At 35.3% G+C, this 72,089-nt stretch overlaps 6 protein-coding genes across 22 annotated transcripts in view; 4 read left to right on the top strand and 2 right to left on the bottom strand.

The window, feature by feature from the left end:
* Positions 1–3,072, top strand: part of LOC109716382 (U-box domain-containing protein 4-like) — a 4,326-nt gene extending 1,254 nt beyond the window's left edge. Inside the window, exons 2-4 of the mRNA XM_020241787.1 lie at positions 1–540; positions 2,564–2,616; positions 2,807–3,072. The exon at positions 1–540 is cut by the window's left edge and continues 427 nt beyond it. Coding sequence (XP_020097376.1) covers positions 1–540; positions 2,564–2,616; positions 2,807–2,813 — 600 coding nt within the window. The 3' untranslated portion in view covers positions 2,814–3,072. The remainder of the gene's footprint in view (positions 541–2,563; positions 2,617–2,806) is intronic.
* On the bottom strand, positions 3,645–8,616 carry LOC109716381 (ELL-associated factor 1). The gene is made up of 4 exons (XM_020241786.1): positions 8,402–8,616; positions 6,578–6,945; positions 5,827–5,869; positions 3,645–4,540 (listed from the first exon to the last, which is right to left on the bottom strand). The coding sequence occupies exons 1-4, from the start codon at positions 8,514–8,516 to the stop codon at positions 4,062–4,064; spliced, it is 1,005 nt and encodes a 334-aa protein (XP_020097375.1). The 5' UTR covers positions 8,517–8,616; the 3' UTR covers positions 3,645–4,061.
* Positions 18,016–23,376, top strand: LOC109716553 (cyclic pyranopterin monophosphate synthase accessory protein; the record flags this gene model as incomplete). The annotated part of the gene is given in 3 exon segments (XM_020242068.1): positions 18,016–18,052; positions 19,709–19,847; positions 22,032–23,376. Coding segments are annotated over 3 exon segments (752 nt in total), but the record flags the coding sequence as incomplete, so codon positions are not given.
* On the top strand, positions 28,725–31,707 carry LOC109716552 (E3 ubiquitin-protein ligase SINAT3-like). Its single transcript, XM_020242067.1, has 3 exons — positions 28,725–29,075; positions 30,537–30,917; positions 31,170–31,707. Exons 1-3 carry the CDS (start codon positions 28,959–28,961, stop codon positions 31,563–31,565), a joined length of 894 nt encoding a protein of 297 aa, XP_020097656.1. The 5' UTR covers positions 28,725–28,958; the 3' UTR covers positions 31,566–31,707.
* LOC109716550 lies at positions 29,118–56,597 on the bottom strand. Of its 16 annotated transcripts, none has more exons than XR_002217960.1 (10): positions 56,422–56,597; positions 56,261–56,344; positions 56,103–56,178; positions 55,947–56,018; positions 55,486–55,864; positions 55,327–55,393; positions 54,949–55,064; positions 52,157–53,482; positions 30,678–30,853; positions 30,403–30,598 (listed from the first exon to the last, which is right to left on the bottom strand). XR_002217960.1 is itself a non-coding variant. In XM_020242063.1 (10 exons), the coding sequence occupies exons 8-10, from the start codon at positions 52,908–52,910 to the stop codon at positions 41,946–41,948; spliced, it is 1,161 nt and encodes a 386-aa protein (XP_020097652.1). In that variant the 5' UTR covers positions 52,911–53,482; positions 54,949–55,064; positions 55,327–55,393; positions 55,486–55,864; positions 55,947–56,018; positions 56,103–56,178; positions 56,261–56,344; positions 56,422–56,597; the 3' UTR covers positions 38,452–41,945. The 16 variants fall into 16 exon arrangements, 3 of the variants coding, with proteins under 3 accessions (XP_020097652.1, XP_020097653.1, XP_020097654.1); XM_020242063.1 differs by lacking the exons at positions 30,403–30,598; positions 30,678–30,853 and adding exons at positions 38,452–42,246; positions 47,098–47,203; XM_020242064.1 differs by lacking the exons at positions 30,403–30,598; positions 30,678–30,853 and adding exons at positions 38,452–42,243; positions 47,098–47,203.
* Positions 66,230–72,089, top strand: part of LOC109716420 (dipeptidyl aminopeptidase 4) — a 7,387-nt gene continuing 1,527 nt past the window's right edge. The window contains exons 1-5 of one of the 2 annotated variants that reach the window (XM_020241851.1): positions 66,230–66,718; positions 66,964–67,158; positions 68,816–68,845; positions 69,123–70,232; positions 70,668–70,767. In XM_020241851.1, the coding sequence (XP_020097440.1) occupies positions 66,332–66,718; positions 66,964–67,158; positions 68,816–68,845; positions 69,123–70,232; positions 70,668–70,718 (1,773 nt within the window). In that variant the 5' untranslated portion in view covers positions 66,230–66,331 and the 3' untranslated portion in view covers positions 70,719–70,767. The remainder of the gene's footprint in view (positions 66,719–66,963; positions 67,159–68,815; positions 68,846–69,122; positions 70,233–70,667; positions 70,768–72,089) is intronic. The other variant, XM_020241849.1, reaches the window with a different exon arrangement.

The following is a 72,089-nucleotide window of genomic DNA, read 5'->3' as shown; positions in this document are numbered from 1 at the left end:
CCTCTAATTTATGTTCTTCAAACTGGAAATTCTGAAGCAAAGCGAAACTCAGCTGCAACTCTATACAGCCTTTCGGTGGACAAAGAGAATATGATAAAGATTGGCCGTTCTGGTGTTTATGGGCCTTTAGTAGAATTGTTAATGAACGGGACTCCTCAAGGAAAAAACGATGCGGCTACTGCACTGTTCAATCTGTCGATAATTCACGAGAACAAGGCCCGTATAGTGCAGGCCGGGGCTGTGAGGCACCTTGTAAAGCTTATTGATCCAGCTTTTGGGATGGTTGATAAGGCTGTAACTGTTCTGGCGAATCTTGCAACTATTCCCAAAGGGAGGGATGCAATTGTTCGTGAGCGTGGGGTCCCATTATTTGTGGAGGTTGTTGAGTTGGGATCTGCGAGAGCGAAAGAGAATGCTGCTGCGGCTTTGCTTCTGCTCTGTACAAATAGTAATAGATTTTGTCAGCTTGCTCTTCGAGAAGATGTCGTACCACTGTTAGTAGCATTGTTACAATCTGGCACTCCGCGCGCAAGAGAAAAGGTATTGTACTTGTACTAGCTTCTGTTTAATTCCACTATAAGACTCTTTGACCTAGCTTCGAAAAGCAACAACTTGGCATTTCACAACCAAAATGTTTGGAGCTTCTGTGCACTATAGCGAGAAGCTCGAATGGATTTTGGGTCTCGAAAACTGGAGATCCATTTTTAAGTTTCGGTTTCTATTGCAAGGAAAGATGCCAGAGGTATTTTACTTAAAACACTATAAATGGATCCTCAAACAACACTTCTGTAGAATCTCTTGCAAGGTCAAATAGGCAATGTGTGAGTTATGTTTGCATCATGACACCACAGTCAGCCTTTTAATGTTAAAATTTCCAAAGTCCTACTTATTTGATCACATCTGTATGCTGCAATTTGCTGATTCTTTTATTGTTTCTTTGGTTAATGTAGATTTGTATTGTTACTGGTACAAGACTTTTTTTTGGTTCCAGTTTTTCTCTCATATTTTATTGTTTCGTATCTAGATTTTTCTTAATTATGGTTTTCTTTTACAGAGATATTTAATGAGGGTTTCATTGTTGTGCATTATGTTTTACTGTTCCAGAAGTGCTGATGTTATGTTAGTCAATGACACTAGAAAACAACGTATTTAAACATTATAGATGGTTTAACTACACTGAAATAATTATTCAGTGTACTATCAACACCTTAGTAGAAGATGATGCCTTTTTCTAGTGTGTTATCTATCATAGATTCATAGTTAAGGATTGCCGTGCCACCGGCACGGCAAAGCACAGCTCCTGTACTAGTGGTACGCCATTGGTACACTGACACGGATTTGGCACATGTTTTCTATTTTTTTTTTCCAAGGAATGTTAGCTTTTTAGGATGTTGTCAGGTTTGTAATGCATTTAAACTTGATCCAAATTGTATCTCTCATCTGGTCCAAGTCAAACTAGTCATATACAACTCATAAAAATATATAAATACTAATATAAAACTAATAATTAAGAACACATAATATTAGTAGATAATTCACTATGCCCAAATTATAATTTATAAGTCCAAACTTTTATCTTCCATTGCTAGTAGTACATTGAGTGCCTAAGTGGATATTACTGGTAATTGTCATCATTAGTTACTAGTTTGATCCCTTGGCTATATAAATATTGCTAATACTGGTGAAGGCTGGTTTGGTGTTGATGTATCGCATAATAATTGCGAACATATTCATTATAGCGAATTGTATCATGATGTACATGTACTACCGCGAATGGCATTGGCACAGGAACAACGGTGACATCATAAAAAGACGTCTTTTGGCCCCTTAAAATATAAAAAAATTAGTAAATAAGTTTGTGGCAAACTGTGCTAGTTCGATACTAACAAGCATGGGACAATACAAGGGTGGCATGTCTCGATACGGGGCGATACGGGAGTGCCACGCCACGATACAGAGCGGCACGTCCATAATTTCTAGGTGCTAGGTGGCACAGACCTATGTCATGTGCCGGTGCGCCATCGGCACGGTACAGCACGGGTCCGTTCTACCAGCATGGGCAATCCTTTATCATAGTAATATTAACATGATGGATCATGTTACAGATCAGGAATATTTACTATAATTACACGCATCTTTTGGCTTAACAATGCCTGCATGCTTTCTGCATCCTTGCATCCTTCTCAATAAAATTTGTATGCTTCTTATTTTGATTAATGCCATTTATTATTCGTTTTCTAAAGGGACCTAAATTTTTTTATTATTTTTTTTTCAAACAACCATGTTTATCAGTGTACTTGTTACTCAGTATGTCAATAGTACCTATTTCAGAGAGGATCATCATATAATATAGCAGGTTCTTACCTGCCTTTTCTACTATTTTCTTTTTAATTCATTTTTTCAGTCGACAAAAGTAACAGTTAAGCTGGAAATATACTTATCATTTATCTGCTCAAGTTAAAAAAAGAACAAGGGAACAACTTTTTTGTAAGAAAAATTTGCACCTGCTCCAATGCTTGTTTTTAAAGTCAGCTGATCAGATTTTTCTCCTTGTACTCTGCAGGCTGGAGCTCTTCTAAGCTATATCCGGAACCAAATACATGGAAATGCAAGGAGGTGATAATCGTATATAGATCTACAATATATGTATAGCTATTCCTTTGGTAAAATTATTTGTTTAATCATGACTAATTGAGTTTACAATGTGCATATTAACTGCTCCCTTTGTATGGTTATGTGTTAATTGTTTTAAGGGGCCGGTATGTCTTGGGGTGTAAATTTAATTGTTTTAACTGTATCTTTACAGGGTATGAATGCATTGTACTGAATTCGTTGAGGGTCTTTTTTTTGGTCCTCCTTTTTCATACAACAACAAATGGTGCTAGGGTTTTTAACTAAGGACTTTTCACAAGAGAGCATGTGGTACCAACAGCTAGGTTCAGCCCTGATTGGTTGAATTTTTGTGAATTTGATGCTGTAGATTTTATGCTTGATTGTCATTTTTTCTGTATTACTTGTATGGTCATTCTTTTCTTCTTCTCTAGAAATTGGTTAAAAATGGAAGTTTGATCTTGTAGTTTCTTTCGCACTTGAGCATCCTTTGTTCGAATGGCTTTTATAGTCGATTTCGTCTTCTCCCGACAATTAAGGGCATATTTGCACCTACTGTATGAGATGTTATTGTTTGATGAAGTGTTATCTGAATAGTTTCATTCAAAGCAAAAAAAGAAGAAGAAATACTATATAAATGTATCCTATTCAGCATACTCAAAAACACCAAATTGGATGTTCTGCTTTCCGCTCCAAATTGGATATTTAAGGCTCAAATCCTCTACTTGAACTATTATCTTTATCATAAGCAGAAGTAAACGACGGAGCAAAACAGGTCATAAGTTTGTAGAAATCCATATAACAGTCAACTACATACAATCAAACAGTTCCTCAGAGTTCATCTCAAAGAAACTCATCAAAACAAACTTATCTTTTCGCGCTGATTATTATGAAAGTTCTTTCTCCTGTTCAATGTGAACATCATTACTTTTCTTCTGTTTGGTTGTTTTCCAATAAGATACTGGAAAACGAGCAAGGGGTATTAATACAACTACAAGACAAATAGAAAGTCATTTCCAAAGGGGGCTGAGGAGAGTATACAAACAAAAGCCTGTATAATCAAAGTTCTGGATTCAGTTATGCTATTTAACAATTCATTCATGCCCTGTTAACAATTTCTGCAGCATACCGACATGTATGAGATACATCACAGAGGACCTTATTAGGTCTCTGTTTCTGGAACAGTAGGAGCTAATCATGTATATGAAGGGCAAAACGAATGGATAGTTTGACTTGCTAGTTGCTAAACTTTGCACTATAAACAATTTTTCCCGCATTTTAGCCAATATCAAGCTACACCCATACTCATAATGTAAATTCAAAAGGCCAAAACTACCAAGAAATCCAACTGCATGGTCAATCGACGCCAGCTTCACTTTGATATCTCCACAAGCTACGAAGTTTCTTGATTCGCCCGGTCTGTACGCTATAAAATCTGAGAGTAGAGTACCTCACACATCAATGTCACCTCCGGAGCTGGCGGAGTCAGCGTCACTACCATCACTCTCGCTGCTACTACTACCACTGCCACTTCCACTCCCGCTGCTACCGCTGCTACTGCTACTTGCGCTCGAGCTGGAGGTGTCATCATCCTCCTCCTGCGGCTCCTTTCCGCCCTCCTCTGCGTTGACCTGGGCCCGAAGGGCCTCAGCTGCATTGAGCCCCTCGTCTACATCATCGTTCACGTCCACATCAGCAATCTCATCGTCGGTGTCGTCCTGGGTTGGGATGTTGATGTCAAACCCTAAATCTGCCGCCCCTTGTGGTGTCTGCTGCCCAGTAGTCATTGTCTTGGCTGGCGACGCCGGATCGTCGTCCCCGAGGATATCAAGGTTTTCCTCCTGTTCAGGTGATTTGGGATCTGGTGATGTTGAGAATAGGCTCGAGATAATGGAATGGTATGCGCTATTCTTGTTTGATGGCTTTGGACCTGTCAAAATAACAACAAAAGCCAAACTGAATTAAGTAGAATTTCAAAAGAACATAGAAAGAAAAGAAATGAAGCAACAAGGAACACAAAAGCGTGCCAGAAATTATGGTACATTTTGAAAACAAAATAAAATTAAGCAACTTAGCCACACGAAGAATTCCTTATTCTTGATACTCAGAAGAAAGAGTATTCACGTCTTGATTGAAGGGTAAAAAACGAAAAAATGAATTGAGGTATCTGATTGGGCTACATAAGAGCATGCTATTAATCATGTTATATATCTGCTAAATTTAGATTAATATATTGATTATTAAACCACTGAACTACCTTTGAGAATGTTGTTATTCTTGATACTTGCAAAAGAAATGTTTCACTTGATTTCTTAATGTGTTCCAAGATACAAAAAGTAGAATTCTTCCAAAGCTAAAGGAAATAACAAATTAATCCTTCTTATGCTCCAAGAGAAATTTGTGAGGAAAAAAGAATATTCATTGTACTCCATATTGCTGTTTATGTTGGGATATTGTTTTCCATGATACACCCTTCAAGAGTACATTGAGAATGAAAGTAATTGTTGTCAAACAGGTAATTTCCTCACAGTTACTTTCCTCTCACTTTATTAAGAAAAACACTAAGGACTTGTTTGGTTCAAGGGTGGAATTGGAATGGATAATGGAATGGGAATGAATTGGAATGGTAATTGGAATGGCCCACTCCCTCAAGACGTTTGGTTTATTTGTGGATTGGGAATTGTAATGAGTTATTCACATTTCATTGTTTGGTTTGAATAAACTAAAAAAATTATAGGATACTATAATACTAATTTTACTCTCAAATATAAATTTATATTATTTAAAATTTATGAAAAATATAATACTATTCTCTAATAAGTTTTCCAAAAAAAATATCAAATTTATTTTTAAAACCTTTTATTGATGTGGGTTAGGTATAGGGTTTTGAGAGAGGATAGGTTTTTTTTTTTTTTTTTTTTGATGAGAAAGGGGTGAAGAGAAGGAAGGTGAGATGGTCACATGGGCTTCGAGAACTTAGTGGGCTTCCGGAATGAAATCTCAATCCGGGCTAGAAGACCGGAATCAAGTTAAAGGCTAATGGGTCATTCCCATTCCAGTCCGGAATAGGAATCCCAAACCGATTCATGCGAACCAAACAAAATTAACCGGATTTGATCAAACCGATTCCCATTCCATACCCAAAATGCATGAACCAAACAAGCCCTAAAAATATAGTTCATCAACCAAAAATAAAAAAATAAATAGAGATGTTACCTGGACTGTCTGGTTCACCGACATCAATTTTCTCCACCTCAACCTAAGTATTCCAAACATAGTTACATTGAGCTTGTAAGATAATTGCTTAAGAAGCAAGCAAGAGATACATCATGATCATCAAAAACAACAATTTTTACGCGACTTCTGTAAAAACATGTATAAATTAACAACACTGTGTCATAAGAAGCACAGATTTGGACATGGAAAAAAAAACAATGAATTACCACAGAAGCAAAAGAGGAGCAGTGGGGTGGGTAATACATTTTAGCAGCACAGTATAGTGATAAGATAATTGATTCATCTGAATTCATTGAAAATTCTAGACTGCAGATGATGGTGCAACATGCAAACATCCTCTAGTTGCTAAAAAAAAAAAGAGATCTAATCAAATTGTTTTCAGCAACCTCCAAAATGAACTGAAAGAAAGGTAGAAATTTGATGCAATCAACATCTCCACTATCAACGTCAAAGCCAGGGTTTTATTGGCTTAATATTGTATTATTTTCCAGCAAAAACTGTAAAAATCTAATGAACTTGACGGAATTTTCTGACACCAATGGTAATGAAAGCTGAGGTAGAAAATTTAAATCTTAAAAGTTCGGTTAGCCATTATAAAATGTGTTATAGTTCAGATAGAATACCTGTGTGTTTTCACTAAAAACTGTACCATGATCAAGAGTTTGAATATATTAAAAGAACTTGCAGGAACAGAAGGCACTAAAAGCTTGACTATATTAAAAGAACTTACAGGAACTGAAGGCACAATTGGTTTGCTCACTGGCTGAGCTTTAGCAACTTTTGCTAAGGGAGGAGAACCCGAATCTGCACCTGTTCCAGCTGACGAGGCAGCTGCCAAATTAACTGCAGCAGCAGACTCACCAGGCAAGCGAATGTGCCTCAACCTCTTCACGGCCCTATGTAACCGCTCCAGCCGAAAAGTCTCACCATCGAAAAATAAGACTCCATCGTTATCTTTGCATTCCTCACTGCTACCCTCAAAGGTCACTTTCGGCTTTCCAGGCTGGTTGTTATGAAATTCCACAGTAACCCGGTTCTCCTTGCTCTTGTGCAAAGATCCAGGTTGGGTCTTGTCAATCGATGCCGGTTTAAATTCGTCTATAAATTTTGAATAAAGCCAATGATTCAAAATTCTAGTTTAACTATGAACATTAATACATTTTCCAGTAAAGCAAATATAGATTCCACAATTTCAAACCCCATTAATGATTAATGTGGGATCAAATTGCAAATCAAGAAAACAGTACACAACCTTAAGAAAATTTCAGAAGATAAATGGATATGCAACTATAGTATTTGACAGCGCTGAAATAGACTGCTGAGTTCTCACAGAAGTCGGTCAACAGGACAGAATCACAAAAGAAATAATGATAGAACCACAAAAAATTTGAAAGAACCATGAAAGCCTATTCTTGGTACAATAAAATAAATTTTGTTACATATATTGAGTGTGAGAAAATAAGTGAATATGATGAATTTCTACTACAACTATAGACTTTCGAAACTATGGGTTCGAAACGGACGTTGCTAAAACTGATCCGCTTTCACCTAAGCATATATTCTCAAGTAAAACAATCTACAATGTGCTACAGTGTTCCATAAGAAAAGAAAAGGAAACTATGCCAGAACTTTGAACTTTGGCCTGATTACACTTAATCACACAAAAATTTAAAAAAATTAAAAAGAGACATAAACATTAAATTAGCTTTAACTAACCACATGAATCCAACTTTCACTTGATACAGCAGTTATGTAAGGATCAGATAAGTAAAATGGCCCTAAATTAGTCTTAGCATTCAAAAAGGAAAAGGTAACCATGAGCTTTGAGCCGCCACGATTTATAATTAGTTGCAGAATTGCACAGAAGTTGGTTTGGGTGGCTAACTAATGAGCATCTTAAACCGCCCAATGTATTCTCACAATGTCCAAACAAAATTTTTAACAGCAATATTAGAGAATCGAATATAAAGCATTCAGAAAATTGCTAAGAGCTATGGAAAAGTTGAAACATAGATTTAGGGGTCCAATGGCTATCACGATCTATAATTAGTCACAGAATAACAAATTCGAAGTTCGGGCGGCTAAGTTATGGTTGAGCCAAAGCTCGCTTCTCAAACTACCAATTTCTTATTAACTCAGAATACAAAGTAGAGGGAATTCCCACAATGTCCAAATCGATAAGCATCTTAAAACCACCCAAGGTTATATAGCATCATAGATGCAATACAATTTCCACATTTGAGCTCCTTGTTACAACAATAAAACTATGTGTTACAATTTTCGATCTCGCACTCACAAAATTGACAAGTTTTTCAACAGTAATAGTATGGACGAACCGCATATAGCGATTCCAAATCGCCGAGAGCTACGAGTATAATAACAAGGGACTTCGTGACGAATCAAACATCGAAAACATCTATGATTCTACATCAAATTATCAACAAAATTACCGAAGAAACCCTAATTCAACCGAAATTCTTAGGTTCGCAAAGACACAATCAATGAAACCCTAAAAGGGAAGAGGAAGGAGCGATTCTAGGGTTTGGGGGCTCACAACGAAGGGTGCAAAACTTGGTTGAGGCGTGGTCTCTGAAGGAACGGCCCAATCTGATGTTGTACCACCTGTCGTGTTGCGGGGCGGAGCTCGGCTCGCCATTGTTGTTCGCCATCGTCTTCGACCTCTCCCTCTCTTTCTCTCTCTCCGATCTAAGCTCGGATCGGGATCACCATGGCGATTCCCGGAAGCAGGTAGGAATCGAGAAAAGAAGACAAAAAGAAAAGGAAAAGCATAATCGCATAAGGGTCCCTGTAAAGACATTAAATTGCGGATTTGTCCCTCAAAAGTTTAAGTTAGTGTATTGACAAAATTTCATACATACCCTTCTGGAGACTAAACTTTCATCAATAACCTCTAAAAATTAAAATATTACGGATAGCCTTCCAAATTTCAAAAATAATCATTAAAAATCCCTCTCCATCGACTTCCGTTAAAAAGTGTTGTTATATATATTAAATAAATACCAATTCAACACTATGGATAGCGTTTTTCATGTTGTATATACTAATTTCATCAGTTTCGGATTTAATAACATCCAACGGTGAAGATTCAAATCAATGTGTCCAATTCCAAATACATTTAGGAGTAGTAGCACGTAGAATTATAAATAATTCAACACTGCTCTTACCATAATCTCTCTCTCTCTATATATATATATATATATATATGTATAGAGTGGGCTGGTATGCTTTCGTAAGCACGGAGGTCTCCGTGCTTTCACTTTGTTTTCGATGTTCGGACTTTCGAATCGACGATCGGCTCCGTTAGAGTTGATCTAGAGTATTTAAAGTACCAAGAAATTAAATTTTGCGATTTTTCGATATCATTTGCCTAGTGATCGAAGGGGCTCAAAATCAATAATTTTAACGGCCGTGGTGAGCCGGTTGCAAGTTTAACGGTGTAGAAATATCCAAATCACGTGAAATTTTGATAGAAAATTCTTTATACCATATAAAACAAGATCAATAACTTTGATCTAAAATTTTAATGTCATATCATCATATTTTGTGAGATTTTTATTTTCAGCCGTTGATTTTGAGCCACTTCGATCACTAGGCAAATGATATCGAAAAATCGCAAAATTTATTTTCTACATACTTCAAATACTCTAGATCAAGTCTAACGGAGCCGATCGTCGATTTGAAAGTCCCAACATTGAAAACAAAGTGGAAGCACGGAGCGCTCCGTGCTTCCGAAAGCACCCCAGACGCACTCCATATATACACACGCACAAGTATCTATACATATTATAATTTGACAATTCTAAATAGCATATATGTCAACTTCTTAATAAATTACAGCTCTTCCCTCTTTCTTGAAAAAGTAATTCTCCACTCTTTTGGAAACGTTCAAAGTCTTCTCAAATCAGGGACGAAGCTAGTACTCGATTATAAAGGGGGCCAAAAATACATATAAATTAAAATTTTAGCAAATAAACAAAATTTATCTAGTCAAATTTTTGATGAAAACATATATTGACTAAATAATTAGTGTAAAAAAGCATTACCCCTTTTTTATTTATACTTACTTAACTTCGAATTATTTTATTTATATTATTTCACTCAAATAACTTTGAAATTTACTAAATGTAATAGTAATTCAGTGAATGATTTAATTTCTTAATTTTTACTAAATATAATTGTGATAATAAATAATTATTAATTGACAGAGCTATTAACTTTAATATAATCTTTAATTTAATTAATTAAAAAAAGTATCGAAAATAATTTGAAGTTATAAAGGTACTAAATAAAAAATAAATAAATAAACTCAGAGTTGAGAGAGCATTATATTAGCGCCAAATTTTTTTAAAAAAACAGGTTACTCATCATACTGTTAAAATTAAATAAAAATATTTTTTTAAAATTTTTTATATAAAAAAGGCTATTATGCAAATTATGAAAATTTGGGGGGGGCCATGGCCCCCTTCAGTCTCAAGTCTCAACATAGCTCCGTCCCTGTCTCAAATCTTCCCTCCTTCTTGAAAATCTACTAAATCTTCCCTTCTTGGGAATCTACCGAATTTTTGGAAATCTCCCCCATCTTGAAAAAGTACCAAATCTTCCCCCTCATTCTTGAAAAAGTACCAAATCTTCTCCCCCCTCTTCCCATTCTTCCTATCTCGCCTCTTCCGATGCTTCTCTCCCCGCGCTGGCTCTTTGCGCTCTCCCTACCTCTCTCTCCCTTCTTTGCCAAGGCCTGATTTTGCGCCAGTGCTGGCGCCGCCGAGCGCCAACGCAATGGTGCTGAGAACGAGGGTGGCGACCGTGTTGGTGACGTAGATCCCGCGGCGCGCGGCAGCGGCGGCGTAGATGGGGCTCGAGCGCGGTGGCAGCAGCGGCAAGGTGGAGGATGGTAATCGAAGGTGCTCGATCCCACTCGGCGATGCTGCGGCGGGCGCAGGGGAGGAAGGAGTCGAGGGGAGGAGAGGAGGCGGAAAGAAGGTGATGGCGGAGAAGGTGGAGGGCGATGGAGTAGGGAGAGGCCGGAATGGTGGTGGGCGGCGAAGGTAGCGAGGTCGAAGGAGGAGCGGGAAAGGAGCGGGGCGACGTCGACGAGGGTGGAGGCGAGGAGGTCGGCAGCGCGGGCAAGCCAAGAGAGGGGAGCGGGACGGGGGACACAAGGTTGAGGGATCAGAGACAGAGAGCGAAGAAGATCGAAGGATCGCGAGCTAGGGTTAAGGTTAGGGTTAGGGGTTTTGCAGAGGAGGGGGGAGAGAAGGGAGGGGCAGCTATGCTTCTTGGTGGGGAACACAAAGGCCGTAACTCCTCATAGGATAGTGGGGTGGTGATGAAGGAGGAGAAAAAGGCAAAGATGATGGCCTCTGCGGTGCTGAAGAGATGGGTCATGTAGGGTCTCGGACAATCTATGATATCCGCTTCTCCTCATGCTTACTCTTCTGCGTCTTTTTTTTTTACTGATTATCTTATTAAATTTGTTAAACAAAAGTGTTTTTGATGCATTTTTCACTAAAAAATTATTTTTTAAAAAAAGAACTACACTTGCTTCTTGATAGATGTGTGGGACAGAGGGCTCGTGGTACCTGCTGCCCACCCTTCCTCCGCTTTGATAACCGTGTGAACGGAGAGTGGGCAGAGCAAAAAGGAAGGAGGTCCTTTTGTTATGCAGGTGGATCAGCTTCTTTGTGTACCATGAAATCAGTAAACGACTTATTAAGTAAGGAGGGGCGCAGGGAAGAAAAAAGGAGTAGTTCGAGCCGGTGAAATAGGAGATAGTAGCGTAAACCGAGATGTGCGAGTCGAGTTAAGAGAAAAAGAAGTTATTCTATTTGTTATGGCTTAATTTTGAATAAATCTCTAATATATAAATAATTTTTATTTTTTAAATAATTTTTTGTTATTATTTATTAATTATTACAGTATATTTACTGTAATTTTTTTTTCAGTAGCGAAATCTTTAACTAGTAAATATAATACGATAGTTATGCATGATCCCTAGTAATTAATCAACGAAGTAATTCATCAAGGAGTTTTCATGGCTTCTAAGTTGGCGATGAAGAAAATTTTACAGCAATCTGATGATGAAATGCAGCAGAACCACTTCCTCATCCATATCGTTGACGTTCACGAATGCCTCCTTCCCCTTCTCTCCCTCGACGAAAGGCGAGATGCCAACCTTCTCTACCTCATGACCAAGAAGCGTAAGAAGTACAATAAAAAAAAATTTAGCATTGACGACGGTGATCATAAGAGAAAGCAAACGGAGGTCGGGCGGAACCATGGCAGCCTGGCGGTGAAGCTTATCGCGGGGGACTGCAAGATCAGTGTGATGCTCACCAGTGGGACAGGACACTCGGGGCTGTTCTCATGGGTGGCGTCGAGTGGAAGATCATCGTCACAGAGTAGGAGTTACGCAAGGACGACTACGTGAAATTATTAGTCTTCTGTCGGAGTATAAAATTTGTAGAAAAGCAGGGAGAGATAGCTGAATTATGCTTTTTGCTCCGTAGGAAAGAATATGGCATGAGTGACGATATTGCAATGGCCAAGCTAGCACTCGAAGTGAGACAGGTGACGAATATCGGCCGATCTGAATCATTAGACTTGTAGATTTTTCTTAGTCTCCCAACCTATTATGCGCTCAAGAATGTCCCAAATTCAGCTTCAAAAAGTTCCATCACCGGAATAATAGTCAAGTGGGAAGAAATGTCTCCTTCAACTTACATTTTTTTAGGATTAATTACATATAGCTCCATGTAAATATATCGAATAGTAAATATATCTCTATAAAGTTTAATTTTTTATTTTTATCCCTACAAAAGTCAGTGATATTCATATTTGTCCCTCTGATTTGTTACCGTTAGAGTACTGTTTATTTTTTAACACCAGTTAAGTAAAATGATATTTTTGCCCTTACAAATATATCCTTTCAAAAGCCCCAACTCTTAAAATTATGCAAAAATGTCATTCCAAAAAAATATTTTACCAATAATGTAAGAAGAATAAAAAAGTCAATTTAACTTATCCACTAACCAGGGTTAAGTATTTTTTCTCGTAGTTAATTATATATTTCTAACGAATCCTAATAATAGGAGCATATTTAAAAACGGTAGAACTTATGCAGGGATAAAAATAAAAAGTTGAACTTTATTATATCAACTATTTGATATGTTTACAGGAAGCTGTATGCAATTAACCCTTTTTTTATCGAGACCTTTTTAGACCTCTAATTTTCTTGGAAGTTAAAAATGGGAAATCCGCAACTACAGATCTTTCTGAAATGGCCCCCTCAACTTTTATTCTTTTGCCTGATATCTCCTTACCTTTGAAATTTTTAAAGATTAAGCGATTTTAATTAAAAAATTATGAATTTTATCAAATTCATTGGTGATCTCGCCAAATTTAATAACTTTACTTAGTTTTTAGTAAATAACACTAACCCAATTAATAATTAATAACTAATAAAGTTTTCAAATTTAATAAATATTTTAACTAAAATAAATATAAAAACTCAAATAAAAAATAGAGGTTAAAGTGGTGTCAATAAAAAAAAATTTGAAGTTGAGGGTTCTATATCAAAATGGCCTGTAGTTAAGGGGTCTCCATACATTTTACCTTATGAAATTAAATTATTTTAGTTATTTTAGCTGAAAGTTGTGTTAAATTTTAAAAAAATTTCTCTTTTTTTTACTAAATCACTTAATATCCAAAAATTAAAAGTTAAGGGGCTTATCAAAAACTAAAAAGTTGAGGAATTATTTTAAAATAGCATATAGTTGAGGGATCTCCGGTACATTTTAGAGTTCAAAGTGATATCAAACAATTAGGGGTAAATTAGTCATTTCATTACTTAATCCCCCTATTTAATCAAAGAAAATGGACTGCATGAGCAAGCTGGCACGTGTTCGGCATGCGTTCAACTCGGTATTTAGCTCGCTCGAGTTTGACTCGAAATTAAATAAACCGAGCTTTACCAGATAAAAAAAAATTCAAAATTTATTTCAAGCCGAGCTTGTGTATTACTAGTTTCGCTCAAATTAAGCTTGAAAAACTCAAATATAATTAAAAATATTAAAAATATTTATAAATATATATAATTATATATAATAATATTTTAATTATATGTAATAATATATATTCTATATTATAATTATATGCATATAGAGTTTTGGTTATTGAGCATATTTGCTGTCCCACAAAATCAAACCAACAAAATCCTACTCTAATTACTATCTCTCCCACTCTTCCACTTACTTGTATAGTCGCTTTTCCTAAATTATTTTTTTTAATATTTTAATACTGTATTCATTTATTTATTTTGTATATTAAACTATTAGACATATTTTTGTATCAAATTTTAAACAATATTTTATAAAAATTAAACTATAGATTGCGTGATGCTAAGAATTTCAAACGGCTCATTTAGGGGTCTAGCTTGTTTGACTCAAAATTAGATTTGCTTGAGCTTGACTCGAATTAATTTCAACCCGAGCTTGAGTCTAGATTTAGGCTCGAAATTAATTTCAAGCCAAGCTTGAAATAAGGTAACCTTGCTCTCTTAAACTCGGCCCATTTCCACCCCTAGAACTAGGCTATTATATTTTTTTTTTTTTGAGAGAGAGATGGGTAACATGTTACTCGCTTCATTTATTTCATTTATAAATAAACTTAGCTAGAAATGTGAATCAACTAGGATTCGAATTTGGGTCTCGGATACCAACTACCAAGCCCTTTGCCACTTGCTCTAGGGACAGTTGGTTAGGCTATTATATTATTAATATTATCAAGTCATTGGTGCTATTAGATTTTCGGCCCTTAGATGAAGAGATATGCGGTTATAATGATAGTGGTCCCCAAGAGTTAGGGAGGTGATTGGTCGAATAGTATGATATAACGGGCAAAAAAGGTCAAAATGGTAGATCTAATGGTGAAAAACTTAGTAGCACTAAGCGCTTGGTGCTATTGATAGCTAGCAGCCGGACTCTCTCTTTCTATCCTCTCTATACATAGAAATGGTCAAAAGGGTAGATCTAACAGCAAAAAATTTAGTAGTACCAAGTGCTTGGTGCTATTGATAGCTAGCAGCCGGACTCTCTCTTTCTATCCTCTCTATACATAGAAATGGTCAAAAGGGTAAATCTAACAGCGAAAAACTTAATAGCATTAAGTTCTTGGTGCTACTGATAGCACTGTAGCTGGACTCTCTCTATATATAAGTATAAACAGAGAGAGAGTCCGACTACTATACTCTTATGCGTATGATTGCCTTCGTACTCATAAGTCGCTTTCGATGATAAAGCTTCTAAATCGATAATTCATACTATTATATATGATTTAGAGCATTTAAAATTTTTAAAAATTAAATTTTATAATTTTTCGACATCATTTACCTTCAAAAGATTTTAAAATTGATAATTTTTAACAGCTCGTATAAGATACTTGTTAATTTAACAGTACAAAAACATCAAAATTGGTTGAACTTTTTATAGAACATTCTATTCACTATCTTAATAAGATCAATAACTCCGATCTTAAATTAAAAAATTCGATCATCTATTTTTAGGACTTGATTTAATTTTGACCATTCATTTTATGCCCACTTGATGGACTTTAATATAATTTTAAAAATCACAAAATTTATTTTTTAAAAATTTTAAATACTCTAAATTATATTTAATGGTATAGATCGTAAATTCGGAAGTTCCATTGTCAAAAATAATTTATGAGTAAAAAGAAGTCTATATTCATAAGAGTATAGTAGCCCTACTATATTAGATAGAAAAATTATAATTTTTAGTCTAAGATAAGAACTAAAATAAAGTACTATTGAAAGTTAAACGGATAAAGCGTCGCACCAGAATTACAGCGAAAGCCTCTATTAAAATGCAGGATAGTCTATTCAAAATAGTTTATAGTATATATAAATTATGTATATTTTACCTTTGTAATATCAAATCTATAACTATATAGAGCAAAATAGAACTCATGTTGGAGAATGTGGTACAATTTGTCCAGTATTAGATTGTGTTTGGTTGTAAAAATTTTTGTTAGTCGTAAATTATTAAATAAGCAAATGAATAAAATAGTGCGTATATAAATTTTTTTAAAAATTGAGAATAAAAATATATTTGTTATTTTTAGATTATTATTGACGAATAATTCGCTACCGCGGAATTATTCCCTTTTTTTTTAAAAAAAAGGACTTATGTTGGGATGTCCGTACTCCATCCGCTCCTCTTCGCAAGCTCGCTCAAAACGGAAAAAAAAAAAAAGAAAAACTGCGCGCTTAACCGGAGCCCTCCNAGTGAATTCGTAAATTATTAAATAAGCAAATGAATAAAATAGTGCGTATACAAATTTCTTTCAAAATTTAAAATAAAAATATATTTTTTATTTTTAGATTATTATTGACGAATATTTCGCTACCGCGGAATTATTCCCTTTTTTTTTTAAAAAAAAAGGACTTATGTTGGGATGTCCGTACTCCATCCGCTCCTCTTTGCACGCTCGCTCAAAACGGAAAAAAAAAAAAGAAGAAAAACTGCGCGCTCAACCGGAACCCTCCGCGAGGCCGAGTGCTGCTCACCATCTCAAGTTTGGAACCACCCCGGCCGCGAGCCACTCGCCATCGGAACACCCTGCGTGGCCGCGCACCACTCGCAATCTGGTTCCGAGTTCCGCTGTTCCGCTGCGGCACGCCAACTTCATTTGGTACAAAACTACAAATTCATATTTTCCATGACTATGAGTGAAATTAATATTTGTTATTATCTGCATGTTAAGTGCCATATTTTTAGAATCCTAGCAATATTATTTTTTTCTCCCTAATTACTTTTGATTTCTATTTATAACAGTTTTCTTATATATATATATATATGGTTGATACTGTTGCTTTATCTTGTATTTAATTTCCAATTATGCTTGTATGCGAATCTTTATGTTTTATATTTAAATATGGACTATCTTAATCGCTTATTTGCTTGATTATTTACATATTGTGGGGCATAATATAGTTTGCTATTCTTTTTTTACTTAATCTGCTTAATTTTGTAGTTCTTTATTTTTATATTCTTAGGAATTATGAGTATTTATGCTAATAGCATAAATCTAGACGAAAAAAAAACTTAATTTACTAGCCGAATTTTTTATCATATATTTTTAATTGGTGAACGTATAATATCCATATAAATCACGTATCCAAATAATTGGCGAATCCGTTTTTTAGCCATAATTTTTTATGAATTTATAGGATACAAATTTTATTCGTACTATACCCGTACCGAATTTTTGCCGAATCTGAATTAAATAATTATGGTAAGAATAATTTAATTAATGATAATTTATTTGGTACAAAGATTTTTTTTCTTGTAAGATTTGGAGCTAGGTTTTCGATTTTCACCCTTAAAAATTTCAACTGTCATGATTTAATAAAATAATATATCGACCAATCCAACATATATATCCATATCATAAGTGTGGATCTTACGCCCTAGGCTCTTTATAATATAGATTTATTCGTTTGCCATATAAATTTCTTTTTTCTTTTAACGAAAACGTATTAGGATTTTTAAATCTAAGAATGTAAAGGGAGTAAGAAGCGCACTCTATATGGAGTGTACTTGTAGCAATTTTTCTTATATATTTTACCTATAGACATGTTTGGTTCATCTTATTCTGCCAGGATTACTAGGAATTATTCATAGAGCTTTTTAAATTATAACGTTACGTAATTTTGCTAGTAATACATGATAAGTAATAGCGCAAGATTATTCCAGGGCCTTTTTGGTTGGCCTTATACTGCCGGGATTATAAAAATTTTATATAAATCTTTTCAGATTAGTGCATTTGCTTTATTTCGTATATAATAATTCAGTAAATAATGTAGCATTACTAATAGCGCAATATGGCCCCTAAATATAATTTGGAGAGGGTGTTGGGTATCTTCCATTACTATTTGAGAGAGAGAGAGAGAGAGAGAGAGTATTAGGGCTCTACATGAATGAATTTTGGGGGTGGGGTGAGAGAGAGGGAGAGAGAAAGAGGAGAGTATTGTGGGCGTGGTGTGGCTGGCGATCGAAAACCCCCCGTAGTGGCGACGGTAGAGGCAGTCTTCCGACGCCCCTCGCACTCTGACCCCCCTCACACTCCAACACCCGCCTCCCCTCGGGCTGTGCCATCTCCTCTCACGGTAACCACTTTGTCCTTCTGCCAACGCTGAATTGTTCATCCTCTATTTCTTGATGGCCAGATAATAGGCATTCAAAATGCATGATTTTTTTTTTATGCATAAAATCATCTTTAAAAAATTGTAGTCCTTATTTATCTAATTAAACTCGTTTTTCTAGAATTTAGCGATTTTAGTCAATTAAATTAGAGATTTTATCAAATTCATCAGTTTATTCATCAAATTTAATAACTTTAATTGTTCTTCTGGCAAATAAATCTAAATTGATTATTCACTTTAATAAAAGTTTTAACTTAGTATAAAAATTAAAATAAAATAAATCGAATTGAGAGGGGCTCAATTGAAATATAGCTGAGGAGTCTTCTTCAAAAAAGCATATAGTTGAGAAGGTTTCTATACATTTTTACCTTTTTTTTTTTATGATAAGGCCCTAAAATTATATCACGGAGGCTTCAATATCATAATCTAACTCAAGTTCAAAAGACCTACATATCAAAAAATCATAAATTTTGAACACTGATTCCTTCAACACACACCCAAAAAAAAAAAAGAATCTTTTCTCTACCATTGATTTTTTTGGGACTATTTGATGGCTAGATAATGGCCTTTCAGAACTTTTATGTTTGTTTGTATATAGGCTCTTTACATATTATATATTGTATTTATTTAATTAGATTATATTTTTAAGATATTTACCATCAAATATAAGGGGGCGATGAATGAGAATTTTTTTTTATTAATAGGCTTAAAAAATAATAATTGTAAAAATAGGCCTTCAAAAAAAATTATTTATAAACTAGTCTTATGCGGTGAACGATTCACCGTTTTTTAAATGCGGTAAACTGTTTATTGCTTTCTCAAAACATTAAAATTATTTTTATTGTTTAATGTTATACATCCTTCGGAGTTCGGATGAGAAAAAATTTGGGAAAAGCGGTGAATGACTTAATACTTCTAGAAAGCAGTGAATCTAAAAAAGGTAAACTATTTACCGTTTAAGCCTAATTTTATAAATAAAAATTTTGAATGTCTATTTTTATAATTAAAAAATTCTGTAGGGTTAGTCTCCCAAAAACCCTGAGGAATGATGTGTATGGATGCATGGGGTGCAAGTAGACCCAAAATATGCACACAAATCCGCACCCAACCCCTGCTCTGCCTTCTACTTCAGATATCTGGGCTGTGGTCTCCTTCCTCCACCCTTCATTGTCCCTCCCCTTTCTCTACCCTGTCACCTCCTTTTTTCTCTCAGTGCCGCATCTTTAGGCACTGACTATTCTTGTCATACTGCTCCACCTTTTGCTTTTCCCTCTTTTTCATCTTCTGCTTATCCAAATCAATGTGCTGGCATCCATGGTTTTGATTTCCGATTTTAAGGTTGGTTTTTGAAGCTTATATTCGTGTTCATTTGCATTTCAAAATTTGCACACTTATGCGGAAAACGAAAGTGATTCTATTGAACAGCTTGCCTCTACTAGTAACAAAGAAAGAGGTAACTGTACAAAATCTTTCCAGCATGGACATAGAGATCCTTTCCTTGGATTGCTGTGAGATATTGAAGCTTCTTAATGCTTAGGAGATTTTTGTTGATTGTTGTGTAGAGAAAAGTATGTTACTGTTCTGGATCCTCTGATTAGGTATGTTTCTCCCCTATTTCAGTTATCTAGATAAACATATCAGCATTACAATGGTTATTGTTCGGAGCATGCTTCTAAGATCAATGAGAGCTCACTATTCTCTAGGAAGACGCTTCGTCAGTAACGATGGTTATGATCATGCAATCACGGAGCTTAATAAGGTAATCTCTTTACGCTTGTCAGTGTAACCAATCTTTCTTCCGAGATGAATTGACCTACAATGAATCTTTTTGCCATTTAAGAAATCATTACTGCATATGACCAGTTAAGAGTCATTCGATTAAAGTAGCTTGTTATATCTTAACGAAAAGCTGCCTGTCTAGTTATTATTTCAAATGCTTAATGCTCCTCTTTAGGTGAAAAGTACCATATCATCTCACATTTCAGAGCTGAAAACACCTAATATATGAATAAGGAGGTTACATATTTGTAATGCTAGTGATATTATTTTTCCTGAAGTAGCGCTGACTTCTTCATGAAGTTGCTGCTTTGGGGTTCTGAAAAAACTATGCTGCATATACAAGATGTCACGAACAAAGAAACTGGTATTACAAATCTTCAGAAAGCAATACATGAAATTATTTCATGATAGAAGAGTAATATTTATTCAGGACAATTATTCACTTGCAAGCATTGCTAATTAAGTAATCAAATAAAAAGTGAGCTTCCCACAGCAAAATGATCAAGAACAACAAGTAATTAATTGTTTAAAGACACAATCACTGCAGCAAGTATCACGGCATGTCACTGGGCTTGGCATTTTATTAGCCATAGGACGACCCTGCAGAGGGTGAATTTTGTGCTGCAGGCCACTAATATGCTTTACTTGAATACCTATACTCTTGCCATAGATTTTTCTTTATTCTCCTGTTTGTTTCTTGAATTCTATCTTAATTGTTCTTAATTGTGTTGTCACTTGTCATGCAGTATCTTTAACTCATTGACGGAATTGCTCTAATGGCAACAAGTTTCTTGAAAATAATAAGCTAGATTTCCATTTAAGGATTAAAATTTTGGAAAACTTAATTTTCTAAAATTAATCTTCAATTTAATTTAAACTCTATTGCAACTAAGTGATTAATTCTTCAATTGCAATCTGCATATATGTCCATTATTCTTTTACTAATTTCATTAAATTTTCGTTGATTGCACTTAAATTGATTGGTTGCAAGTTGGGGAATCAATCCTTTCCCGGATTAACACCTGATTTTATCAAATCAAATCTTTTAAATGCATGAATGGTTTAAAAAAAGTGATCACAAAGATATTCCAAGTTCTTTTTTTTATTGGAAAAAGGTCGAAAAAGGTTCTTTGCGTTTTGTAGTTGACAGGGAATGTTCTGCATCCATACCTTGTCAACTGGATACATACTGCCCATCCTGACCTAAATTAGTGGCAAATCTTGTTCCATAGAGTATAGGCGAAACTTTCTCTGGCGTATACTTTCAGATTAGGGTGACAATTGGCTGTAGCCCACACAATGGCCTCTGATTTCTAAATAGATTAGATTACCCATAACAATAATCAATGAAATGTTGAAGCTTTATCATTGGAAAATACTTGTACCATAGCACACAAAAGAATTGAAGAAAGGCTTTTTGTGAACCCTTGTGCAATTTGTCCAAACAAATATATTAAACTGAGGTGTATCTGTGCCTCTTCCATGAGTAAAGAGCTAGCTTATTATAATATCCATACATTCTAGTTCCAAACTAGTAGATTGAGGTGGTACTTATGGTGATATTCAAATAATTGCATATTTGGTTCTTTAATATGTGATTATTTTTCGGCAATCAAAGTAGACTGTATTTCATGGTAACTGCTTATTACCATTGATTATACATTTTATAACATTTTAGAAAAGTTCCGCGACTCTTCCCTCTATCTTCTGAGTTCTGTTTCATCACTTCTTTGCTCAATAACCGAATAGGTGAACTTATACCTCCACTATTATGACCGTGGTTTATAGTTGCATGCTAAATGATTTATCAGTCCAATTTGGCCTGAGAGTATGAGATACTGTTGTTTATCAAATTGCTTATAGTTGATACTGTGTATGATGTAGTTTAAAGCATGTGTAGAGCATTTATATTCGTAAATATGTGCTTAAATCACTGACAGTTGTTAGCAAACTGATAATCTCCATCTGATTTTTCTTTGGCTGAAAACATTTATCATGTATACGTTGGTACTCTGTTTCGCGTAGAGCTGTATAACATGCATACTAAACTCAATAATCTTAATGATTGGATAGCAATAGTATACACCACTCACAAATGATTTCTATATCATTGCACTGATCTATTATTCTCTCCATTACATTTTCATGTAACCTATAATCTCAGGAAATGGAGTCGATATTTGGCGAAGCCCCTTCAAGCGGTGCTTTTACCCTAAGTGCTTCTAAGGAACCCCAGCTAGGTTCTCCTTCTGTCAAAAGCCAACCTAAACTAACTCATGTTGACAGTAGTGGGCAGGCCACAATGGTAGATATATCCTCAAAAGAAGACACAAAAAGAGTCGCCATAGCTAATTGCAGAGTACTCCTCGGCCCAAAAGTGTTCAATCTCGTTTCCTCCAACCAGATAGCAAAAGGAGACGTTCTAAATGTGGCGAAAATTGCCGGAATCAACGGTGCTAAGCAGACGAGCAGTCTCATCCCTTTGTGCCATAATATTTCGCTGACACACATCCGTGTTGATCTTACTCTTAATAAGGAGGAATTTAGCGTGGAGATAGAAGGAGAGGCTACGACTACCGGTAAAACGGGTGTGGAGATGGAAGCACTGACGGCTGTGGCTGTTGCAGGACTTACTGTATACGACATGTGCAAGGCTGCTTCAAAGGATATTTGCATTACGGAGGTCCAGCTCAAGCACAAAAGTGGGGGAAAGAGTGGGGAATGGTCACGTAAACAGTGATTTTTTTGGTTATGGTGTCAATTTTGAAAATATTTGTGACGAGAAGGAAATACTGACTGCCGTCCATTTAGAGGCAACTGGCTTGGATTCCGAATCATTTGGTTTCAAACCGGAGTTGATGATGCCCTTTAGTTGGTAACCAGTGATCGATGTATTTGAATTCTTTCCACCTCATTGTATCTGATGAGAGAGAACTCCTAGGGCCCTTTTGGCAACCATAATTAGATTGGATACAGATAAAACGGGGAGAGGGATGGTTTAGCGATTCAGACGTGTTGAGGATCATAATAGGTTGGCAGTGTGCATGGCAAGATAAAACAGGACTTTTGAATTCAAACCCCTTCAAGAATCCCACTATTCTGGGATTATTTGACCCAACCAGATTCCATAATCAAATGTTTTGCGATCCTCCATGCCACCGAGTTGCTAAGCCCTCCTTCCGGAAACTCTCATCTTGCCCGATTCAATCTAATTTTAGGTACCAACTTGTTAGGGTAAAATGTATGAAATCCTCTCATAAATATTGTGCTCATCATTTTCTTTTTTTCTCACCCCCCATATGCTTAAAACCAATGTTAGTTCACTTGTAGGTGGATATTATAAAAGGTATGTTTTAATTTTTTCAGAAGTGCAATGTGAAAATCAGAATATTTGCAAAGGAGGTGTACTGCTTGTTACCATCATATCATTATGGATGCTGTGACGAAATAAATCTGTAATGAGTATGTACATTTTGTTTCCTGGGAGAGCAGTATCAGATTTAGAAACACCTGGTGTGTAATGCTCCTTCAATAGTACTTTGTTTGACTTCACTGGGAGAATGAGAATTTTCTTGGATTTAGACATAATCTGCAGAGAAGTTGGAGATTGATTGAATTAACGATGAACCTCCCTGCCATGAAACACTTCTCTGATATGGATGTCACTTGCTTTTTTACTTAGTTTTCTAGCTAAATCTGTAGAGATAGCCATACCATTTGCATGCTATACTTTGGCTCATTTGTGGAAACATGCAAAATGAGCTTGGTGCTATTTAAGAATTAGCTTAGTATATCATGTCGTTCAATATGGCATAAAATTAAGAAAAAAAAATATAAGAAAAAAAATGACAAAGAAGGGTAAAAATGTATAGAACTTTTTGGAACTAGGGACCATTTTGAATGATCCATCAATTTTGTAAAATTTTGATTTTACCATCCAACTTTTTAATTTGTTTGATTTCAATTACTCATCGGATTTTGACTTTAAAGTTCAAACTAATTATTTATTTTAATAAATTTATAATTATGAGAATTATAAGAATATGAATTAATTAAATCTATAAAGATAAACATATATTCAAATTTTAAAGTCAAAGTGTCGTTAACCGGCTCAAATTGAACAAATTAAAGGGTCAAATAGTAAAATCAAAATTTTGAAAGGGTGGATAACCACCTCAAAATGATCTACAATTTAGATAAATTTTATATTATTTTCTACCCTAAAAAATTAATAGGGACGTTTTCCGATAATGAGGCCAGTAAATTCTTTGTCCATATTGTTTTGAGATTTATGCATTTTGATGAATGGTTGATTCAACGGTCTCATCGTCAGGATAATCCTTATTAAACATCTGTTTTATGTAACATTTTATGTGCATTTGCTCAATATTTTATCAAGCATTGCTTTTAATCATTGCAATTTTTAATTTAAATAAAATTATGACGAAGCTGTACTTATTATAACCTAGTCATATTGAAGGAAAGAGTATAATCAGCATTTATTATAATTTATTATTATTTGGTGCCTTTTTCTGCTATCATATACTGTAATTTAGCCCTCATGTTACAACGAACATGGCAAAATCAAATCAAGCTTAAACACATTATGCTTTCGATGGATTTATTGGAAATATAGGCTTTCTTTTAGTAGAAATATGTCTTTTAAAATATTTACTTTGTAAAATAGTAAAAAAAAAAATTCAAAAAAATCGCATGCAAAAAACAGTATCCAACTATAATAAGGGTAAAAAGATAAACTGAGACCTTAACTAAAGTGACTAGGGTATAGTAAGATATAAAAAGCTTCCCAAGGACTCGAATATCAAAATAAAGTTTTAAATCATCCAAAATATTAATAAACCCCAACAAGCTTCAGTGAACAAGCTAAAGAAAATCCTAGTTGATTCACATTTCCAGCTAAGGGCCTATTTGGATGCACAGTAAAAAATCTCCACGGATTTTATAAACTGTGATTTTGATCCAAATAAAATAAAAAATTCTGTAACTAAGCACAGCCAATTTAGTTTTGTTTTTAAACCTTTATATTTAATTGCTCTAAGTATCTAAACTTTCATAATCATTTCAATTCAATTATTACTTTAGAAAAAAAAAATTGTTTTTTTGTGTTATTTGGATGAATGGAAAATGAGGAGATTATACTTGAAGTCACAAGTTTTCTCAAAAACAAAGGATAATTTTACTTTTGGTCCTCAAACTATGAGGCGCAAGATACTTTGATTTCCAAAGTTTAATTTATTAAAATTTTTTTCTTGAGGTTTTTGAATTGTTACAATCTAAGTCCCACGACCCAATTTAGTTTGTTAAATATTGACAAATTATTGATATAAAAATAATATAGCATCTTAACTATTATCGTATCATTAATTATAATACTTTCATATTATTTCTGTATTATTAATTTGTCAATATTTATTCAACTAAATTAAGTTGTGAGACTTAATTACAATAATTTAAAAAGTTCGAACCATATTTTATAACATATTAATATTTGAGAACCAAAGTGTCATATGCCTCATAGTTTGACAACCAAAAAGATTGTAATTATCTCTACCATCCTTAACCCCAACGGTTGCCGGGTTTACCACCTCCTTCAAAGTTTTTAGTTTTTTTTTTTTTTTTAAGAGAAAGGTAATATACTATTCGTTTCGTTTATTTCATATAGAAATAAACTTAGCTGAAAATGTGAATCAACTAGGATTCAAACTTGGATCTCAGATACCAACAGCTAGGATTCAAAAGTTTCTAGTTAAAAAAAAAAAGAGAAAAAAAAAGAAGAGGTTTGATAGGAAGCGCCGCTGAATTAAAATCCAAAGGGAGTCCTAGTTTTAGCACTATTTTAAAAATATATATATTTGAGAAATAACTATTTTTTTTATATACCTGAAAGCTACAAGATAATTAAATATTTATGTTTCATATTCAATTGCTAGGAAAATATGATGGCCGTGTTCCATTGTGACATCATGTACAGTACCACTATCATAATATTTTCAATTATGTTAATTAAATAATCATGTTTAACGACAAAGTTGATTAATTTAAGGGAAAAATTCAAATATAATTCCTGTGATTTCGTACTTTTTCACTTTAGTATCATATAGTTTAAAGTGCATCAATTTAGTATCCTGTGGTTTTGTACTTTCTCACTTTAATATTCTGTGGTTTAAAATGTATTAATTTAATACCCTGATTTTCTTTTTCTCTTTTCGTGGGCTCCTCTATTAATATTTCGTTAAATTATATACAAAAACCTTCGGATATCCTACCTAGGTTTATCGAATATTTACTTTAGTACTCTTTAGCTTTAATTTTGTCATTGATTTTTTTCCTCCGTTAATATTTCGTTAAATTGTATATAAAAAACTTCAGATATTTTACCTAGATTTATCAAATATTTACTTTAATACCTTTTAATTTTAACTTTGTTATTGATTTAACGAAAAAAATTAGTGAAATAGATAATAAAAAGAGAAAAATAAAATCATAGAGTACTAACTTGATACACTTTAAACCACATGGTACTAAAGTGAGAAAGTGCGAAATCATAGAGACTAATTTGATACACTTTAAATTATAGAATATTAAAATAAAAAAGTGTAAACTTATAAGGGGGTATTTGAAGTTTACTCTTAATTTAATGAGCGACAAGAAGAAAAAATACCTACCACATGATTTTGAGTATGAATCCACGCGGGTAACGGGAGAAATAGTCGCGAAAAGATGTTTAATATAGATCAATACAATAATAAAAGTTTAATAAGATTAAATTAAAGCCCCTCCTATGTATTTTTCCACGCAGCTTGTTTCGAGTCAATAATATTTTATTAGACTAGTTGTGTGAAATGATGTGAAACCATGCTCTAGAAAAATTTTAGTAGTTTTAAGTTATGGAAAATAGTTTTTAATATGGATAAACTTTAAAGAGTTACTATTCATATGATTTCGCATTTTCTCACTTTAACATTATAGTTTAAAGCATATCAATTTAATACTCTATAATTTTATTTTTTTTCTTTTCGTCAATTTTTTTTTTTTCGTTAAATCAGTAACAAAGTTAAAACTAGAAGGTATTAAAGTGAATATTCAATAAACTAAGTGACGTATCTAAAATTTGTTGTATATAATTTAACGAAATGTTAGCGGAGGAGCTGACAAAAAAATAAAATAAAACTACAAGATACTAAATTAATATACATTAAACCGTATGATACTAAAGTGAGAAAGTGCGAAACCATAGGGATAGTATTTGAAGTTTACCCTTTTTAATATTTTATATAGTGAACACTTATTCTTATGTTTAAGACTCAAAATATCTCTATTGTCGCCACAAAACGACATTTTAAATAAACTATTTGAAAGTCTGATTTAATCTAATAAATTAATTAGAATAATTTTAACAGAGAATAAGTGTTAGAAAATTTTTTTTGCCTCACATTTGTAGCACAGTATAATTAAGGAATAAAGTAGATAGCATGTTATAATTTGTTTGCAGAAAAAATTAGTGTAAGAACATTGGACGATTTTGAAATGTTTTGGCCATGAATTGAATTTCTCTTGCATAGATGTATTGCTTATCCCAAAATACTCTTTTGAAATTTTCCTATAGATTATATTACCAAGTTTGAAATAAAAAAAAAAAAAAAATACAGTTATTTCAATTTCTGTTTAAAAAATAAGAGTAATATTGTTGGTACACCCGAAAGTAAGATGTACATTTTGTACCAACTCCATCTCCATACTATTAATATTTTACTTGTCATATCAATTTTCTTTTGGGTTAATTTCATACAAATTTTTGTAAATATAGTGAATGACAAATATATTACTACGAAGTTTAATTTTCATATGTTGTCACTGTAAAAGTTCTAATGTTTTCAAATATGTCTTTCTAATTTGTTACCGTTAGAAATTATTTATATTTTCAAATTTGCCATCACAAATATGTCCTCTAAAAATCATAACAGTATAATATAAGAGGGCTAAAAATGTCAAAAACTAATCAGGGTTAAATATTTAACCTATGATTAACTAAATTTTTCTAACGGATTCTAACGGTAGGGACATATTTGAAAGCATCAGGATTTTGATGAGAACAACATATAAAAGTTGAACTTTGTAGAAATATATTTATTATTTATTATATTTGCAGGAATCTATATGAAATTATTTTTTATTAAAAATTATTTGAGTTAATCAAATTATAAAATTCGGGGTGTAAGGTCTACATTCTTTTTTGGGTGTACGGAGACTTTCTCAACAAGATGTGGACCATGTTCAAATATATCTCTCAAAATTTTCCCTTCTCAAGTAGAATTTCTCTATAATTTTTTTATTTGAATTAACGTTATTCTAACTAGTTTGATTAAAAATTCTATGAAGGTTAATAACTCAATAGGTTTTTAATTATAAGTAAATTTAATAAGGCTTAATTATACTTCACTGCAGTATATTTTAGTTTTTATTAGTTGCTGCACTATACACTTTTTTTAAGTGCACTACTAAACTTTCGATCCTTCGTCAATTTTTATATTACTATTCATCACTAAACTATTTTTCACAACTTAAAATGATGTGACATTTTAATTATTAGCACATAGACAATTACAATACTATTATATTATCTCTAAATTAGCAATTTATAAATATTTCATCAACAAAATTAGGTTATATACGATTTAATTGTAATAATTATCATAAATTAAAATTTGAGTATCAAAGTGTTAACACAATCATAGGTTGGGGGACTAAATGTGCTATGTACCCAAAGAAAGAAAAAAAAAAAAAGAAGAAAACGCTGTGGTTGGTTAGCTTGCTTCAAGCAAAGCAAATAGAAATAAAGAGCTGTTCCGTTACCGTTAGTCGTCTCCCTCTCTCTCTCTCTCTCTCTCTCTCTCTTGTCCCTTCCTCTCTTCTCCCTCCTCTTCGGCTCCCTCATCTCTCTCTCTTCTAAAAATTCTTCTTGTTCTCTTCTCATAGCTCGCTTTTGCGTCGCGAGTGCGCGTGAGAGAGAGAGAGAGTGAGAGAGAGAGAGAGAGAGAGAGAGAGAGAGAAGGAGATCGGGTGAGGTTCGATGGGCGATCAGTCGAGCAGCGCGAGCGGCGGAAACGGCGGCGACGAAGATCCCAGCCTGCGCGAGCTGCTCGAGTGCCCCATCTGCTTGATCACCATGCACCCTCCCATCTACCAAGTGAGTTCGATTATTTCTCCCTTATTATGTGCAGAATCAATTCCCCGCATATGAATTATCTTGTACACATGAAATAATAATAATATTAATTAGAGACTCCATGAAGGGATTTGATATAACTATTGTATATATATATATATACTCTAGGGAGTCTTAAATCCACACCCTCTTAAAGTTTTTAGACTGCATGGATTGCAGTAGATATGTTCTGTTTCTAGAGTCTTTGTTTGACTTTTGGTTTGGTCAGAATTCCCCTAATAGGAGAACGTTACGGTCGGCTAAAATCCAACTTCTCACCGCACGATCGCAGAAAAGGACTACCATACTGCACAAGTTATTACCAAATTAAGGGTTAATTGCATTCTAAGTTCCTGCAAATATAATAAATTATAAATATATTTTCATAAAGTTTAATTTTTTTATGTTGTTCCTGTAAAAATCTTAATGCCTTCAAATATGCTCTTGACGTTAGAATTCGTAGAAAAATTTAGTTAACCATAAGTTAAATACTTACTTAACCCTGATTAGTTTGTGAGATAACTTAACATTTTTACCTCTCTTATATTATACTTGTTGTGGCTTTTGGAGGGACGTATTTGTGATGGCAAAATTAATATTTCACTTATTTGCTGTTAAAATATAAATAATTTTTTAATAGTAACAAATTAGAGGGACATACTTGAAAATATTAGAATTTTTATAGAGACAACATCTGAAAATTGAACTTTGTAAGAATATAGTTGCAATTCACTTTATTTATAGGGACCTGTATGCATTTAACCAATCAATTAATTTAACTTTTTTCCCACATCTAAAAACAGGGGCCTCTGTGATTATTGTTAGCATTATTATTACGGTTATTATTATTAATCTATTGAATCTATTCTAACTGTACTTGGAAATGAGTCTATTTTTTGGTACAAATATATATGTTTTAATATTTTAATCACAAAGCATTAAACAATTTTTTTTAAAAAAAACTCGCATGCATGAATCATTGTCGAAGCATTATAGAAATATAAAGTTCAGATGAGGCTTGTCGGTCGAGGTGTGATAGGCACTGTCCTAAAAATAAGATTGTCCCTCCACATGCGGGATCTTGGCGATCACTTCTAGCGATACAACGACCATGAGCTATCCTATCAGCACGTCTCCAAGGTAGCGCAACGCAAACCAAGAAGCTAAGCTTTAAGCATAAGTGAACTGAACCGGAAAGCCAAGACGATGCGGTGCCCAGCTCGTGCTCGTGCTCGTGTTAGAGAGTAGTGTCCGCATGCTGCTTTTTCTGTTTTGTTCCCGTCAAACACTCAGAGCAGAGTGCGAAAAATACGGTGGAATGTCTTACAAATGCGCATTTCTAGGACTAACTGCTCGATTTATTACAGTTCTTATTTGATTCATCACATCAGCAGTCGACGTTGCATGATCGATAGCCTACAACTTACTTTATCAATTTTACAGTGCAAAAATGGGCATCCTTTGTGCTCGGCATGCAAATCTAAAGTGGGCAACCAGTGCCCCACCTGCAGACAGGAGTTGGGGGACATCAGGTGTTTGGTGCTGGAAAAGGTAGCTGAGAAATTTAAGCATTCCTGCAAGTACCAGTCATCAGGCTGCCCAGAAGTCCTTCCATACAGCATCAAATCCAAACATGAAGAACAATGCAGCTTCAGACCATTCAACTGTCCTTACCCTCGATGCTCTGTCGTCGGGAACATTTCTTTCCTTGTTGCGCATTTAAAGGATAGTCACAATGGTCGAACAAGTAACGGGTGCTCCTACAGCGAGAGATACATCATAACCTATGAAACCGGGTTTCAGGATAGGACTTGGAAGCCTGTTGTAAGCTTTTTCTACTGCTTAGTTACATTTTTTATCTTATTAATAGTATGTGCCTTAAAGAATTATGAGGTTATGACATACTGTTGTCTGATCGAGTAGAGTTCTTAACAAGAAAAACGTTATTGAACTATTGTGCGATTGTAGATATTAGTTTTCAGAACTTCATATTTTGGTGCAGTTTATTTAGATAACATATATTCTTTCGTATGTTAGGTCTTATATAGGATGTTGTTTTCCCCTGTTTTTCTGTAGGTGTTTCACTGCTATGGACACTACTTCTGCTTGTTCTTTGAGTCATTTCATCTCTCGGGCTCGCCGATATATTTGGCTTATGTCCGTTTTATGGGTGAGGACAATGAAGCAAGGAAATATAGTTACGGCCTTGCTGTTAAAACTAATGGCAGGAAGATGACATGGGAAGGCATCCCTCGAAGTATTCGTGATAGCCACGAGAGCATTCGCGACAGCCTCGATGGTTTTATGATTCACAGTGACATGGCCACTTTCTTCTTTGAAGAAGATATAATGAGAGTTGCATGTTGGATCTTACAAGAGCAACAGACTGCGGGAAACACTTCCGCTGAGGAGACGAGGGATCAAAAATTAGAGAATCTTTGTCAGTTATGGAAGAATCTGCAACTAATCTGAAGTCACATTCTACATATCAAAATGACAAAGCAATTGAGGAAGTTTGGAATAAGGTTGTTTCTGAACATCATCATCATTTGGCACTTCCTTTTTGTTACATGTCTTGTTATCTTTAAGTGATTGTAACTGTGCTTCCCTTCATGTGTTGCATTTATGTTTTTAGGTACATTTTGAGGTTATTTTTGAATTCCACACAATGGTACATATGGTTTGAGTTGGCAATGGCATTTTTGTTTCACCACTTATATAGTCGACCTTGCGATGTGTATGAATCTATTATAAACCGCAACCTCACTCAATCTACTAGTATTCTAGGTTTATTGTTACGGAGTAGGAAGTTCGATGTAGGAATCGAACCGGTGTTAGCGGCTCTGATACCTTTTGTGGATCATAAGCGCTAACCAATTATCGAAAAGTACATGCTTATAGAAAAGGGCGCACCTATCGCACTTAATGGCTCAGTCACAACACTTCACGAATTTAGATCTGACTCAACCTTTCTGGACGTTAGATACATTGTTGGATTTTTTATCGTTAGATCTATTGTGGATTGTAGTCCCATTCAACTTGTTGAGTTCACCCAATTCAACTTATTAGTCTTCTGGGTCTATTGTTACGGAATAGAAAGTTGAATCTACTGTAGCTAATAATAAGTAGCCAACACAATGTCCTGTGGCCAGATAACTGTCTACCATGTCTAGTTTTTCTTTTCTTTCATTTTCATTGTCAAGTGAGTTCTAGCTTTAACATCTCTGATTTGGGTACAATCTTTCAGCTAACTATATTCTAGAAGCGCTTTCTAAAAGTTGGATTTGGTTTCTTCTTTAACGATTATATGGTAGATCAAGACATGAGATGAATGATCAATTTCAAACCATTCTACTTAATTATCAAAATTTTGAGTGCTTTGATTCATGATGACCAAATATCGAGATTGTTGGACTATCTTGGAATTTTAATCATCGACGCATTTGAAAACCAATTTAACAAACATTTTGAAATTCCTAAAACTAACACAGGTTTAAGTGGATATCCCTTTTACTTGCACCCCAACTCAAAGGAAAAGGCTAGGATCAAAATGTTTTGCTTAAGACGGAGTATTCTTAAACAACCTGTTTGAAGAAGTTTTGCTCTTGTTTTAAAATAGCATTGTTCTTTTGTTTACAATTCGACATGTCGACGTTCTTAAAGATTTTAGGATTGAAACAAAAGTGAGCCTGGGAAGCAGGGTAAGCATGAATATTTGACATGAAACATGCCCAAATTGGCAATGAGAGGAAGTTCTTAGAGGTTAAGAATGATTGAGTTGACAATGAGTTTGAAATTGAGGTTCCTAGGTTGCAGGATTATATACTAGTCAATTCTTGATGAATCAGTCCTCCTCTGAAGGGAATTAAAATACACACTGGAAACCTAATTCACTCGTCCTCTTAGAATGCTATTCAATCTGGATATAAATATCTTGCGATATATTATCTCCAAATTACGGTCAACCTTAATCTTAGCCAGTATAGTGGTCTATACAATTTAAGTGTCATTGGTATAAAGGATTGTTTAATACTATTGGGCTAAAATAGTACTGGACAGATGCACAGTTAGATATGTTCTTCTATTTTCCAACAAAATCGGAGAAATCACCATATTGCACCTATTGCAATCTCTCAATGCAAAAAGCATAAACAAAACTAAGAACCATTCATCATGTTTAGTGCACCAAATTAACCTCTCTATAATTCTATTACAGTGGCATTGTGGAGCTGTCACATAAGGGATCGGATTTGAAAATACTTTTCAAGATAAGGTCTTTTTGCAAATGAGGAAAGCCCCTTATTTTTTGATTTGACAAGTACTTTTAAGTCTCCTACTTGAAGTTTTTACTTAAAATTAATCTTTTTTGGTTAAATTCATTTATAAAAAACCAACTGGAAAGCTTTTTTTGTCAGCTTGATAATAGTTGAACCAATGTTTTCGAATTAGCCTTTAGAAAATGATGAAATTAATTAAAAAACATTTTATTAGGCCTGACTTTAGGCCCATATTTGATCCATTAGTTTATAGGGAGCCATTTATTGGGCTTAACTCTTGATCGACACAAGAAAATAAACATGAATCTTTAAGCCCTAAGAAAATGGGGGACAATTCTGATGGGCCAAAATTTTGGCCCATATAAATAATAGATTATTATTAGACTTACCATTAATTAATGCTCATTACAAGACAGAGAGAGAAAACTTTCTCCCCGTTGCACTATTTTTTTTTTTTTTTTNTTTAAAGATAGGTAGCACGCTACCCGCTTCGTTTATTTTATTTAGAAATAAACTTAACTGAAAATATGAATCAACTAGGATTCGAACTTGGGTCTCAGGTACCAACCATCAAACCCTTTGCCACTTGCTCTAGGGACGGTCGATTTGCACTATTAATTTCCAATTGTTTCATTTCTACTAACTAATCCGTTCCAATCTATCTATTAATCTATAATATTTTTATATCTATAATATTGATAACATAAAACGCAACATTAATTATTCATTATTAATTAATTATTATTTTTTATTAATTAATTATTAATTATTTTTAATTCCTATTAATCTCAGTCCTATGAAATCACGGAAGCCACGTGTCGACAACCCAGCTCATTTTCTCCCCTCTGCATAAACTTGAAATCAATTAGATCTTACAGTATGGCAAGACAATTTGCACGCGCCTGGTGCACCATAGACCCACACTACAATATGCATTAAAAAGAACTTTAAAAAGTACAATAAAATATTTAAATATTATATATTGTATATATGAATATTATATTTTATTTTAAAATTATTGATCATTATATATTTTCTCTATTGAAAACAAATTATTTGTATGGTCAACAAATGACAAAGCGAACTTAGTTCAGGAAATAATCAACACAGCTTAACAAAGCCAGTGAAATCACAGAAATTGTCTTTTGGACCTAATGCACCATCTCATCTTATACCGTGTTAACCTATGTTTCTCTTTTGATTACAATTTTTAATATTAGCTATCAATTTATCTCAAGCATTAAAGATTATTTTTTAAAAAAATAAGTGAATAATTAAAAAAAAAATGAATATATGTAGTCTAGAGGTGATGCGGTGAATTAGGACTAGAAATAGATCTCTCAACATTAACTTATTTTAATTAATTTTTTTTAAATATGATATCAATATTAAGATTAATAAATTTCTAATTAAAATAATTAAGAAATTTTAAAAATTTATAAATTAAGATGGCGTTTAATAAAAAAAAAAATTCAACTTTAGGGGAATTCAAAATTACTTATAGTTTAGGAGGTTTCCACATATTTTCGTTTTTTAAAAATTAGCATCTATTTTGATAGCTGGAATTGATAATATTTAAAAAATTATATGTTATTAGTACACTTCACATAATCTAAAAATTAACAATAAAAATTATTAGATTAAAAATCGTTAAATACAACTAGGGGTGGAACTGGGCCCGGGCCTAAACAAGGCCCGGCCCAATGGGCCATGTTTGGGCCGGGCTTTGGGTATTAAAAATATAACTTTGGGTTCGAGCTGGGTTTAAAAATTTAGGCCCGAAAAAATTTTGGGCCTATTTGGGCACGTCCCAGCCCGACCCGAGCCCGACCCAAAAGCCCGATATATTAATTATCAAAATAAAATATTTAATTATATATATTATATATATATATATGTAGATAGTATATGATGGATATATTATATATGATTATATATTATAATATTATATATTAGTGAGGCCTACTATGCTATCGAAGCGGAGCCTTTCCGTGCCTTACCAGCTAACCGACATGCAGACCCCGTTTTCGATGCTTCGACTTGCAGAAACGTCGATCGGCTCCGTAAAACTTGATCTAGAGTATTTGGAGTATCTAGAAATAAATTGTTATTGATTTTTCGATATCATTGCCTAGTGGAGAATTGGGCTGCAAATATCACAAATTTCAATGGGTCGTATGAGCCCGTTTGCCAAGTTAGCGGTGTTTGTAGAAATAATCCAAATCACGTGAAATTTTGATAGAAATTCTTGTATACTATATAAAATAAGCATCAATATCTTTTGATTTAAAAATTTAATGTCATACTATCATATTTTGTTAGATTTTATTTTCAGCCGTCGATGTTTGACCCTTCGTATCGAGTAGGAAATGGCATAATCGTAAAATCATAAAGATTTAGTTTGCTAGGTACTTCGAATACTTAGATCAAGTTAACGGAGCCGATCGACGGATTGAAATCCAATATCGAAAACGAGTTGAAGCACGGAAGGCTCCATGCTTCCGATAGCATAGTAGTCTTACTCTTTCTATATAATATAGTAGTAGTATATATATTATATACTTATATTATATATATAATATATATATATATATTATATAAGGAATAAATGATATAATATATCATATATAGATATATTGTTATTAATGATTATATTTATATATACGAGAATATATTATACATTAACAATATTTAGTTCCATTTAAATTTTTAAATTTTAATTTTAAATTTTAATTTTAAATTCTGAAATTTAAATTAAAATGAGAACCTCTAATTTTTTAAAATTTTAATTTGAAATTAAAATTTTAATTTTTAAAATTCAAATTCAAATTTTAAATTTCAAATTCGAATGTTAATTTAAATTTTATATTTTGAATTTCATATTTAATTTTTAAAATTTTTAATTTTAAAATTTAAAATTTAACATTTTATTTTTAAATTTTGAATTTTAATTTTTTAAAATTTTATTTTTAAATTTGGAATTTTGTATTTTTAATTTTAAAATTTTAAAAATTTAATTGTTATAAATCCTGTGGAATTATACGATATGTATCCAAACAGCTTAAAAATAAAACCGTGGAATTTTTTTGTAGTCACAGGATTCCCGTATTTCATTTTGACCAAAACCACAGAATAAAAATTTCATGGAATTTTTTAACTATGCATCCAAACAGGGCCTTAGTATCGTTCAGTTTCACAAAGAGTAATATTATAATATATTCACAGTATTATTCATTCTTGTCAAAAAATGTACGTGAAAATATTTACAATTTTCTACAATAACAAATATTATTCAATATATAAATATTTTAGCAATAAACATTCGTATAATAAATTAATTAAATGTAGCAAATATTATTTTATATGTATGATCATAATATTAAATAAATAATATTATATTATTTTAAATTTTAACTATATATTAAAATAGTACAAAACTAAATTATATTATCTTATTTTAAAATATAAATATTAATATAAAATTATAAGCAATATGTTTTATATATATATATATATATATATATATATATATATATTATTTATTCTAAACATATAATATCGTATATTTAAAAATAGATAATATACTTTTACGGTTATGATTGAATATTCTAGTCATGCGGTACAAAAAAAAGTTGTGTGTATAATACGGCGCGATTTATCACATCGATTCAACATTTCTAAATTAGATAAGCCCATAAGGAAAAACGGAATTTTTCGCATCGATCCAACATTTCTAAATTAGATAAATAAGAAAATATAATATTTTAATCAATTAAATTATTAAAGTTTTCTATAATATATGTGAAATCAATCATTAATAGTAATGAATGCTGATTTTGGGAAGTTGTGCTCTCAGCAGCTGGAATCTTCACTTTAAGCTGAGTATTACAATCTTATGAGTGGATTTTGGATGAAAATTAACGAGAGGGAAGTAAGAATTCAGGTTGGAAATCTATGTATACCTAATTCCAGCATATTCTAAGAATTGCACAGGTGTACTAACACTGTTTAAGTAATATTCGCAGCAGGTTGCTAAAGGTTATTGGATTGTTCTTGGTTGATATTTAGGAGCTTTTGGAGGTTAAGGTGAGTACCTTAACCTGAACTAAAGCAGAAGTTCAAGCTGTAACCATGTGCAAGGTGAGATATTGTTAGAATTAGATGTTTCGGCAATTGTTTCAATGCAGTTTTCTAACTAGTTCGCAGCAGGTGCGAAGATCACTTTGGGTTGAACATTGAGACCCTTTTGGGCTGAATTAAACTGAGTTTGAGAGTACTTCAACCTGAATTAAGCAGAGGTTTAGCTTTAGTCTAAACCTAGGTAAGAGTTTAATCTCTATTATATGATATTAAGAGGCTCGATTATAAATACTTAAAATCAACTCTTAGTTGATGTCAATTTTGTTATTAGAGGACTTAGAGATTCCAGATTGCCTGCAAGTGTGACTTTGACAAGAATCGGCGACTAATAGGTGGGTCGGACCTTTCCGAAATGGGTGAATTTTCTCTATGTCTTCTTTGACATTATGAATTAGAATAGTGACATATTCACATGCATGTATGGATATATGAATGTATGGGGACATGCAGTGAATGCCGAATAGGTCATACAGGATAAAATCTCTATCTATATGAAATTGCCTGGTTTATATAAACTGCTTGCTTGATTAGCATGTAGTTATGTTAAAGGATGATTGTGAGGGCACTAAGTATAACCTAAGAACATGACGTTTGGCCAATTGGACAGTTGAATGAATGATGTATTGAGATAATGTATCTATGAACTAAATTCCTCCAGTAGTATACGGTAGACAAGTTGATTGAACTTTCAGCATATCATATATGGTGAAACTACATATTTATGTAATGATATGGAAATTATATGAACAGTACAGTTAAAGAGGCTTCGTATACGTGTACTGTCAAGGTGATTATTGTTATCATAGAATGATTTCTAGTGTTGGCTTATATGATTTTGATCTAGTTATGTGGTTAGAACTGGTATTGTAACACAACATGGTTGTTATGGTATGAACATAATCTAGTGAATAACTAGAGTTGAACATGATGACATATCTGTATAATCAAATAGATGTAATTGCATAGCATTTGTTCTCTCCAAGTAGTGGAGGTTTACATTGAACTACAGAATATGTGTCATGAGTCTTTGAGCATGACTTTAGTAAACCACTTTCCTTATGTGTAAGGAGTAGTGAGAGAACTATGAGTGAGTGACCAGGTGTAGCCTGATAGAATCACTAGTACAATGTAAAGCTTGAACTTATTAAGTTATACTAGCTATTGATAGTGAATTATGTCAACAAGTAGTTGATAGCAATTTATGATTTGGTACTACAGTATCGACCTTAGGTCAAGTTGAGATCCCATGATGTCATTGTGATATAGTACCATGGATTACAGTCTTCATATTAGACAGCCTTCGGGTGGGTCTTCATATTAGACAGCCTTCAGGTGGGTCTTCATATTAGACAGCCTTCGGGTGGGTCTTCATATTAAACTGCCTTCGGGTGGGTATTCATATTAGAAAGCCTTCGGGTGGGTCTTCATATTAGACAGCCTTCAGGTGGGTCTTCATATTAGACAGCTTTCGGGCCGGTCTTCATATTAGACAGCCTTCGGGTGGGTCTTCATACCAGACAGCCTTCTGGTGGGTCTTACAAGATTTAAACTTTGAGTAGTTAAACGATAAGTGGACATTGCTTAGAATGGTGAACAATGACAGCTTTACCATTAATATGAATGACGGAATTTATTATAATAAACTAGTACCTGCAACCTGTTGATATATATTTATTTCTGAGCAAATAGCATGATTGGTTTATTTTCATACCTGTTGCAGTTATTTACTTATTTATTGCTATTTACTCATGCCACAGTTGACCTAGTGGTGTACTTCGCCACTCTCGGCGGCTTACCCACTGGGAACTATTGTTTAATAGTTCTCACGGCCTCTTTGTTGTTGTTTTTACAGAGCCTTCCACCGCGGGAAAGGCTAGGGTTCCTGGCGAGGGGTCAACGACTAGCTAGAGCTTTCTCGACGATAAATAGATGAACCTTTATCAATTTATTGTGATGTAGTTCAGTGTTGTATTCTGAGAGTATGTAGAAGGTATTTGATTTTCTTTACATTGTGATAAAGTTCTGGGTTGTATAAGTTTTAAACTTTTAGTTGTGCTCTGATTACTTAGTTAAGTTATGATCTTGTTGCTAGATTGTTCATTCTCTTTGTAGACGCCTGGTGTACGCTATGATTGTTTGATGTACACGGCGGGTCTGTGCACGTCACTGTGAGCTCCCGCTGAAGTCCAGGGCGTGACAGATTATAGTGGTATCAGAGCTTAGGGTTGAGTCTTAGTGGACCTAGTAAACCTTAGGCCAGTTGGGCGATCAGGATTAGGAACGTGAGAGACGGGGTCTTTTGTGACTATTTTGGGCGAAAGTATTATGATTGGGTTATAATTATAACTCCAAAAGCGTTGGAGTTGGATTGAAATGAAAAAAACCTCTATGTCCTTGCAAGATCACATTGGCGGCCGACAACGTGATATCGGGGAATAGTGGGAGATCATTTCATTACTTTCGCGTGATTGGAATCTTATAATTATGAGTGGGATACGATAGCATAGGTTGTTTAACCTGTGCATCTTTTATTTGTTGCAGCTTGTGATGTGAAAGATGCACTCTATAGTGACTGAGACGACTGCGCCAGAAAAGTTTGCACCTTCTGAATCTGGCGAGATTCGGGAATTAAATGAGCAGTTGACTAATTTAGTTGGAGTAGTAGAGCGACAGTCGAATGTAGTGTTACTTCAAGTAGAAGCGTTACGCCGACAAGATGAGGGAATCAGACGATTAGAGAACTTGTTGAACCAACAGATGTTAGATCTTAAGAAATTCTATGAAGTTGCAGATCACACTTTAATTGTAAGAAGAGGCATGGAATATAATGAGAGAGTAAAGGAGACCACCAAAGGTGATCAGTTACAGGTTGAGGAATCATCAAGGAATGTAAAGAAGAGTCACCCTTGAGGACACGGTTCTTTTTCTAAGCAGAGAATGTTGAGACGTCGATCATCACGGCAATGTGTGATATGTGAAGGTCCACGCGTTCCACCAAAGTGCCCTCAGCGGAAGGAAAGTGTTTTGTATGTGGTCAGGAGGGCCATTTTCGATCTGAGTGCCCGGAGAATAACATGTTGACTAAGGTGTCTGCACCGACTTTGTTGCAAGAAACACTCAGTGATGTATGTCAGCAAAATTGTTAGAGCCAAGTGTGACGGCAATGATGATTACTGCAGATAGTATGTTGTGCCGTGTTCTTATCACCTGATTATGTTAAGATGATTGTTTTAATTCCATCCCTAATCGGCTGTTTGCCGAGTGAAACAATATTGATTCTTTTCCTGGATGCAGGTAGAGAATGATTGAAATAGCAGAATGGTCAATGATACGCTCTGTCTAGTGAGATGGTTTTGTATGTGCCAACAAATTGGTTGGCCTTACATGTGGTAGAATGTTTGATTGAAATCTAACTTGTGAGGTACTTTGTACCAAGAGTGGTGCGAACTGAACTGATTCGTCTCGGGAAGTTGAGCATAAAGTGATGTATCTTGAGGTTTAATTTTGCTGATTGCGAAGACTGTTATTTCACCTAAGTTGGGTATTTATATAAGATTGGAGCTTAATTGGCTGATAATTTAGAATGAGTAAAAAATCCTCAAAATGGTGGATAATTCTGAGAAGTGTTGCATTGCTGATCAAGTCACAAATGGTGAGCTTGGCAAGTAGAGAGACTTTTATGCCTAGTGCTTCGTTGTGGGGAGGCAATCTCACTTGTTGTGAGGCTGGATGAGTTGTTCGACTATGTGTCGAATATCGTGATTTCAATTGGAGACACAATTAAATAGTTGAGCTATATCGAGACCTGTGGATCTTTTAATCAGTTTTGAGCATTAGATGCATTTGGTAGATGGAGTAGCAATATGGAGAATTTTGTAGCTTTCTCTGACAAAGAAGGTCTTGAGGGGATTGTTCAATCATTTATTCTATGAACTCTACAAAGCAGTTGATGGATGATTGAATAGAAGAATTAATAGGATGGAGTTGAGACTCTTTTGATTGGACTAAGTACCTTGGAATATTGAGAAAGAAATCACCCAGTTACTTATTTCTTTCTCTTTCTATTTTGGCTTGTGTAGAATGAAATTATATTCCTTGAAATAAACTGCATGAGATGAACTTTTGGGATTACCATCTTGACTGATGGCTATATCAGGATAAATCTCAAACAATTCAAAAGCAAATTGGAATGTTCAACTGGTGGGTTGATGGGAAGCCTCTATTGAACTCTTCCTTAGTTGTAGAGTTATATGTAAAATGATAGCGATAGAAAATATGCGGATAAAGTATAAATTAATTCCCCTCTATCGCCTAAAGTGGATCTGGAATAATGGATACTTTGAGCACCACACTTTCAAAACAGTATTGATGGAAGTTTATCTGATTGATCTATTTGCAAGATCAAATAAGTAATGTCATGGGATCCTCGTCGACGTCAACTTCGACGACAGCACCGTCGACGACAGCACCTTCGACGGCCGAAGGCGCGCAGCCGAGCTTCACCGGCAGCACCTTCGACGACGTCAACTTCTACACCGGGGCCGCCGGCAGCAGCCATGGGATCCTCGTCGCGATCCTCATAGTGAGCTACATCACGCTCGCCGTCATCCTTTCCGCCGTGGCCGTCTGGCTCTATCGAAGCCGCCTGGCGCTTGCCGACTGGATCTGCCTCCATCCCCTCCCACTCTAGGCGCCGCCGTAGGCGGCGGCTCTTCTTCCCCGTAGACGCTGCACTACTATCCGATTGCACATATACATGTATTTTTTTATTAGCTCTGGATTATTAAATATATAAATATTTTAGTATTATTGCAATCGAAAACAAAAGTATTTATTATTAAGTCAATATTACAAATAGTAAAAATAACTAAAAAAATACAACATTACACATCAGGATATCGCGATACTAAAAAGATTTGAAAATTAGAAAAATTTGTTATTAAATCAATATTTTTTATAAACATTCGTATAATAAATTAATTAAATGTAACAAATATTATTTTATAATATTATCATAATATTAAATAAATAATATTGTATTATTTTAAATTTTAACTATATATTAATATAGTACTAAACTAAACTATATTATCTTATTTTAAATTATAAATATTAATATAAAATAATAAGAAATATGTCATATATATATATATATATAGAGTTGAGCTAGAATACTCTCGATAGTAAACGGGGCGTTTTACTATCGAGTTGTTTTCGATGATAGAGCTTCCAAATTGACGATCGGCTCCGTTGAACATGATCTATACCACTTGAAGTGTTTAGAAATCAAATTTCAAATCTTTTCGACAGCATTTGCCTAATGATCAAAGGGTTTCAAAATTTGTAATTTTAATGGTGGATGAGAGACGTTTTCTCGTTTAACGGTGTAAAAATATCCAAATCAATTGAATTTTTGTTAGAAAATTCTTTAAACTATTTAAAACAAGATCTATACTCTTGATCTTGATTACAAGACTCCTATCATCATTTTTTAAAGAATATTCATTTTCAGCCATTCATTTTTTGTTCACTAGATGGATAAAAGAACAATATCGAAAGTGCGTGAAATTTGATTTCTAGGTAGTTTAAATGGTTTAGATCATATTTAACGGAGCCGATCGTCAATTTGGAAGCTCTATCATCGAAAACAACTCGATAGTAAAACGCCCCGTTTACTATCGAGAGTATTCTAGCTCAACTCTATAGATATATATATATATATATATATATATATATATATATATATATATATATATATATATATATATATATATATATATATATATATATATATATTATTTATTCTAAACATATTAATCGTATATTTAAAAATAGATAACATACTTTTACGGTTATGATTGAATATTCTAGTCATGCGGTACAAAATAAGTTGTGTGTATAATACGACGCGATTTATCACATCGATCCAATATTTCTAAATTAGACAAACCCACGAGCAAAAGCGCGATTTATCACATCGATCCAACATTTCTAAATTAAATAAATAATAAAATATAATATTTTAATAAATCAAATTATTAAAGTTTATTACAATATAAGTGAAATCAACCATTAATAGTAACTTAACAGTGTCATTTATATGCTCACCAAAATAATTCTAGGTCGCCGAAATAAATTTTAAAAAATCAATTACGCTGTCCTTATTATATTTTTATTTCATCACATTCACAAGCTCATAAAGAAAAGCACGATTTATAATATCGATCCAATATTTCTAAATTAGATAAATAATAAAATATAATATTTTAATCAATCAAATTATTAAAGTTTACTATAATATAAGTGAAATCAACCATTAATAGTAACTTAACAGTGTCATTCATATACTCACCAAAATGATTGTAATTCGCCGAAATAAATTTTAAAAAATCAATTACACTGCCCTTATTATATTTTTGTTTCATCACATTCACAAGCCCACAAGGAAAAGCGCGATTTATTATATCGATCCGACATTTCTAAATTAGATAAATAATAAAATATAATATTTTAATCAATCAAATTATTAAAGTTACTACAATATAAGTGAAATCAACCATTAACAGTAATTTAACAGTGTCATTCATATATATACTCACCAAAATAATTATACCTCGCCGAAATAAAGTTTAAAAAATTAATTACGCTGCTCTTATTATATTTTTATTTCATCACATTTACAAACCCACATAGTTTTCTTGCTAGTATCTCTTTTATTATATTTTTTAAATCTTGTAAATCTTTTCTTTTATAATGCATAAGGTTTACTTGAGATTTGACAATTTAGAATATTTTTTCTACATGACTAAATTTTTATGCTATTTAATATCTAAAAAATAGTACAGAACAACAAATATAATTCATTATCAAAATATAATCGAACATATGCAGCCTTATTAGCTATCGCTTTCAGCAAATTTTCTAAAAATACGTTTATAAATCAGCAGATTTTCGTCATCAACATCTAAAAATACGTTTATAAATTTGTATTATTTTTTTATCACATATTGAAAAAATATATTTTATAATGTAATTAAACAAATATATTTAGAATATGAACATTTATCTGTTTAATAAAAAAATTGCTAATTTTACTATCATTTTGAATTACTTTTATCATGTAATATATATATATATTACCGTAACCAATTTTTATGATATTTACAATTGGCATGTATATAATGCATACTAATTAAATTTAATAAATATCATTTTATAAATACCACTGTAATATTAAATAAATAATATTTTATTATTTTAAGTTATAAATATAAATAAATATAAAACTAAATTATATTATATTATTCTAAATTATATATATTAATATTAATATAAAATAATACGAAAAAATTATGGATGTATATTATTTATTCTTAACATATTATGTTTATATTGAAAAATATATAATATGTATTTTATGAGAATGATCGGCTATTCTAGCCACGTGGTATAGAAGATTTCACATAATCTTATTTATAGAATGTGAGTAGTGTGTAATATGAGATACGATTTATCACATCCACATGTAATTGAATACTCTCCGGTTGCAAATAAAATCAACTACTCTCCGGTTGCACATATACTTATTACATTATATAATTTCTATAAAAATTATTTTTAAAATTTTAAATTCATAATCTAAAAAAAAATTAAACCTATAATTTAATATATACAAGTCTCTTTATCCCTCATTTCCTCTTTGTTCTCTACTCCGCATCCCTCTCAACTCTATTTCCCAACCTCTCCATTTCCCTCTTCTTAATCTTCTCTACTCTCTACTCTCTACTCTCTACTCTCTACTCTCTATCTCTGTCACTATCTCTTTCTCTTACTCTCTACTCTCTATCTCTATCACTATCTCTTTCTCTTACCCTTTTTTCTTATCTCGATTACATCGGAGTCGCTGCCGGAAAGCACCATCATCCTCTCCACCATCCACGCCTCAGCCAGTTATCATCATCGGCGAGTTGCGACGAGTCCGGGCCATTATTACAGATGGCTGCCAGCTTGTGGTGGCGACGCAGGGCGGCCGAGGGTGTGCAGCCGAGCTTCACCGGCATCACCTTCGACGACGTCAACTTCTACACCGGGTCCGCCGGCAGCGACCGCGGGATCCTCGTCGCGATCCTTATAGTGAGATGCATCACGCTCGCCGTCATCCTTTCTGCCGTGGCCGTCTCGCTCTATCGGAGTTGCCTGGCGCTCGCCGACTAGATCCGGAGCCGCCGCACTCTGCCTCCGTCCCCTCCTGCTATAGGCTCCCCCGTAGGCGGCGGCTTCTTCTTCCCCGTAGGCGCCGCACTACTCTCCGATTGCACATATACATGTGTTTGTTTAGCAGGTCTGGACTTTGGTTGTAGCTCCTTTTTGTTTGCAAGTTACAGCTATCACTTCGCATACACGAAAAATTCCTGTGTATACGGTAGATCTGTTTACGTGCTTGAAAAAATATGAAAATTCGCGGCGTGACAGTTCATTGTACATACAAAAATCTCTCATAACACCTCGCTCCAGCGAGTATCACAAGCAAGTACATAAAAAGAAACCCAAAAACTACCTCTGACGGGTGCTCCTCTAGCAACGACTAGGGAAGGGACGGCTCTAGCTCGCAACTCCCTTGCCTCTATCAGAATTCATAACAGCAGCAGCCACAGACGAAGGCTCTGCAAAAGGTGTCAACAACTGGGTATGAGAACTACTGCAAAACAGAGTAGTTCTCAGTGGGTACCGTCACCGACCTCAACGGCCTACACACTAAGTTTACAGAATGATATGTGCAAAGGATAGTAAGAAAAGCTGGAAAGAACTCTACAACTACATACCACTATACTATCGCTAACCAACACAGACTATCTGTAGATATAAACATGCATCACGCTGACCCAATCTCACTAGGGTTGCCCAAACGGACCCACCCTACCCGTAACCAAGCTATACCGTACACCACGCACAGGGATGGCCGGTCCCAGGACTGTCCAAACAGAACGGTGCGACCTCATTGCAATGAAAAAACTCACTCCGAAGTGGCATTTGTGGGCGCGACCTAACCGAGCATACAAACATGTCTCTGCCAAGTTCAATCAGGCTCTCACAAGCTGTAGTCGATGCAAATGGGTCAAACTGGTCTAACAACCAAAACTCATGTGCCCTTGGCACAATCTGATGCAAGATACAGAAATCTGGGTCCACCGTCAACCAGACCGCACCCGACAGTACGAAAAAGTCTACACTCTACTGAAAAATGAGCTCGGCCCCTCAGCACGAGCGTAAACTCACCCTATACTAATCTGAGTATCCAATACGCACTAACAGCGGGGATACAAAAAAACAACAGCTCCTGAAGCTAAATCTGGTAACTTTCAGAAAATGACAGTGTAGGTTTAACGAGTATTCTTCTAAGTCAAATCCCAGTCCATCATGTATAATTCTATCTAAAATCACTAGCTTATGCTCCAAATTTAGATTTTATAAAGAACATGCAAATCGATGAATTCGAGCTACTAACAGGATGAACAAAGCCAATAATATATGCTAACAATTTTAGGACTTAGAAGGAAATCCGACGATTTCGGTAAATATTAACCCACCTCGAACGCTCGTCCAACGTCAGCAAGAAGTCGACAGGAGGAAACCTGCGCGCTCGCTCGACCTCCAACGGCCTCAACCGGTCTCCACCACGGCACACTCGCGAACCTCCAAGACGACAAGAAGAAAATTAGTTCGTTCCTCAATTGCCCAACAAGATGAGGGAGAGAAGCTAGAGAGAGAGGGATAGGAGAAGCTATCTGAGCTTCTCTAAGCTTCCAACATATATATATTGGCTGGGTTGGTTGGGATAATCGTCAACACAAAAGTACCAAACTACCCCTCACCAACTCACATTTCCACTTGGAGTACCGGTACTCAGCTTGAATACCGATACACGGCCCTTAATCCGTAGTCTCGCACGCTGGGTACCGGTACCAGCCCGATGCAGTACCGGTACCCGAGCTCGATATCATATTCGACAACAGGTACCGGTACTCAGCATCAGACATGCACAAACCCAAGAAGATCCAGTTCTGCAATCCCACTGGTAGGGGTGTAATGTGGGCCGTGCCGGGCCGGCACGGCCCACATTTTCCGGGCCAAACCGGGCTGGAGAGTGGCCCGGCCCGGCCCGTGGCTAAATCCGGGCCGGGCCGTGCCGGGCCGGAACTCCCTACCATCCGGCCCAGCAAGGCCTGGGGCCGGAAGGCACGGGCGATGCGGGCGGGCGGTTGTCTCGAGGCAGGCCCTTTTTTATTTTTTAAAAAATGTAATATAATTTTAAAAAATATAAACAAATAATTATTGTTTATATAACTGTATTTTTTTAAAATTTAAATTTATAAATTTATAAAAAAAATATTCATTTATTTATTATTTTGTTTCTTTTTTTGAAAAAAATATGAGAAGGGTTTTTGGCCAATGACAATTGCTTGGTCTTTAGGACAAAATAATGCCTCAGGGTTGTAGGGCAGACTTGGGAGGAGCTTATCCTCGGGTGGAGGGCAACCGTCACCCGAGGAGAGCAACCCAGGCCAAAGCAATAGTTGCTTGGGCCTGGGTTCCGGGCGTTGCCTTGACCCGCTGCACGGCCAGGGCCGTTGCGTGCCGGGGCCGGGCCTCCCTCGGCCGGCACGGCGGCCGTTTCGCAGGGTGCGGGCCGGGCGTCGGGCCTCCAATGTTGAGGCGCGCGGCCTATGTGGGCCGGCCGGCCGGTGTGCTCAGTGGCCGTTGCGGGGCACGGCCACGGCCGCAGCGATGCGGGGGCCACGTCCGCGGCCGTTTTAACCCTACCGACTTGGCAACCACAAGGGTAACAGTATTTCCCTACGAGACGTTACTCAACATTGAACATCTGATGCCATTATATTCGAGTGTCGAACTCGACATCTTTCGATCGTGAGTCGATTTGTGGTCCAATTTGTGCATAACGACTCCAACTTGTCGAAGCGACCAGAGTATCGAAAGCCAGAGCTGATATTATTCGGTAATCAAACACAGTTCGAAGGTTCGTCTTCTTCTTTACAAACAAACAGGAGCTCCAGGTGATACATAGCTTCAAGTTTATCCATCATAGTTCTGCAACTACTTTCACTGTCTCACTCGCAGGTGGCTAGATTCTGTACGGAGTCTTGAAATTTAGGCGCGTCCGAAACATAAGTCAGAATAACGAACTTCAATTTGTTCCGATCCGGGCGGCGAATCTCAGGGTATCCTCCGCCGGCAACATCCATTCTAGGGAAATCATCCGAATCCACCCTCGCGACCTTAGGGGTTGGATAGAGCTACCGAGGTGCGAGCGAGTGTTGTAGACTCATCTCGTGGCATTTGCTATTAATATAAAGGTTGAAGTATCTCAAAGACGTATCTAGGCTAATGCTACGTGGCATATTGTATATCGTAAAAGTCTCTTGTCCCTCGCAGTCAGAAAAGGACCAATCTCTGACGCGCAAGAGGCCTTAATGCTAATATATTTGAGACCGTTGCCCGAGAGTACGAAGCTCTAACACGAGTGCGGACCCTGCTATCGATTCTGAATAAGACTCTTTATCATATTGATGTCTTATTTTTGTTAGCACTATTACAATAACTATTGGGTCTAATTGTGTAAACAAATGTAATCACATTAGTTTAGATAATAAGATAATTGTACGAATCTGATGTAAGCTTTTGGTGATGAACTGCTCCTTGAACCTGTTATGAGTTATTTGGTTCTCCGAAAGAAGAGAGTATAAGAGTAAAACTTCACCAGCTAAATTCCAAGTGATGAGAATGTACGTTGACGTAGACCCAAGCCGTTGTTTAAAATAGTGATAACTCTTTGAAAGTATATATTAGGACAGTTTGCTCATGCGTACCCTCGCCTCTTGCCCCTCGTCTCGCTCTTATCCTTATCAATATACTAACAGTATGTTTACTCAGTAGTTTTCGCGTATCAGGAGGCAGTGTAGTATGATCGAGCGGCGCAACGAAGCTCTATATAACTTTAAAGGTTTTTGATTTCTGCATTTAACCCCTTTAAAAGATTAATATTGAAAGAGATACGCCTTCATGATAGTTCAAACGATATTTTAACAAATACCTAGAGTTACAATATCTATGTTAATGGTGAAGCTCGTTATGTAGTTATCTGTAAAATTTACTATATTGCCCTTTCAATATACCCTTCTTATAATTGACTTTTTTATTTGCCTTGAGTTAGAGGCATCAAAAATATTGTTTATTTTTGTCTTTCAAATATATTTCTTATCATATACGATATTCTTATTGCCCTATACAATTCAAGCAATGCAAGTGCGTATTATTATGAATTTTTTCATGACTGTAGTATATATTTTAAGTCATATTTAATCCAAGCTTTAATAGACGGTCGGTAACACGTAGAATTATTTTGAAATAATGGAGGGAGAGAGAGGCAAGAGGAGGGCGGAAAAATAGTTAGGAATTTGGGATTTGATGGTCCTGTTCGATATATTTGCGATTTTGTGGTGCAATAACAGTGAAAAAGATACTAGAAAGGAATGAAGAACTCATAAAAAATAAAGGAAATATTTTCGAGTTTTTGCAGAGATAATATAGGCATACATTATTTCATTGATCAATGTGCCACTCGTTGCTCATCACATCTCTATTTGAGGTCATTATGATCGTCTGCCACTCTCCATAACAAGGTCAAATTCAATTTAAATTCGTGTATACTCTAAAATTAAGTTCGAGGACATTAAATCTGAAAATGCGATTGTTTTGTTGGGTGTTTTATTTTTTTATGGTGTGTTATAATATAGGCCCTAATTAAATATTGACGCTTGCTGTGATTTTATTTCTCTCATAAATATATTAGCCTTCACCTCTTCCTAGTGCTCTCTCTCTCTCTCTCTCTCTATATATATATATATATATATATATATATATATATAATTAGGCTACTATACTATCTATAGTATGGGAGCTCCCGTACTATAGTGTAGTTTTCGATCTTCGGGCGTTCAAATCAACGATCCACACCGTTAAAACTGATCTAGGGTATTTAAAGTTTTTAGAAATAAATTTTTATATTTTTTCGACATCGTTTACTTAGTAAATAAATTATGTCAAAATGGACGGTGAGAATTGAATATTCTTTAAAATTTGAGCAAGGACTTTTAAATTCAAGATCAAGAATATTAACCTTAATCTATATAGTTTAAAGTATTTTCGATCAAAATTTGAAGAAATTTAGATTCTTCTACACCGTTAAACTCCCAACTCGTCATAATAGTCATTGAAAATTGACAATTTTGAAATGTTTTGATCATAAAGTAAACTATGTCGAAAAAATATAAAAATTTATTTCTAAAAACTTTAAATATCCTATATCAGTTTTAACGATGTGGATCGTTGATTTGAACGCCCGAAGATCGAAAACGACACTATAGTACGGGAGCTCCCTTGGATGAAAAATTATAAGGTCAGAATGATATTAGTCGGTTAGAGTTGAGTGGTCCTCCTAGGGTTGAGTGGTCCTTACTGGGTTATAGTATTTAATCCAATGGTTAGAAATAATGAAAAGAGTTAATCCAAAGGCTAAAAAATTGGTAGCAACAATAGGATTTTGCTACTAATAGTAGCCCAGTCCAACTCTATATATATATATAGCTAGGGTTACTATACTTTTATAAGTATAGACACCCTTGTACTCATAAATTTTTAACCGTTGATTGATGGGATGTGTGGTTAGGATGATAGTGGTCCCCACTTAAAATGATAGCGGTCCCCTAGGGTTGAGTGGGTAATTGGTTGAATAGTCTGATCTAACGGGTGAAAATAATCAATGAAATAAATCTAAAGGCCGAAAACTTATGAGTATAAGGGAGCCAATACTCATAAAAGTATAGTAGCCGGACTCATATATATATATATATATATATATATATATATATATATAATAATTATTATTATTATATATATTCGAGCTTTTCGAGTCGCTAATTCGACGAGCGCAGTAATCTCAAGTCGCTTTTGAAATGACTTTCGAGCCTTTTAGTTTGTGTTCATAGCTCGCTCATTTAATTTCGAGTCGAGCTCGAGCGAGAGCGAATATCGAGCCGAACACGAGCGAAGCGAGCCGCGCCTCACTGTTGCAAGCCCTAACTGGAATATCACTCAGTGCTGGAAGTTCCTTTTGAGTCTCCACTACAGTCGCCAAATAGGCTGTGCATCCACTACTAATCAACTTTCTCGCCCTCGTCGACGATACAGTCAGTGCAAAGAGCAAACTCTTGCACGCTCGATATACAACTTCCTTCCGCCCAGGTTCACGAAAAGTAACAATTTTACTTTCGCAATCAATCGTGGCATAGTACTCTGTAAGCCAATCCATCCCAAGGATTACATCAAAACCTTTCATTTGCTTCAACACTAGCAAATCAGCGGGCATAATCCAATCTCCAACCTGAACGGGACATGCCGCACATTCCTCGTGAACACTAAACGTGTGCTCAGGAGCATAGACCCACCAGGCATCTGGCCTATCCGAAATCTCAATATCATGTGTTTTAGCAAATGAACTACTGATGAATGAATGAGATGCACCAGTGTCAAATAATGCACGAGATCTAGTACCATAAAGTAAAACAATACCTGCCACGACATCGTCGACCACGGCAGGATCCTCAGTCTGAGCTGCAAATACACGACCACTCGGTGCAGGTCGTGGTGCATCCATCCGTGTACTCGGTGCAGGTCGGGGTGGCTCGTACTGGCGCGGCACAAAAGTACGCCCAGCTGACATAGCAGGTGGGAGACCCACACGCTGCCTCTGAGGTGACTGAACTGAAGCTGTCGACTGTGCTGATGATGCTCCCCTCGGGCAATCACGAATTATATGTCCCGGCTGCCCACACTTGTAACACTTGCCCTCACGCTGTGAACAAGCCGACGGTCGGTGATTCCCACCACAAATCACACATCTCGGGGGTCCCTGATATCTCGACTGAGAACGTGGATACCGAGGGGGTCGTTTAGAGCTCGACTGTCCCCCGGCACCACTAGTAGTCCTCTTCTTTCCTTTTTCTCTTTCTCGTTCTTTTTCAAACGATTCGCGTTCATCACGCGCAATCGCATTTCCACGCTCAACCCAAAGAGCTCGATCCAGGACCTCCTCAAATGTCTTTAACTTCAGAGCATTGACTGTCCTGAATATGTCAGGTCGCAACTCCCGCTCAAAGTACTCCGCCCGATCTCGATCCGTATGAACCATACCAGGCACACAGTTCACCAAATGAGTAAATTCCCGTTCGTACTCCCGTACCGAACAGTTTCCCTGTCTCAACTTGCGGAAGTCTTCCTTCATTTTTCTTTTATCACTATCGGGAAAGTACTCCATAAATAACATTTCGCGAAACTCCTCCCAAGTGAGCGATGGTAGGTTTGATGCGCACTTCTTCTTGGCCTTTTGCCACCAGATCTAAGCATCCTTCTCAAAACAATGCGCTGCCAACGGAACCTTGTCCCTTTCCAGGGTGTAAATGTCCTCAAATAACGCCTCCATCGCTGTAAACCACGTCTCCAATACCCACGGATCTGCTTCTTTTTCATCAAACATAGGCGGATTAAATCGCATAAATGCCTCTAGCACCTTTACAAATCGCACTTGCTCAGCCTCTACCACGGCTGAATCTACAACAAAAGGCCCAGAAGCCATAGGAGGAACAGTCGGCGGAACAGGAGGCACGGTCGTCGGCGCCTCAGGTACAGGTACATCCTGACTCCCAGGTGCTGCTGTTGTCGCCTGTCGCGACACTAGATCCTGTAGACTCTTTATATGCTCATCCTGTCTCTGCATAGCCCCAACTAACGCGCTCACCTGAGCACGCAACTCCTGAACTTCATCAAACCCGGACTGCTCTGGCACCTCAGAAAGTGATGCCAAAGTGGATCTCGTCGCACGTCGCGGTGGCATTTCTCCTGAAACGAACCATTCACATTAGTAAAACAAAACCAATCAGGCGAAAGCAATCAAGCATATTTATACTCAACCTTTAGCTTTATGTTGTTGGCCACCAACATAACTCTTTTAATTGTATATAAATAACACTTGGATCAGCCCCTAATTAACATTAGAGACTTACTAACAACTAACCCAATCTGTCTAGCTTTCGCTATCATTAAAGTCACGCCACTCACGTTCCTGGTTCCTAGGTTTCCACTCCTAAGTCCCCTAGGTCATCCTAGACTTTTACTATCACTTGCTCTGATACCACTTTATCTGTCACGTCCCGTTATCGCCAATTTGGTCGACCCGGGCCCGTGCACAGACGCCGAACGGACAGAACCTCCACTGTCCGCCCAAGGCTCAACAACAGCGAGTACATGTATAAAGAAATAAACAATTTCCAGGATAACGTTTCAATATACATGGCTTGCACGAGGACAAGCAACAATCACAAGTGATAGTAAGCTGACTAAACAGAAAATTCACTGTAATTTAAAACTTTCAAACTGAACTGTATAACGAAAATATTTAGTTATTTACATGCTTTATACTACATTCATTTACATGTCTCTGTACATCAAAATGTCTCGCATGAACTCAAAATGGTAACTACTATACTCTGGTGTCAGCTAACTAAGCTGCGGGGCTCTTGCCACGATCCCCGGCCACAACACTCGCACTGGTACCTGTATGGTTAATGGTGTGAGAACTACTAAAAATCCCCAGTGGGTTCGGCCGCCGACCTCGCCGACTCACCCAATAGGTCTATTCAGGCATATGTAGACAGAAAAGTGAAGCAGATAGTAACCAACTGTACATGTAACTACTACAATGCCTGTACAAAGCTGAAAGAAATGATATATGAAAACTGTAAGTATGCATGCATGCTGTAATGTACCAATACTCAATCAATCTAGCTAACCATTTGGTTAACTGTAACTCACCAACTCAATCCCTGGCGGGCCCTAAGCTGCCTCCCGACGGGACCGTCTGTTGGACAGATACTTTAATCCAAGGGCAAATACTTTAGCCCCTCAAGTGACCACTCCGGAGCGCACTGCCTGGGGGGGAGCGACCACCACCAAGCTAAAAATAGACTATGTGAGTAAGATCTGATCCTCCTTTAGAGGATTCAATAATAGCCAATGTCACACTTTAACTCTAACTAGCTCTTTTGCTAGTTTCACTGTTTTATTTCTCAATGCTATCCAAATCTCTAATTAGAATGTTACCAAGTTCACTATTGTTATAGTCCATGCATTCATAGGGTTCTATGTCCACATTCTAAGGTTCACAAGTTCTCATTGTTGATAGGAATTCACATTTTCACTTGCTCAATGCCAAACACCTTATAATGTATGACTACAAATATAAATATACTCAATGAATAATCATAGACATAAAAGGTGATTCAAAGACTTCGGATAGCACCACCCACCTGTAGTGGTGTCAACAATTAGAATCCACGTCTCGGAACGCGTCGACAACTAGCTCTCGCAACTCGATGCAAATAGAGCCCAAAATGGCTACTATCCTGATTAACGCGTCGCCGACCTGTCGAAAAGTCAATTTAGACTATCGGACATGTTTAATTATCAGTTATAAAAGATTAGAAGATATTAAACTAGAGCCTTATTCTCATATTTTACAAGTTAGCATTTCAATGCTATATAAAGTGTCAATTCCGCATTGATTTCAGCATTTAAACTTCACAGTTTTCAGCATTAATTCAAATGCTAACCTCAACTTTAGCTACTTAAAATCAGTCTCAATGTAGCTAACACACTACTTGATTCAGGAATAAACATCAATTTACCTCACTAGCTGTACCAATGCTCAAGAGTTCTTTCTCTTAGCTGGTTCCCTGCTCAATAGCCCCAAATCTGAAATTTTTCAGCAATAAGACTCAATCCGACCCATTCTAAAGCAACTAATTAGATTGTAATTAGTTACTAAACAGCAGGAATTAATTTACCTAAACTTTGGTCAGCTCAAGCTCCATTTTCTCACTGAAATTCCTGCTGGTCATCAATTCGGCCAAGCATCCAGGATTTTTATCAAGTTGACTTCAGCACCAACTTGATTTCAGCTCACCACTCTGAAACTTCAGCAATATAAGCTTCTTTCATAATCCCTCTCTAAAGCTACTAATCGGCTATAATTGACTGCAGGATTCAATTTATCTTAATTAGATATATCACCAAACTGTCCTCCGCTTCAATTTGTCCAAATCATTACTGCAGCAGCAGCAATAGCAGGAACTCCTTACTAGGTAGTTCCTCTCAGCTCGAGCCAGCAAGGAATCACTTCATTCACTGATTTCGCCAACTCCTCTTCTTGTAATAGCTTCAGCTCTGCCATTCCAGCCGCATGAATGCATATAAGCATCAATTTAAAGTAATGAACTTATATAGAAGCAATTACTAATCAACTCACCTTAACCTAGGTATTCCACCAAGTCAATCCTAGGTCCATCAACAGTTACTCTTGGCCTTTTTCTTTAATCTTCTACAATTCAGCATAGAAGTAATTTTCAACTTCTACATACAGCCATTAAAACACTCTCAATCAAGAATTAAACCTCATTCCTACCTGGATTCGAAAGTCCCTAAGTTGTACTCAGCTCCATATTCCTCCAGCTCCAATGCTTCTTATTTCAGCTCCAAAGCTGAAATTCCAGCAGCGAAGCTCTTAGTTGATCCATTTTAAAGTAACCAACTTGACTTTAATCCAATCTGAAATGGACTTACTGTAATTTGATGCTAAATAAGCTTGCTTGCAGCATCAATTAATCCACTTTGCATTTCGGCAGCACCATAAACTGGTTCTTCAAGCTGTCAACACCAAAGTCCATATAATTATCTTTTACAAGAAACCAACCTGACTAGGAGGAAATAATAATCAAGTTTACCTTGATTAGATACTTTCCAGGTCTTGTAGTAACTCCAATCAGAAGGAACTCTCTGCCTTGGACCAGGTTGCACTTCAGCCAGCAGACCTCCAAGCTGCCAACAACAACTCCCTCAAGCCCTTTTCTAACTTAGAGAAAAGAGAGAGAAGTGGAAAGGTGATAAGAAAGGAAGAGATATGATGCCTCAGCACTTGGACAGGTGTATTTCCACTAGGGTGAAGAGATAAGGATACAAATTGCACCTTAGCCCTTCAATATACTGAAATTACATTGCTGGACAATTCCAGCCCGCAATTGCTGTACCGGTACAAGAATGTGTACCGGTACAGGGCAGCAGCAGCAGCAGCATCAACAGCTGCTTCAACTCTCTTTTCCTCTTAATCAACTCATTCCAATTTCATTTGAGCACATCTAGTATCATCCAAAGAAGTTTCCCAAGCTACCAAATTAATTTGGTAACATTTAATTCCCAGATTTGCATCAATTTGATCATTTTGGATCAAATTAACTAGAATTTCAGCACTCAAGTAACAATGGCAATTGGAGTTCTTTACCACTTCAATTCCATTCGAGCCTACTCACACACTTCCAAAACGTGTCAATTAATGTTTTCAAGCTACTAATTAAGTTTAGAAACACTTAATTCCTATTTTAGCAATATTGTGATCAACTTGATCACAATTAGCTCACAATCAAATTTCAGCCTATTACAGTGACCGTGTGAGTGATTTACCGGATATATATAGAGAGTTATATATATATATATATATATATATATATATATAGAGAGAGAGAGAGAGAGAGAGAGAGAGAGAGAGAGAGAGAGAGGCTACTATGTTTCTAGCACGGAGCCTTCCGTGCTTCCAGCTTGTTTTCCATATTGCGACTTTCGAATTGTCGATTAGCTCCGTTAAATTTGATCTAGAGTATTTGAAGTATCTAGAAAATAAATTATGCGATTTTTCGATATTATTTGCCTAGTGAACAAAGGGGATTTTACCGGATTATATAGGGCTTATATATAATTATATATACTATATAATATATATATATTATATATATAGTATTTATTATATATATATATATACTATATATTATATATATAAAATTTAAGTTAATACTATCGATAGCAAACGGGCTAGTTCTCATCCCATTTGTCTTTATTGATAGGAGCCTCCAAATCGACGATCTGCACCGATTGACATGATTTATACACTTCTGAAGTGTTTCAGAAATCATTCATAATTTTTCGAACATTGATTTGCGAAATGATCAAGGGTTTAAAAATTCTGTAATTTTAGATGATGAATATAAGGCGTTTTCTCGGTTTACCGCGCATAAGATATCAAATCATGAATTTTGTTAAAAATTTTTTAAAACTATTTAAATAAGATCTATAATCTTGATCTTGCTACAAGTATCCTGTCATCAAAAATCTTTTTTTTAAAGAATATTCATTTTCAGCGATTTATTTTTGTGTCACTCGCATGGATAAGGAGAATAAGTATCGAAATGATTATGAATTTGATTTTTAAAATACTCAAGTGGTATTTAGATCAATGTTCAGCGGTGCGATCGCTCGATTTGGAGCTCGATCATAAAACAAGAATGGCGTGGCAACGGAGCCCGTTTGCTATCGATAGTATTTACCCCAATATATATATTATTATATAGTATATATTTATTATATATATATATAATATATACTATATTATATATATATCTATATATATAGTATATAGTATTGTTATGAGAGAGAGGAGAGAGAGAGAGAGTCGAGACTGCGCTTACTATCGTAGCAAAATTTCCATTGTTGACTACCAGTTTTTTAGCTTTGATCAACTTTTTATTATTTTAACCATTGGATTAATACTATATACCAGATGGAGCCATCAACCTAAGAGGGACCACTCAACTTAACCGACTAATATCATCCTGACCTACATTTTTCATTCAGAGTTAAAACTTGATAGCAAAAAGAGCGTTTCTATTAATAGTATTCCAGCCCTATTCTATATATTGTATTATAATATAATATATATATTATATATTATATATATTATTATATTGCTGGGGCTAGCTTACTCATAATTGAGTATAGAGCGCTTTGATTAATAAGTTTTTAGCCTGTTCAGTAGATGAAAAATGTGAGGTTAAGGATGAGAATAGTTACGGTTTAGTACTGACACGTGGACCCCTAGTTTGAGTGCGGTAGTTGGTTGAATTTATTCTAAAGGTGTGAAATGATTAAGGGTAGATCTAAACCGCAAAAAACTTATGAGCACAGAGTCTCTATATCATAAAAGAGTTATAGTAGACGAATATTATTATAATATTATTATATAATTTATATATATATATATTATAGTATATATATATATATATAGTGAGGCTACTATGCTTCGAAGCACGGAGTTTCTGTGTCATTCCGCTCATTGTTCGATGTTGACGGACTTTCAAATCGATTCGATCGGCTCGGCTTAAACTTTATCTAGAGTATTGAATACCTAGAAAATAATTTTATTATTTTTCGTATCATTTGCTCTAGTGATCGAATGGCTCAAAGATCACAAAATTTCATGGCCGGTAGTGAGCGTTTGCAGGATTTACGGATTGTAGAAATATCAAATCACTGAAATTTTGATAGTAAAATTTTTATATTAAAAAACAATGTTATCAATATCTTTGATATTTATTTTAATGTAATAATTATTCGGTTTGTAGATTTTATTTTCGCGTTTGATTTGAGCCTTCGTTCACTTAGGCCCAAAGATACGTATAATCATAAATCATATCGTTTTCGATGTTTGCGAATTTCAATCAACTCGATCGAGCTCCGTAACTTGATTAGAGATATTTGGAATACAAGAAAATAAATTTTATGATTTTACGATTTCATTTGCCTATGCGAACGAAGGGGCGCAAATCAACGGACTGAAAAATAAATCTTCAAACTGTATAATATGACATTAAAAGGGTTTAATCAAAGTATGATATTGTTTTATATAGTATAAGAATTTCTTCAAAATTTTCACGTTTTTGATATTTTCACGCTTAAACTTTGCAAACGCTCACTACGAGCCATGTGAAATTTCTGTGATTTTGAGCGCATTCGTACTAGGCCAAATGATATCGAAAAATATAAAATTATTTTCTAGGATATTCAATACTTAGTCAGGTTTAACGGAGCGATCGACGATTCGAAAGTCGCAAAAATTTTCGAAAACGAGCCTGGAAAGCACAGAAGGCTCCGTGCTTCGATGATAGTAGCTCACTCTATTTCAAATATCTAGATCAGTTTTAACGGAAGACGATCGACGATTCGATAAGTCACAATCGAAAACGAGCTGGTAAGCACGGAGGCTTCCGCTGACCTTCGATGAATAGTAGCTCATCTATATAGAGTTGAGGCTCTATGCTATCGATAGACGGAGCTTCGTGCTGTCAGCTCGTTTTCGATGTTGCACGCTTTCAAATCGATCGATCGGGTATATAGTTGAGGCTACTACTGCCTATCGGAAGCACGGAGCCTTCGTGCTTCAGCTCGTTTTCGACTTGTTGCGACTTTCAAGATCGATCGGCTACGTTAAACTTGATCTAGCGTATTTTGATAGTCCAGAAAATAATTTTATTGATTTTACGATATATTTGTACTAAGAAGGCGGGCTCAAAATCAATAAATTTCATATGTGTTAGTGAGCTGTTTGCAGTTTAACGCTTGTAGAACTATCAAATTCACGTAAAATTTTGATAAGAAATTTTTATATATATAAACATATCAATATCTTTTAGATTTAAAATTTTTAATGTCATTCTTTTACAGTTGTAGGATTTTAATCGTCAATATATATAGTAGACCTCACTATATATAAGGAGGTACTTGCTATCAGGAAGCAGGGCCTTCCGTGCTTCAGCTCGGTTATTCGATGTTGCGTACTTTCAGAATACAGTCGATCGGCTCGCGTATAACTTGATCTAGTATAGTATTTGAAGTACCCAGAAAATAATTTTATGAATTTTACGATATCATTTGCTAGTGAAGAAGGGGCACGTCAAATCAACGCTGAAAATAAAAATCTTACAAACTTATATGGACATTAAAATTTTAGAATCAAAGATATTGATATTGTTTTATATAGCTTAAGAATTTCTATCAAATTTCACGTTGGATTTTGATATTTCTACACGTTTGAACTTGGAAACGGTCACTACGGCCATTGAATTTGTTGATTTTGAGCATTCGATCACGTAGGGCAATTGTTCTTCGAAAAATAATAAATTTATTTCTAAGGTAATTTCAATACTCTGAATCAAGTTTAACGGAGGCGATCGGCGATTCGAGAGTCGCCAACATCGGAAACGAGCTGGAAGACGGAAGGCTCCGTGCTTCCGATAGCATGTAGCTCACCTTGCTATATTATATTATTATTATATTATTATATATATTATATATATATATATATATACTATATTTACTATTGTAATTAGTACTATGCGCATTAATTTAACAAATATAATTATCAATGTGTTCATATCTCTAAAATACAAGTTGTATAATGAATTTACTACTGCTAAGTATATTAGGTGGGTCTGGTTATGCTTTCTGAAGCAGGAGCGCTCGTGCTTTCAAATTGTTTTCGATGTCTCGGAATCTCGAATCGACGATCGGCTTGTTACTGATCTGAGTATTTGCTGTATCTAAGAAAATAAATTTTGCGATTTTGATATCAATTTACTAGTGATCGAATGGTCAAATAACGGCTTGAAAATAAAATCTACAAATATATGAAAACAACTTGGAAGCACGGAGGGCTCCGTGCTTCCAGAAGCATACCAGCCCACTCGAATAATTATTATATATAAATAATATAATATATATATATATAATAGAAATATGTATATAATAATTTTTTTCATTCATCTTTTTTTTAAAACCAAATAAGTATGACTAAAAATTATCTTTCTTTTCCTATAAACTAAATATTCGAAAAAATAAAATATTTCTTTTGCCAAAATCTTTTTCATAATTTTACTTAGAGAGTCACAGTGTACAGGACAAAAACTTTGTTGGAGCCCCGAGTTTCAATGGGGGCCATTTGGGAAAGGATTACGCTACCACACAAGTACACAACTCCCTAGCCAAAATAAAAAAAATGTAAGTAATAAGTAAAAAAATTAAACAAAAATAAAAGTGAAAAAAAAAAAGATAAATTTAATCAAAAAATATAAATCTTGTCTCTATCTTCCTTGCTTGGAGGACAGTTTATATATATTTTTTTAACAAAATACGTATATTGATGTACATGTTATTATAAATAACTTTTATATATTATTTTGAGAAAAAAATATAATTATTTTAATTTTAAAATATTAAAAGAAATACTGTACAATTTTTATTTTCTTAAAGAAAAAAAAAGGTGAAATGTAAAAGTAAATAAATTAACTGTAATCCAAAATACATCAAAAGGATCAAATTAAATAGCACATACAATATATAGAAAGATAAATATAAATCATTTTATNCGTATTTGAAGTTTCTAGAAAATAATTTTTGCGATTTTTCGATATCATTTACCTAGCAATCGAAAGGATTTAAAATCAATAATTTTTAACAGCCGAAAATAAAAATCCTATAAAAAGTGGTGATATAGCACTAAAATTTTCGATCAAAAATATTGATCTTGTTGTAGACAGTACAAAGAATTTTGTATCAGATTTTCATCTGATTTGAATACTTCTACACCATTAAACTTGAAAACGGCATATATAAACCATTAAAAATTATTGATTTTGAATCATTTCAATCACTAGGTAAATGATATAAAAAAATCGCAAAAATTATTTTCTAGAAATTTCAAATACGCTAGATCAGGTCTAATGGAGCAGATCGTCGATTCGAAAATTTCATCATCGAAAACGACTCAGGAGCACGGAGGCCTCCGTGCTTCTGGGAGCACAGCAGCCCTGCTCTCTCTCTCTCTCTCTATATATATATATGAATTTGGAGTTGACGAGGCTATGAGAAATTATTACATACGCAATTTCTATAAATATACCACATGAACCAAGCGCCATCATGTGATATTATGAGAAATTATTTATAAGATTGGCCCTATCCCGTCATGCAAGTGCCATGCGAGTGCCATGGTAGCGTGGCGGGTTAAGTTGAACCTATCCTATCCATATTTTACTTCCTTGTCACATTCTTCGTGTTTATTGTATTAGACGTTATATAAGTTAAGTTGAATATAGTTGATGGTTTACTGCGTTCAACTTAAACCCTAACTCACAAGGTGCCTGCATGGCAGGGATAGAGTAAATTTTGCAAATATAAATTTTGTGAAACTATTTGTGAAAATTTTTTGAGGGGCCTAAAAGCAAAAAAAGCCCACATATTTAATATGTTTAGCAAAATTTTCAATTCCTCTTAATTAATTTTGTATTACTAATTTAAAAAATTAAATATGAATAAATATTTAAATTCAACATATTTAATATGTTTAAAAAAATTTTGGAATTTTTTAATTTAGATATTAATATTTTATCACTATTTACAAAATTTTAATGTGGATAATTGATTAGAAATATAGGGTATAATTCAAATTTATTTTTATAATAGAATTGTATGGGCAAAATTAATTTAAATTTTAATAGTAAAAAATTGATCTTTTAGAATAATGAGATCATATATTATAATTTAAAATATAAGATAAAAATAAAATAAATTTGAAGTTTAGAACCTAAAAAGTGTACGAAAACTTCCAATAAATATAAATAGTACAATACAATTTAAATTTATCAATGAATAAATTTAGACCGTATAATTTAAATTTTAAGCTTATAATAAATCTCCACGATTGAGTTTTATTAGAGTAAACAAAATTAGAAATGTAGATAAATTAAATAAATTTATATTGAACAAAACTAGACTATTTGTATATTTTATTAATTTGATAAGTCTAATTAATTTGATTTCTTAAATTGATTTTGACTCTTTTCTTTAAATTTTTTTAATTTTTAGTTGATTTTTAAAATTTTAGTTTGTTACCNAAAAAGGCCTCTCTCTCTCTCCTTACACGGAACTATATAGAGGGGAGTGAAGGAGATACAAACGAGGCAAGGTAAAAATACTAAAAAGCCCCTCACCTACTCTGGTGTACCGGTACACGGGATCGCGTACCGGTACAGGAAGCTAACCCGAGAGCAGTACGCGCTCAGCCAGTATAGCGTACCGGTACACCTCGCTGGCTGTACCGGTACAGCCAGCAGGAAAATCTGCTATTTCGCAGATTTCTTCGCTGAAGGCTGCTTTCGCGTCCGACGGAGTCCGTTTTGCGTCTATTTGACGCCAACGCGACTCGGGCTTGTCCCGACACTCTCCAGAGCTGTCGACAAGCCCCCACAGCCAGACACCAGGGATCTCACAGTCACAATTTTAAAAAAATTAAATCTCAGACGTTGAATGGGAGTGAATGAATAATATCGAAAAATAACAACCATAGAAGCACTACTTACATAACTATGGAAACTCTACGGATGCAGCATTTTTAAAAGAGGTCAAAGTTTTTAAATTAATTTAATTAAATAAAAATAGGTCTAGTCTGAATAAAATGTTTCATGTAGGAGAAAAAAATAGATTATTTATAATTCTTACATTCTTATATTCAGAATATTTCTTTGATGAAACAAAATTAAGATAGGTAAATAAGACTTTTCTGCAATTTAAATTTTTAGTAAAAAAGTTGTTATTTATTATTTGGTCAGAATGCATCGTAAACTAAATAACTACCACCAACTATGACAACAAAATAATATTTTTTCACCCATATATCAAAGTATACACACTCAATATTTAAAAGAATAACAGCAATAATGCCAAACAAGTTCTTAATAATTAGTAATTAACAATTAATTGCAGTGTGTACCATTGTTAAATTTAATAGAATTAAATAGGTAGGTTTGAAAAATATGATAACATAATTAATTTAAGGTTAAATTATATTTTTGACTTTCAAAACTGTTGGGTGCATAACTGATAACACTCTAATTTATTATAATTTCTCTTGAAATTTTAAATTATTATAATTAAATTTTATTAGTTAGTTTAGTTAACTAAAATATTAATGTATGGATGGAAATAATATTGACTGTGTTATAATAATTACTATATATATATATATATATATATATATGAATTAGGCTGGAATACTACTAATAGTAAAACGCTCTTTTTGCTACCAAGTTTTTAACCCTTGGATGAAAAATTGTAGGGTCAGGATGATATTAGTCGGTTAGAGTTGAGTGGTCCCCGCTGAGGGTGAGTAGTCCCACGGTTTATATAGTTAATCCAAATGTTAGAATAATGAATGAAGCAGTATGATCTCTAAAAGGTAAAAGTGTGGGGGTAAGCATTTAATAGACATTCACTACTAATAGTCAGCCCAGTCAACTCTCTCCTCATCCTCTCTCCATATTATAGTATATATTATATATAAAATTAGGCTGGAATACTATATAATCAAGAACGCTCTTTTTTGCGTATGCAAGTTTTAACACTTGATAAAATTGTATAGGTTAGGGATGTATATTAGTCATTGGTTGACTGGAATCGGCCTAGGATTAGTGTCCCACTGGTTATAGTATTTAATCAATGATTAGAATGATTAAAAAAGTGTTGATCCCAAAAGGACTAAACAACATTGATGCAATTAATGACAGTTTTGTAGTAATAGTAGCTCAGTCAACTATGAGGTGAGGAGGTGAGTGTATAGGGGGGTGTAGTGAGCTTTACTTATCTATTCGGAAGGTACGGAGTCTTCGTTAGCTTCGTTCTGTGCCGATGTTGCGACTTTTCGAATGCGTCGATTCGGCTTCGTTAAACGTTGATCTAGAGTATTTGGGGGGCGTAGAGTACCTCAGGAAAATACATTTTGATTACTTGGTTCTGATGATCATTTGGCCCCTAGTGAAGAACGGGGCTCAAAAAATCAACCAAATTCATGACCGTACGTGCAGCCGTTTGCAGTTATTAACGGTTTATGCCAAATTTCCAATCACATGAATTTTGATAGAATAATTCCTTATCTATATAACAAGACAGATAGTCTGTTGATTTTTAGAATTTTAAATCTATTATTACATTTCTGTAGAGATTTTATTTTTCACAGCCGGTTTGATTTGAGCCCCCGTTCGTTCATAGGCATATATCGGGTAAGAAATCATAAATTATTTATTTTCTAGCTACTTCAAATACTTTCTGGTAGATCAAGTTTAAAGCGGAAAGCCGCCCTGTCGGCACAAACCTCTACCAGGCGCTCCGTCGCGACCGATTCGGAAAGTCCAACATCGGGAAAACGAGGGCTGAAAAGCATCCGGAGAAGCGCAATACTTTATATATTTATCATAGGGTAATTAATTTGACTATCAGTATATTATATTATATATATTATATACTTACTTCATTACTACTATATAATAAATAATATATATATACTATTACTATATGGGAATGATATGATGAAATTTAGCAATGACCTGGATGCCAGGGTCCTATCCACAGAAACTTTGGTTTTACATAACCACAATAAAGTCTGTTGCGCGGAACTAAAAGAGGAAGGAAGAGAAACAGCTTGAAAAAATTGGCGCTCAAGGAGGGCGCCTTCATACCGCGCCGGGCGAATCCGATACCGATCCCTTCCTTCCCTCCCGCACCATTCAGGGTTAGGGTTTAGGGTAGGTTTACGGCGCCTGCACAAGCGACGGGAAGTCCTCCCCCTTCTACTTTGCACGCGGCGCGCAGGCCCCGCGCGAGGACGCTAGACGCGCCGCCGCCGCCGCCCGCCGCCGCCTCGAAAGGACCAAGAAGAGGCGGCTCACCTCCTCCTCCGCCGTCTCCGTCGCCGCCGCCGCCATGCCCGCCGCCGACGCGAACGACGAGTCGTTCCTCCTCCCGGTGGAGGAGATAGTGCAGTACCCGCTCCCGGGGTACGTGGCCCCTTCGTCGATCAGCTTCTCCCCCGACGACCGCGCCGTCGCCTACCTCTTCAGCCCCGACTCCACCCTCTACCGCAAGGTCTACGCCTTCGACGTCGCCGCGCGCCGCCACGACCTCGTCTTCGGCCCGCCCGACGGCGGTGGCCTCGACGAGGCCAACCTCTCCCCCGAGGAGAAGCTCCGCCGCGAGCGCGCCCGCGAGCGCGGCCTCGGCGTCACGCGTTACGAGTGGCGCGCCCGCCCCGCCGCCTCCACTGCTGCTGCCGCCGTGAAGCCCGGCATCATAGTCCCCTTGCCCACCGGGGTATGATCTCTCTTTTAGGCTGTTGGATTCAATAAAAAGCACAACTTTTTTCTTTTTTTTGTTGAATTGCCATGTATGGTTATTATTATGTTGCCCAAAATGGTAACTTTATGTAGTTGAATAAGATTACCGTTGTTCAATCAGATCAAATTTTGGTTACTACGGTGCTCAAAATGGTAGCTAAATGTGGTTATGCGCTGCTGCCGTTTGATGGTAATTTAAGTTTGGTTTCTTTGTTTGTGTAGGTCTACTTCCAGGATATATGCGGCTCAGAACCGGAACTCAAGTTACCGAGTTCGCCTGGGTCGCCAATCATTGACCCACATTTGTCCCCAGATGGAAGCATGCTGGCGTATGTCAGAGATGATGAGCTACATGTGCTGAATTTGTCTGGTGGTGAGCCTAGACAGTTGACCTTCGGCGCGAGAGGGAATGGAAAGGTGCGTGTCCCTTTCCTTGTCGTTAGCGAAATCTGCATTATATTGTTTCCCTATTGTTAGCTCAATTTACAACACCACACTATTCCTGATTGGTTATAAGCTACATAATGAATTCTAAACTGATGTGCTTTTACTGAGAAGATGTATTAAAGCGGTTCGGTCCACATTTTGATGTCCTTTGCTGCAGGTATACATGATATTCTCCTTTAAGTGGTGTCAGGATTATACATCTTCTAAGCAATATAAATTGAAGAACTTTCATTTTTAAACACTTGTAGAGTGCTCTTAGTGTTGCTTTGTAGATCTTGCCGAGTGTAGCTGTTAAAGGAACAAGACACTCATGATTGGGCTCTAACATGTGCAATGGGTGCACAGTTTGATTACTTGCATATTCTCATGCCAAATGGCTTTTGCAGTTTGGTTTGAATTGCCTATTAAATGCGTTGTCATGGAAAATGGTCTTTGCAGTTCAATTTTGTCTGATTAAACACCTTTGCATGCCAAATTGCCTTCGCTGTAAAATCAGTCAAACGTGGAATGACGAGCCTTCTCTACTATTATCCAGGTATGGATAAAATTGGGAAAGAATGAGGTAAATGAACAGATTGACTGAAATTTCTCCTGGCAAGCGTATGTATGAGGGTTGGAAGTACGAGGATTAGTATACAGAGAAGTGATTTTCCGTCTCATGGTATTCAAGAAACTTTTTCCGTTATGTGAACTTTCTTTTAGTTGTTCACTTGTTCTCACTGCTCATTGATCATTGAAATTTCTTGCTGCTTACCCATTTCAGCAAGGATGGTGATTGAATTTTGTGAAAAACAGGGTTATGCCTAAAAGGCTAAATATGAGGATTGAGGACAAAAGTAACACAAGGGGATTGTTAGGGTGCTGGATGTAGGAGTCGTTGGTGGACATGGAATTCTAAGGATTTAAACAGGATGGATGGAAATTGGTCCCTCTACTTTGTTTTGTAGCAACTAATTTGCTAGAAGCAGGTTAAAGTTGGACAAATTCAATTTTAGCTTGATCCAACTGTAGATTGACTAAATACAACACATGACCATTGTCTGCTAGAGATCTAGGAACTAGATCCTCCTTGCCCGAAAGTTCTAATTGAAGATTGAAGCAGTTTCGTTTCAATGTTGAGCGCCAATAGTACTATAAATGTTTGGTGGCATGAGGACGTCAACTTTCTAGTGAAATCCTTAGCTTCCTTGTTCAAGCTGTTGACTTGATTTCATTAAAACATTAAGAAAATGATCTTTTGAAAGAATTGCATGCTCATTTGACTTTAGGAAACAAAATTAAAGATGGCAATGTTGGGTGGCATATAGGGGGTATCTTGCGATACATCCTATACCATGCTGATACCCATTAGCATGGTACACGATGCTCCATACTAATCAATACAGGCAACTGGGACAATCTATCATACTGAATGTTGACATATAGGCTCATCTAGAGTTATATAAGCATATATAAGTGTTTGCCCATTTCTGCACATGTACATAAATATAATAGAACATATATCCACTGAGTGACATATATTTTTATGTTTGTGTATGTTTTTTTAATCCCTAATTATGCTTTTCAATAACTCATCTTCCAGTACTTTGTGAATCTGACAGGTTTGATCTATCTTCTTTGTTTGCAGACTAATGGTCTTGCGGAGTATATCGCTCAGGTTCTCTCTTACACTTGCAATTCTCATTTTATCATTTTCACTGTTTTGATTTTCTTCTATATTTAGAAAGTCACTTGGTGTGAAGGTCAAGACTCGTCCCATGCTATAATGGCATGCGTTCAATTTAAATGCAGCCTCCTCCTATCTTAGCGATGGAGACTGCATACAACTTGCCTTCCTTGACCTTGTCCATGGGCCACTTAAATAGTACTTCCATATTGCATTGTACAATTTTAACTACCTTGCATTCTCATTACTGTGTATTTGATGACTGTAGGAGGAGATGGAACGAAAGACCGGGTTCTGGTGGTCACCTGACAGTAAATTCATAGCATTCGCTGAAGTTGACTCGTCTGAAATACCTCTATTTAGAATTATGCATCAAGGGAAAAGCTCCGTTGGTTCTGATGCACAGGAAGACCACGCATACCCTTTTGCTGGCGCAGCTAATGTCAAAGTCCGAATAGGAGTTGTTCCTGCATGTGGTGGACAGCCAACTTGGATGGATCTTCTATGTGGGTCCCAGGATCGAACAGATAGCGAGGAGGAATATCTAGCCAGAATCAACTGGATGCCTGATAATTCTCTTATTGCTCAGGTTCTTAATAGGTCTCACTCCAGGTTAAATATCCTCAAGTTCGACATCAAAACAGGCCAGAAGGAAATTTTACTTGTAGAAGAGTTAGACGTATGGATCACTTTACATGATTGTTTCACTCCCTTGGATAAAGGAGCAAATAAGTTCTCAGGGGGTTTTATTTGGGCCAGTGAAAAGACTGGCTTTAGACATTTATATCTGCACGACAAGAATGGGACTTGCTTAGGGCCGATTACGCAAGGCGATTGGATGGTTGAGCAAATTGCTGGTGTGAATGAGAATGCAGGAATTGTGTATTTCACAGGTACAATGGATGGGCCGCTTGAAGCAAATTTGTATTCTACAAATCTTTTCCCTGATTGGAACCAACCTTTACAACCTCCACGAAGATTGACTAATGGAAATGGAAGACATGCTGTTATTCTTGACCATCAATTGCAGAGGTTTATTGATGTTCACGACTCACTGAGATCTCCTCCTAGAGTTTTACTTTGTTCTTTGCATGATGGTAGTGTAATCATGCCTCTATATGAGCAGCAGATTACTGTTCCACGTTTTCGCAAGCTCCAAGCTCTGTTTCCAGAGATTGTGCAGATAGAGGCAAAAGATGGTACCCCGTTATATGGAGCATTATACCTGCCTGATGAAAAGAAATATGGACCGCCTCCCTACAAAACATTGATCAGTGTTTATGGTGGTCCGAGTGTCCAATCTGTATGTGACTCGTGGATAAATACGGTTGACATGAGAGCACAGTACCTGCGAAACAAGGGAATCTTAGTATGGAAGGTAAATCTACTTGCTCTTCTTCCTTTGTTGTTTGCTCATTTGCAAGATCAAATTATCATGTCTTCTTTCTCAGCTTGTGTGATCCAATTTATTAACTAAGATGAAATCTTTATTAATCTCTTATAACGATTCAACATATTGTAGTTCCTTAATATGAAGAGAGAAATCTATTATATGGGATGATAAATCCAATTCATAGCATTCACAAAGGATGATGGTCCTGATCTAGATATCTTCTATCATCCCTTCTTCCCTGCAATTTAATTACTAACATTTTTTGGTAGATATAATCAATTAGGTCTGTGATTTTATCGACTCTGTATCTTGCTAAATTAGTAAGGTTTTTGTCTCAGATAATTTTGGATGAGAGGTATAGTAAACAAAGATGTAGGTAGACCGGCTTTCTTGTTGATGTACTTTTATTTCATCTTATAGGAGAGCGAGATGCTTTCCCTACACTTTGAAAATGGAGGACGGATGATTTAAGATGGGATAGCATTTGAATCTTTTAGTCATAGTTATATTAGCAGAGGAGGTTTGGAACTCAATCCCAATTCCCAAGCATTGTGATTTTGCAAGATTTGCAGTTTTTTTGCTTTGGTTTCTTAGATGTTTATGTTGTCATTACAAATACCATCTAAAGAACTTCAATTAATTGGTAGGCTGATCTGCATAATTGATGGAATAGTGTTAACTTTTCTTTTCACGACTCAAAATTAGAAAAGGTCAAAATCTCATGTCAGATGTTTCGGACAACACTTATTTTGGCACTAGGTTACGTCACATTCGTCTAGATAAAGATATCTTTGTTGCTTTATCTCAGGATCACCAAGTTATAATACCTATCTTGGGGCGTCTGTCACCATCACCTGACAATCCTACCCTTCGATCCTTTCTTGGACAAAATTTGATCCATGTGAGATGCCAATGAGAGTGTCCTAAAGAACATGGTGTTGAATTCGAAACAGCTCCAAAATGAATGCCAAATGATACACTGCCATGCTGGCCATCAACTAGTATATATGTTTAGGATTGTGTTTTCAATTAGCTTAGTTTAACTACAAGAACTGGTATTTTTGTCAAGCTAGGAAATTGGTATGAAGTACCTACGAGAGTTTCTATGATGTAATTGCAATCGACTTTTATTCTCTCCAATTGTTCTTTTAAATAATCTGAGTTCTTGGTGTGGCCTGATGGTGGAAATGGAGCACTATTGCATGCGTTTTAGAAAGCCCATTCTTTTTTGTTGAAGAATAATTTAATATTAACTAGATTTTCACTTTTGTGGAATGTAGTTTTCATGTCTTCTCTTTATTAAGACATGTAGTCAGCCGTGAAACTTAATCCAAGCAATAAAATCATGCATCAAATTGGGCTGTGTTACTCTATCATTGTTGTTTCCTTTTGAGCTCCTTGGGATTCCCAGTCTCCCACTAGGTTTTAACTCTCCTTCCCTATTAGGTCGAACAGTGAATTGATGTTATCTTTTTGATCTTCATTACGATGCTATGAGAGAGCTTGGGATGTTGTGGGTCCATATTAATGATATAAATGTATTTGTTGTGGTTGATCTCATGACGTGTTTTCTTCTAATTTTTATTTGATGTAGAATTCATAGCCTGAATCTGCCAGGGAAATTTGTTTTGTGGCAGAAATACGTAAAATTTGCCCCTCCTATAAAGATTATCCCAGAATAAATAAGCATTAGTTAGGAGGAGGTGTGCTAGTGGCGAGCAGAAGCAAAGTTATTAGATACTGAAGGACAGCCCAACCAGAACATTTCATATTGTTTAAAATCTAATGTAGAAGCACTGATGTTGAACTGTTTTCAGCTCCGTCCACACTAGCATTTGATAT

The sequence above is a fragment of the Ananas comosus genome, linkage group 10 (assembly GCF_001540865.1).
Source record: "Ananas comosus cultivar F153 linkage group 10, ASM154086v1, whole genome shotgun sequence".
Classification (NCBI taxonomy): domain Eukaryota; kingdom Viridiplantae; phylum Streptophyta; class Magnoliopsida; order Poales; family Bromeliaceae; genus Ananas; species Ananas comosus.
This window is presented reverse-complemented; position numbering and strand designations above follow the sequence as displayed.

Coding starts and splice junctions, on each gene's coding strand:
- LOC109716552 (XM_020242067.1), top strand. CDS start 28,959: ATGGGCGATCAGTCGAGCAGCGCGAGCGGCGGAAACGGCGGCGACGAA. Junction 29,076..30,536: donor TGCACCCTCCCATCTACCAA/GTGAGTTCGATT, acceptor TCAATTTTACAG/TGCAAAAATGGGCATCCTTT. Junction 30,918..31,169: donor ATAGGACTTGGAAGCCTGTT/GTAAGCTTTTTC, acceptor GTTTTTCTGTAG/GTGTTTCACTGCTATGGACA.
- LOC109716550 (XM_020242063.1), bottom strand. CDS start 52,910: ATGTTATTTATGGAGTACTTTCCCGATAGTGATAAAAGAAAAATGAAG. Junction 47,204..52,156: donor GGTCGACGATGTCGTGGCAG/GTATTGTTTTAC, acceptor GTCGTCTTGGAG/GTTCGCGAGTGTGCCGTGGT. Junction 42,247..47,097: donor ACGTTGGACGAGCGTTCGAG/GTGGGTTAATAT, acceptor GCAATCGGATAG/TAGTGCAGCGTCTACGGGGA.
- LOC109716381 (XM_020241786.1), bottom strand. CDS start 8,516: ATGGCGAACAACAATGGCGAGCCGAGCTCCGCCCCGCAACACGACAGG. Junction 6,946..8,401: donor CAAGTTTTGCACCCTTCGTT/GTGAGCCCCCAA, acceptor CAAAATTTATAG/ACGAATTTAAACCGGCATCG. Junction 4,541..5,826: donor CGGTGAACCAGACAGTCCAG/GTAACATCTCTA, acceptor TTATTTTGACAG/GTCCAAAGCCATCAAACAAG.